The sequence below is a fragment of the Poeciliopsis prolifica genome, unplaced genomic scaffold (genome assembly GCF_027474105.1).
Source record: "Poeciliopsis prolifica strain line A6 unplaced genomic scaffold, Auburn_PproV2 SCAFFOLD003, whole genome shotgun sequence".
NCBI lineage: Eukaryota > Metazoa > Chordata > Actinopteri > Cyprinodontiformes > Poeciliidae > Poeciliopsis > Poeciliopsis prolifica.
This window is the reverse complement of record NW_026562378.1, coordinates 10,121,045-10,192,639: the sequence shown is the minus strand read 5'-3', so window position 1 is coordinate 10,192,639 and position 71,595 is coordinate 10,121,045. Positions and strand designations below refer to the sequence as shown.

The 71,595-nt window shown below is 38.5% G+C and overlaps 4 protein-coding genes across 6 annotated transcripts in view; 3 read left to right on the top strand and 1 right to left on the bottom strand.

Moving 5' to 3' along the window:
• prelp (proline/arginine-rich end leucine-rich repeat protein) overlaps positions 1–5,494 on the top strand; it is an 11,818-nt gene extending 6,324 nt beyond the window's left edge. The window contains exons 2-7 of the mRNA XM_055027489.1: positions 1,711–2,146; positions 2,232–2,417; positions 2,505–2,662; positions 3,085–3,281; positions 4,101–4,176; positions 4,271–5,494. Of these exons, the coding sequence (XP_054883464.1) occupies positions 1,715–2,146; positions 2,232–2,417; positions 2,505–2,662; positions 3,085–3,281; positions 4,101–4,176; positions 4,271–4,361 (1,140 nt within the window). The 5' untranslated portion in view covers positions 1,711–1,714 and the 3' untranslated portion in view covers positions 4,362–5,494. The remainder of the gene's footprint in view (positions 1–1,710; positions 2,147–2,231; positions 2,418–2,504; positions 2,663–3,084; positions 3,282–4,100; positions 4,177–4,270) is intronic.
• A 69-nt stretch (positions 5,495–5,563) lies between these two features.
• il19l (interleukin 19 like) lies at positions 5,564–9,878 on the top strand. Of its 3 annotated transcripts, none has more exons than XM_055027491.1 (7): positions 5,564–5,862; positions 6,793–6,904; positions 8,373–8,561; positions 8,767–8,829; positions 8,954–9,106; positions 9,193–9,255; positions 9,540–9,878. In XM_055027491.1, exons 1-7 carry the CDS (start codon positions 5,660–5,662, stop codon positions 9,624–9,626), a joined length of 870 nt encoding a protein of 289 aa, XP_054883466.1. In that variant the 5' UTR covers positions 5,564–5,659; the 3' UTR covers positions 9,627–9,878. The 3 variants fall into 3 exon arrangements, with proteins under 3 accessions (XP_054883466.1, XP_054883465.1, XP_054883467.1); XM_055027490.1 differs by having other exon boundaries at positions 8,951–9,106; XM_055027492.1 differs by lacking the exons at positions 5,564–5,862; positions 6,793–6,904 and adding an exon at positions 7,785–7,928.
• A 10,118-nt stretch (positions 9,879–19,996) lies between these two features.
• il10 (interleukin 10) lies at positions 19,997–29,200 on the top strand. Its single transcript, XM_055027042.1, has 6 exons — positions 19,997–20,066; positions 27,173–27,332; positions 27,460–27,519; positions 28,000–28,161; positions 28,684–28,746; positions 28,854–29,200. Exons 1-6 carry the CDS (start codon positions 20,011–20,013, stop codon positions 28,953–28,955), a joined length of 603 nt encoding a protein of 200 aa, XP_054883017.1. The 5' UTR covers positions 19,997–20,010; the 3' UTR covers positions 28,956–29,200.
• An 8,480-nt stretch (positions 29,201–37,680) lies between these two features.
• On the bottom strand, positions 37,681–65,458 carry LOC129358334 (MAP kinase-activated protein kinase 2). The gene is made up of 10 exons (XM_055027308.1): positions 64,575–65,458; positions 50,557–50,696; positions 43,164–43,228; positions 42,919–42,998; positions 42,694–42,820; positions 42,243–42,318; positions 42,028–42,152; positions 40,573–40,658; positions 40,384–40,464; positions 37,681–39,384 (listed from the first exon to the last, which is right to left on the bottom strand). Exons 1-10 carry the CDS (start codon positions 64,785–64,787, stop codon positions 39,247–39,249), a joined length of 1,131 nt encoding a protein of 376 aa, XP_054883283.1. The 5' UTR covers positions 64,788–65,458; the 3' UTR covers positions 37,681–39,246.
• Between the last annotated feature and the right edge of the window lie 6,137 nt (positions 65,459–71,595).

Genomic DNA, 71,595 nt, shown 5'->3' with positions numbered 1-71,595 from the left:
TCTTTAAGAATTTACTCAAATTTGACAAAAATAAAACAAACAAACAACAATAACAACAGAAAAACAAACCACCCAGTTCCGTCCTTCAATATAAAGCAACAGCATTTCAGCTCTCATAATGAGCATAGTTCAATTTCTTAAATTGGGCTATCCCTACTACTACTCCTAAATAATCAGGATATGTTTTGGAGAATTCACTCAGCCCTGTTTTGTCACAGAACAAGAAAGTCGTTGAGATTTAATGGCTGACGTGTGAGGAAGAAGCCTGTGGATGTGGCAAAGCAGCAGTCACACGGTGTGGAGGGAGAAACTGTATGATTTTAGTTCAGACCCAGAACCCGGGAGAACCCGAGTTATGGTGAACTTCAAAAATTATAAAAACAAAAGAAAAAAAAAACAGTCAAAGTACGGCAACCGTCTTCTTTCTCTGCGAAAACAAAGTGAAACTCTTTTCATGACCTCAAACTCCTCTAATGAAACCAGTTTTTGGGAATAAATGTGCTTCTATCCCATGTGCAAATATTAAATGAGTGAAGGAAGGAAATGTTAGATTAAAGAAAAGAGCAACGTCACAGTGTTTTCCAAGTTCGAGGTGCTGAAAACAATGAACTCAGAATAAATTGGGAACAAAAGCTGCAACAACAAATCAACAGTGACATCATTTACTGCAACAGGCGCCTTAAATAAAGTCTGTGAAGGGAAGATTTAGTCATTTGTTTTCCCATACACAAAAAGTTGCTCACCAGATGAGCCAGTAAGAAAGTCGGTGCTGAATTGCAGAACCAAATAACAGATCGAAATCCTTTCATTATCGTGATAATTAGGAAATCAATTCTAAAGTTTTAGACGTTTTAACAAAGTTTTATTTAGCTTCAATGAGTAAGTTATTTCACTAAATAACCAACAATTTTAATGCAGACAGAATACTCTCTTCTCCTGACAAAGACTTGGATAATTGTGTAAATTATTCCACTAGGCTGTTTTGTGTTCGACTGGCTTTTTTCTCTACGCACCCACACAAGGTTCCAGATTCACAAAAGGTTTTCACTGCTTTCGCACACGCAATGAAAGTTTATCTGTCCAACTCAGAGCTCTGGTGTTCACCTCGACTCATAAGGAGGAGCAAATAGTTTCTCCATGTATTATGCGTGATTTCACAGGCAACGGGAGCAAAATAAATTTACATTTCTTTTGTGACTTCTGGATGAGTCACTAATATCCTGTTTGAGTCATCTCAGTTCTCCACAGATCCATGTTTTCTCCATTAATGTTGCTCATTTTGGTTTGATGGCCTTATAAAGCTCGGAAATGGTTTTGCAATCTTTTCAAGACAGATAGTCGGTGGTCTTATTTCTTGTCTGTTATTGACTTTCTTTAGACTGAAGCACAAAAGGTTTTTAATGTGTGACCTTTGAGCCTAATCCTGATGTCAGACAGATTCAGTTCAATAGATTTCTTGTTTCTGCAACTCTGGCAATAATCAGGCTTAAGTATAGAAAGAGCTACTTTACTCAACTCGCAACAAAATCTTGTTCCTCTCAGTTAATTTATAATTTAACATGAATTAAATCCATCCTTGTCCCAATGATTTATAGAATAATAATTAATACATTTCCTCTTAGAAAATTATGACTTCAAAACCTTTCTTTATCGCAATGTTGTGCATTTAACTTAAGAAACAACAAGGTTCTTTTTCATGCTCTCTTGTAGGACAATGAAGACTGGTGTGGGACTCATTTCTTCATTGCTCCTGTTCCTCTTAATGGGAGCAGTCTTTGCCCAGAGGCCGCGACCGAAGAAGCCTACCAGACGTCCAGCCACCACCAGGAAGCCTTTTGCCCCCAAGCGTGTGGAACCAGCCGTTTCCGAGCCCCAGGAGCCCACAGATTTCCCTCCGCCCATCCTCGGCCCGCCATCCGTCTTCTCTGATTGTCCCCGAGAGTGTTCATGTTTCCCAAGCTACCCAAATTCTCTCAACTGTGAGAACCGGAACATCCGTGTGGTCCCGGTCATCCCATTCAGAACTCATTACCTGTATCTACAGAACAACTACATCTCTGAGCTCACTGCAGAGGCCTTTAACAATGCTACAGAGGTCCGCTGGATCAATCTGGCAAACAATCGCATCCAGAAAATTGACAAACAGGTTCGTCAGACGGTTTTTGTCTTTTAAGGCCTCTAAAAATCTGAAAATCTGGTTTAAAATGCCAATCTGTTCCCCGTGTCTGCAGGTTTTTGAGAAGCTCCCAGGTCTGCTGTATTTCTATATCCAGAGAAACCAGCTGAATGAAGTGCCATCAGGCCTCCCAACAAGTCTGGAGCAACTTCGTCTGGACAGGAACCGCATTTCCAAGATCCCCGCTGGTGCCTTCACCAAGATGGCGAACCTGACTCTGCTTGACCTGCACTACAACCAGGTGAACCACATTTAGCACCTGTGCAGGCAGGAGAGCCAACTGCATTATGGGAGGAAGATTTTCAGTGTGTGGTGTCTTCTCGGTCAGCTGAGCGACAGTGGCCTGGGAAAGAACACGCTCAAGGACCTGAAGAACCTCATGCAGCTCAACCTGGCGCACAACGTTTTGAAGAAGATGCCCGCTGGAGTGCCAAACAGCCTCATCCAGCTGTTCCTGGACAAGAACCGCATAGATGACATACCAAAGTAAGTAGACAGAATGCAAACATTGGTTAACGGACATGTGTATACAAAGACCCCAATGAACAGTGACAGTGTAAAAGGTATATGGACTGAAATGTTGCCAAAAAATTTAATATTTCTACGATTTGTGCCGCTGTGAGAAAGATTTATATTTGGAACATTGAACATTGCAGATATGAACCAGAAATTTACAATGAAAGCTATTCTTATCTCTGCATGTTTCTTTTTAGTTAAAGTGCAAACTTTTTATCTCAAACCATTAAAAGCTCCAAAATGTAAAATATGTTTGGCAGTTTAAATCCTTCTGCAGTTTCCTTCAGGGCAACAGAAAGTTACATTTAGATGTAGAGAGCTGTTTTTGACTCACCGCTGATTTGTTGAGGAGTACCACCTTTGTTTATGTCCTGTATGCCTGCGCTGTCCAGAGATTACTTCAAGGACTTCACCCATCTGGCGTTTGTGAGGCTCAACTACAACCAGCTGAGCGATAAAGGAGTTCCCAAGGCCGTGTTCAACTTGAGCAGCCTGCTGGATCTGCAGCTGGCTCACAACCAGCTCACAGTGATCCCCCTCTTCAACAATCACCTGGAGCACTTGCACCTCAACCACAACAGCATTGAGAGTAAGTGACGGTCTTCTACTGCTAATCTAGTAACACTCTTCCAAACGTGGAAGAGTGTTACCGGTGCAGTTTGATTTCTCTCTGCACTGGGTAAACGGATTTGGACAAGGAGTTGCAGAACCATGTCCTCGCCTGTGGTGGCACTGCACCAAGACCTGCTGAAGGAAACAACGCAAAAACCTCAAATGAAGACACTGGACACAACTTCCTTCTTCACACAATATAAACAAAATTGGAAAGGTCTCAAATTTCAGAGGTTGTAGAGTTTCTCTTTTGTCTTTGGTAAACAACCACAAGCCATTTCTCCTGCAAACAATAGACTTGGTACATTTGTTTTGGTTGTATTTACCCAGAATGCCATGCGCGCTATATTCTGCTTTCTGCTTTTGGAGCGGTTTCTGGTCTGCTTGCATCCGCAGACGCATTCGAGCAGCGCCAGAGTTCACTTCAACTGCAACTGAACACCTAGGTTTTTAGGCGGATCAGAGTTTTTCCTTCATCAGAGTTTGATTGTGCATTCACACCTCAAACGAACCGGTTTGATTAAAGCGGACTAAGTGGGGCAGGTCCACACCCTAAAATTTCACCTATAAATACAAGTCGACTTGCACATGACTTTGAACTCAATTAAGAAAATATTAAATTTTTTCTGTACATTTCAAAATAAAATAGCACTGAGTCGGCTGACAAGCTGCCTGAACAACACAGCAATCCGCAATTTAGTAAACTCACCGGGGCTTAAAATTTGAAGTTCAGTAAACAATAATAATAATAAAGGAGTTTTTATTTTGTATCTGTAACTATTTGTTTTACTAACAGACATCAACGGCACTGAGATCTGCCCATTCAGCCTGCTGGCCGACCTGACTGACGACCGTCTGGTGCCACGACTAAGGTAGACCAACATGTCAACATGAACCGCATGAGCTCGCTCTGAACGGGTCTAACAGTCGGGTCACATGCTGATGCATTTTATTCTGCTGCCTCAGATACCTGCGTCTGGATGGGAATCATTTGCACCCCCCCATCCCTATGGATGTCTTCATGTGCTTCAGACACCTTCACTCTGTCGACATCTAAGAGGCAGGGTGTCTTCTCACACAAACCTGCACACAGACGAAAAACCAAACAAACGACAGCAGTGCACGACGGGGAATTGGAGATAAAGCACGCTCACTGGAGCACAAGGTTTCGAGCTGGAACGAGCAGAACGAGTTGCATTACTGAAAGAGGAACTCTGCTCAGCTGCAAAGCTTTGAGTTTGCTTTTTAAATGACTGAAAGTGTCATTCTGCCAGAATCCAAGCAGTGGACTGCAAACTGGCAACAAGAGATTATAGGAACATTTAGCTATATTCAATAAAAAAAACATAGAAAAAAAAAAACATTTGAATGAGCAAAACTCCAACTCCAGGTGTAATAAAATACATGCATTTAATAAGTTAAATTTAGCTAAATATGTATTTATTTCAGTAATTCAATTTAAAAAGTGAAACTCATAAGTCGTACAAGTTTATTACCCAGATACACTAAAGAATTCACTTCTGGATGGATTTTGGGTGGATATGAACATTAAATAGGACAAACAAAAACCAATATTCAATGCATGAAAGTATTTAAAGCATAAAGTATTCAGTTTTAACCCCATCCGTCTCCTTTTGCATGAATGAGGTGTGATGTGGTTCAGTCTGCAGTCTGTCCACAAATCCCCATCCTCCGCTTTTGAACAGGTTTTGCTCCACCATTCCCTTAATTTACTTTAACTTTTCATTAATGTGTTTAGATAATGAACTCTGTGAACTGCAGAGTTAGCAGCTGTCAGGTCACCAGCCTTCCCCAGGATTTTTTTTATTTTTTTTTATTGATCTTATGTAACATTTACATTTACACAATCGTGAAAACGAGCGGAGATAAATGAAGAATACGTCACTCTGTTTGTAATGAATCTGTACATGAGTTTCACCTTTTCAGCTGAATTACTAAATTAAATTTATTTGATATTTAAAGCAATGGAGATGCTCCTCTGCTCTGCTACAGAGGGCGGTTTTAAGGACCAACATTTACAGTGCATAGGTCTGAATAACGCCTTCAGTTTCCAAGGTGCTCTGTGTAAAAATGTTTTTGTTATTCCTATTAATAGACTTTTATGTTATTCCTCTGTATAAAGGCGCTTTGTACAAATACTGAAAAATAAAATGTCTTTGCTCATACCTAGCTGATCTTTAATCATATTTTTTTTTCATAGCTCTGATACATTTTCAGAGCTATGGAGTTTGCTGCGCTCAGGTTTTTTGTTTTGTTTTTCTACAAGATAAAACATGTTCACTGGATTTGGGTTTCAGGTAATGTTGAAGTATTTGTATCCTTAGCGTTTCAAAAATGTTCTCAACACATTATGCAAATTTATGCAGTCATCATGCAGGGATGAACGCTGCCAAATTGGCAAGGGGAAAAAATGTAATTCGTTCTAAAAACAGAAACGTTTTCAGGAAGTTTCTCTCTTCAAGTCAGGGTGGAGGAAGAAGTCTGTGGCAGGAAGGATGTGAGCGTAACCAGGAAGAAGCTCCATCCGTTAGATCCAGGTACAAGAACCATGACTCATCCTGACTTTAGTCTTGAATAGATGCTAACAGTCATTAAACAAAAAGAAAACAGCAGAACATCAATACAGAGGCACGCAGAAAGGGAAAATGCGGATTTTAGTTCTCTCTAGTCATCTTCCCCATTGACTCGTTTTCGCTTTTCTTGTAGATGTTTCAGTTGTTTTTTTTTCTAACCTTCAGGTATTTTAACGAGATCATGATTCAATGCACTCTGACACAGTTCCTAGAAACAGCCCCACAGCATCACACTCCCTCTGCCGTACCAGACATTTTGAACAATTCGTCCTTTGTGTTCATCCATACCCACCTGAGAGCTTTGTCACAAAAAAGTTGAATCATAGACTCATCCAAACAGAGCAAACTTGTAAAGTTGAAGTTGCACCAGAATTTATATTTATAAAATAAAAATAAATTGGTATTTTCTACATAAAATAAGCATTTATTTGGACACATTTTTTTCCAGGTGGCAGGCATTGATCAGTTCATCTTGACAGCAACACCTCAGTGTATTTCATTGCAGTTTTTATACAGTAGGTCAACACAAAGCCATAGAGGTATTGGGATGCATAGTTTTAAAAAACATTCACAAATAAAGTTCTAAAGTTTGTATTCATCTCCATGTATTCATCCAAGTCCTTTTGGAAATAAGTCCAGCAGCTTCACTGGAAACTGAAAAATGTTCTTTGCAACAAGATTCAGGCTCAGTCAAACTGAGTACAGGTCATCTGTGAAACATAAATCTAGCAAAATATTCTCATCTGGGCTCAGGTCAGGTTAAGGTTTTCTTTAGACGTCTTGATGTTTTGGTAACTTTGTAGTTGTGCCAGTTTCAGATGCTGAATTGAACATTAAGATGTTTAAACTTTGGGGTGATGTTTTACAGCCTAACCTTGCTCTGGTCTTCCCCAGAACGTCTTCGACCTCTTGCCTGCTGATTTCCTTGCTCTTCATGATGAAGTTTACTAACATGCTGAGGCATTCACAGAACAGCTGGAGTTACACTGAGGACTCTGTGAACTCAGTAAGTGAATTCTGGAGGAAAGAGGTCAATTTCATGTATAGGAATCATATTAACAGGTGCTGCATACATAAGCATGCCACACTTTTCAGATTGGTATTTTCTTTCTTTCTGCTCTTATTTTAGACAGATCAGAAATCTTTATGCAAGATCTTCTTTCTGGTGAATACATTCTTCCTCTCAGGAGATACAGCTTGCCCATGCAGCTCGGTGATGACCCCTACTGGCTACTTACTGTATCACTACTGTTACTAACCTTTTAAAATTTCTGTACTTCCAGTTACAAATGCTGACACATGTTTCCGGCAGGTCGAAAGAGTTTTGCGCTGATAATCTGGCAGTAGCAAACAGTGACTCAATATTGCTCCAAGGCCGCAGGCAATTCCTGTTTTCATCTGACTTCCTTGAAGACATTTTTTTAAAACAATGATTGGATTCTGTTACTGCAAATAGATGAGCAGGTTGAGCGACCGTTTCTGAAAATGACTTGCTAAACCTGTCTTTAGCCTGTGTTTGGACCTCGAGGGGTCAAAAAACAACCAAACAAAAAAAGGTGCAGACAGATGGATAATTGGTGTTGAGCAGCAGAGGGAATGATCGAAACTCTCCAAGAAACTATAACCTGGACAGTTTTAGGTGTAGACACTTAATTCATCCTAAAACTGAGAAAAAAAAAAGCACAGATCATCTGGCAGATTACAAGGCAGATGTACAAAAGTAATGATGACTCTCTTATCTGATGAATGACTCATGAAAGCATTCGCAGGAATGTCAGTGAGAGTTTGTTCTCCACAGTGACATGGGGTTTACGTCACGAAAAAGGAGGAAACTCTCAATTATGGACAATCATTTTCTTTTACAATAGCATGAATGAGGAGTTACTTTAATTGCATCACTTCCAGAAACAGAGGTGTGCAGCTTTCGTTTTTGTGGCTCGGAATATGATTGCAAAAGTCCCCCCTCAGTCTACTATAAGAGCAGAGAGGATGGAGCCTCAGAGACACTCATCCTCTCAGGTAACACACAGGTGAGTCTGAGCACAGGTGATGCTGTTGCTGCTCTGGGTCATGGTGACTGATCATGAACTTTGCACTGGTTCTGTGTACTTTTCTTTAATCTCGTAGGGATATCCCACATGTTGTATAACTAAGTAGTGCAGTAAATGCACACAACCAGGCATTTAATCATTAATGATCGATTGTTGCAGCGGTTCACCAAGATGTTGCCAAGATGGGTGATAACTACATCCTTACATGTAACATTCTCCTGTTGATGCACTGTAAAAGCTGACGGCGCCCTGAAGTTAAAAGCACTTAATTTATCTCCTAACTAAAGTTGGTTTAATAGTTTTATTATGTTTGATTTAGTGTTTGGGTTAATTGTTTCATATCTAACTCATCATTTTAAGACAGCTTCAAAACTTCCACTGCTCAGGACTTAACATTTAACAAATCAAAATGTCTCTATTCAGTTTCACCTGCAGGTAACCACAGCGATGAAGATGCTGCTCAGTTCTTCCATTTGGGCCATGCTCCTCCTCTTCCTCCTCGGTTTTCTGATCCGGGCCGCGGAGAGCCGGACGCTGCACATAGACGGCTGCTCTGCCAACGTTCACCTCCATGAACTACACCAGTACTTCTCTGAGATAAAATCAGATGCGGTGAGTTTAATAAAAACACACACACACACACACACACACACACACACACACACACACACACACACACACACACAGACACACGCCTGTGTCTGCTCATGGATGCAGACACAGGAAGTCATTCGCTTCATGTTCAAATGTTCATTATTAGATGGAAAGAAGCCGCCTGAGAGATTTTAATCCCCCTTTTTCTGATTTTACATGACAGATATCAGCAGACGGCGAGATTGAAGTAAAACTTCTGGATGCGTCTCTGATGAAGAACGTTCAGGTGAGCTTTTCAGGCATTTTCACATGAGAACATTTCCATCCTGTCTCTCTATGTGTACAACAGCATACATCACTCGATGTAGTGATGAATGCTTTCACTCCTAACACCTGCTTGCCTCCAGCAGGAGGGCCAGACGTGCTGCTTTGTGCGTCTCCTGCTGCGTTTCTACGTCGAACGAGTCTTCGGCAACTACGACTCCTCTCAGCCAAGTCAGCAGCGCTGCTCCAGCGCCTTGGCAAACGCTTTTGTCAGCATCAGAAGGGAAATGCATAAATGTGTAAGTCAGCCGTCCTGTTTCAGCTGCGATGTTACCAGAAACAGCTCTGGGTCGTGTTAGTGACTTTTGAACTCTGCTTTTCTCAGCACTGCCACTGTGGAGAAGAAACCCAGAGAACAATTGACTCAGTGCTCGCCAGCTTTGACAAGGTACACTGCACCATGTGTGCTTTCTGTACAAAATGCAAAGATCTTATCTCGGCTCACATAACTCAGCTAGATGCAGAAGGTTTCAGTTTTTGTGAGCAGAGAAATAGCTTTGTAAAGACTTTGCATGTCAGAAATTGTTGAGCATTTATTTTTCTTGTTACAAACTCAACCATAAAGAAATTAAAAAAAATTTGTTAAGCTACTCTAATATTGCTTGAGTGATTTTCCATTTCTGCTCATCTCTAAGCCTCTTTTCTCTCTTCTCTGCTTCTCCTGCTGAGCAGCTGCAGATCCAGCAGGCGGCGCAGAAGGCTGTGGGGGAACTGGGCACAGTGCTGGACTGGCTGGAGGGACTGGGATCTAAATCATAAACACGAAGCTGACCCGCACGAGAGCTACTCGTTCGTCGACCCCTGAGCCATTTTGCATTTCTCTGTGTTTGTACTTGAATTAATTTAAACCTGTATATATTTGTATTCTCTCACACGTTCTTGGTGGAATGTCTGAAGCTGAAAGGATGTATAGTTTGTTGAAATTTAAATGAGCAATAGGTTTTTCTGTGACGTTGTAAAATGACTTTTTATTAAAACAAAGCTTTTATCTCAATTGTAAAAATAAATTAAAAAAATATGACTACACTATAATTTTTCTGCAGCGTTTGTTGTAATTTACTGCCACCTAGGGGCTTTAAGAAGAATGTAACAACAACAGAAAAAAAAAAGATTTCCTCATCAAACTCATCAGCCTCATCAGCCTCATCATAGAACAAAAGAACAGTGTTCATTCAACTCAAATATGAACTTATAAAAAGTAAAATCAAAAAATTAGATCATTTTAAATGGTCTATTAATTTTTTCCAGAGCTTTATCTTTTTTGGAGAATAACTGACAGTGGAGAAATATACACCTAAAGAACATGAGTAAAATATTTGCTACCTGTTAAATGTTTCTTAAAAAACCCAATAGGGTGAGTTTTGGGTCACTGTCTTCAAAAAGCAGCGAGTGCAGAATGAATGTAAACGTGACCAACCCTGAATCCAGCAGAACAGCCCAGACCATCACACTTCCTCCTCCGTGTTTGACAGCAGACGCCCCACACTGTGGAACGATCCTTTCAGCTGCTACACAGTGTGAACTGAAAACGTCAAATTATGATTCATCAGTCCTTTTTCACCTCTATTCCTGGTAGTTGTGTTTCATGGCACAGATAAGCTTCCTTATATCAGTCTGATATGATATTTAGTGTTTTATTTGTGTTGCTGCAAATCTGCAGATCTTCACAGTGAGACTTGATTACTACTGTCACTATTAGACTACATCTATGAGCCGCTCATCACCAAGCTGCTTACTTTAGGATCTTGCCCTCTGAATCGGTTGTGGCTTTTGGTCTGCCAGACCTCTTCCTGTCAGAGTGTGCCCCAGTTTCTGAGTCTTAACTTTGTTTTCCACAGTAAACATCTTTCGGTGTTACGTTGGTCTTTCTTCCATTGTTAACCTGTTTAATTCCACATTTTTTTCTGCAAAATAAGTGCATCCATTTCAGTCCTCAGAGCTCCCCAACACATGATATTTATGAATTATTACATTTTATGTTAAGTTAGTGAAAATGTAGGTTTTATACTCTGCAACAATTGTCTAAATTACACAATTCTGGCCTGTTTATACGTATAAGAAAAATAAGAAAAATTATGACATGCATAATCTATTATAACAAAGAATGGTTACAAGAATGTTCAGAAATATTTTAGACACATAAAGATTCAATGCTGAATCCTGCAGATGTCACAGTCTTAATGTGCCAAGTGACCTTTGACCTCAATTAGTTATTTCATCAAGGAGGCAAGGTCAGGTTAAAATGCTAGTATGAACAAATGTGTATCTGGGAGGAAATTGTCCCTGTTCCACCAGACCAAGAGCTACACCCTGGCAGTTTCAGGCGAGGCGTCATCTTGTAGTTGTCATTCAGTGCATGAGCCACATTTTGTGTAAAGAGTTGCTTTTCGGGGGGTGAAACAGGGAAGAGGTTCAACTGTGGGAATGACAGTGATGCAAAAAACATCACATTGAGGTTATTTAAGCCCTAGAAGATCTAAGACATCTGATAGCTGTGTGGCATACAGAATAAAGAGCAAAGCTATGAACACGTAGCATAGTCCTGTCAATGTGTTATGCTAGTGGCAACATTGTTGCCATGCTCACATTCACTCTTCTTATGCTCAAAAGATGACTGGAGGGATACAATTTTATTTATACATCAGTAGAAGACATTTCAAAGGACATATGTTCAAAATATTTTATTCATATTTGTTTATTTACATATTATTTAAATATTTTACTGATTTTCTATTGTTCAGGTTTGTGACAGACATTTACTGCCGGCATCACACACAGAAAGTAAAGAGGTCATGTGACCTTTCACACTAGATACATGAAATTGATATTGCTTAGAGTATGCACCCTGTTATTTTACTTTAAAACTGCATTTGGCTGCCAAAAGTCAAATAAATTGTTCTAGAGCTTCCAGAAGTTACAAAAAAAAGTCTGGCAATAATTGTTGCCAGTGGGATTAAACGGGTTAAGTGCCTCAATCTCTCTGTTTTTGTAACAACTTTCTGAGGTGCTGTTCAGCAGATGCTCATCTGGGAGGAGCATTGTGATCCAACGCTGATTTTATGAGGTCATAAAATAATCCAGAAAGTTTGGACCACCTGGAATTAGTCGCACCAGCTTTCAACTTTAAATTTAAAGTGAGTTTTAAATTTAAATTAAATTATGTTTTGTATTCCCGGTAAAATACCTCACTGTACTATTCTGAAATTATTTTTCAGTTAAGGTCTGGCAGTTCATCAATTACGTTTGTAACATTTCAAGATCCTCACTGGGATTGAATAATAATAATTTAAAAAAAGCTTGAATTGAAACAATAATTTTGTGTGTAATAAAACATTTTACCAGTAGAGTTGGTTTTATAGAGTTTTCCATTGCCTTTACTCAGCAAATTCCCAAGTAAAATAGACTCACATCAGCCCAGCAGGTGGCGCTAGAGTCTGATGCTCTGAACCCATTGGTGACATGGATGAAGTGGGGATTTTGTGAAAGTTTGTTAGCTCCTCTTTTCCCTTGAAAAGAACCAAAGTGTCTTCACTGAATGCTATTTTAGCAGAGCTGCCTCATGCATGAAACCATGCCAGAGACTTTAAGTGTTGCTGCAGATTAGATTTCAGAAAAATTGTCTTGCTAAAACACAAAACTGTTAAAAAACAACATAAAAAGTACAACCAAAAACAACTGCAACCCCCTTCTAATTGAGATGATCTGACTGCAATGTTATTGTTTTGTTTTGTTTTTTTCACTTTTAAGATCAGAGAGAAATGAAACCTAAATCAATCTGGCCCAACTGAACTTTCTTTCTTTTGAATCTAGCATGTGATGCATTTCCTTTAGTGGTTTTTTTGTTTACTGAGGGCAGCAAAAAAGCTGCATTTCAAGAGTGAAAGTAGACAATTTGAGTGACTTTTCAAATGATTTCCCAATAAATTAAAGATGCAAACATTTTGAAACACTTGTCTGATATAGAAACGTGATATTGAACTGACAATGATGCAAAGTTAATAGTAACTTTGACTGGAATTTATTATATTTAGCCTTTTAAAAAGAAGAACATAGATATTAGTATGCTCCCGAAGACCTTTTTGAGTCTGTATAAGCATGAGCCATCGTCTGTGGTGTGTTGGAGCAGCAGCTTACTTACAGCTGAGAGGAAACGGGTAGATGAGCTTATCTGGAAGGCCGGCACTGTCCTTGGATGACCCTCGACTCAGTGCAGGTCATGAGAGGCAATAATGGAGAATGTTTCCCACTTCATCAGAGCTCATTCAGGGACAGACTGCTACATCATAGGAGTGCAGAGGAGAATTATTTCAGATCCATATAGTCAAAAACTGTCGCTGTTTCCAACAAACCTAATATGTGTTTACATTTCTGCTGGTGCTTTCAGTTATTTGCAGGTTTACTCAATTCAAATATTGTGTCTGCTGATATTTTCACATTTATGTTTGCAGTTTTATTTTGGCTTTTTATACAAATGTTTTAAGTTTTTGTGGCGTCAGTGTAGCCTTTATTCAACAGTAGCAATACGGGAAGAAGAAGAAGAAGAAGTCATGCAGCGAATGGTAGAAAGAAACCTCCAGCAGAACCCGATTCAGTACAGGCAGCCATCTGACACACAACCAACTGGGAGTCTGAGGCACAACAAGACGCAGGAGAACTAGTAAAACTGTACTTTCTATGCTAAAGGAAAGTGAAAAGTTAACCGCAGGGGATGGAGTATGGCAGCATCATCTCACTTGATGCTCCCCGCCAGGAAGCCAAACAAAATCATAATATAGATGTAGCTTCTATGGAGAGAGAAGAAAAACTGAGAGAAAACAAAGTTGACAGATGAAATAGCAGAACATGATGCAGATAGGGGAGCAGAGGCATAAAAAGTGAGGAAAAGCGGTGAGTTTCTCCTCCAGCAGCCTAAACTTGTTGCAGTATAACTTCATAAGACAGTTCAGAATAACCTGAGCATGAGAGGCACATTCCAACGACTCGTTGCATTTTCCTGTAACATGCTATTTTATCAAAGTAGTGTGGTGTAGACTGGTATGAGAACGCTTTTCTTTAATTAAATGTACAGAAAACAAATGACATGTGCTTTGATTTTGGACAAAAGCCCCAAAACACAAATCAAACTGTAGTTAAAGAACAGAAGATCAGACAGGAGTAAATAAGCTAAAATGTACCTGCTATTGAAAGTACCTGCAGAGACGGTTTTGCCTAAGGAAGCTTGAAAAGTTTCAGGTTGATGAGTCAATGACGATCCTGTTTTATAGATCATATATTGAATCTGTGTTGACTTTTTTTCTCCTCTGTTGGTTAGAAAATCTTAGTATGAGGCCAACAAAATGCCCTTAGCAGAATGATGCATAATGTCTTTTTAGGTACGTTTTATTGTTCTTATTTGTTATTTTGCTTTCACACTTTATCTTTTAGTTTGACATCAATAGCAGCCCGTTTAGGACACAAATAAACATGAATCTACAACTCTGTGAAAAATGCATGTATTAACTTGTATTTTGTACTGTGCTGCCTGTCTGGTTGTAGAGCAGGGTTCTGTCCGGTTCTGTCCGGTTCTGTCCGAGGCTCCTCGGAGTCTCCTCTTCTGCTGATCTCCTCTGTTTGGATGCTTGCGTGTTTCCATTTGCAGAACACGTCTCTGTGTTAAATGCATGTGTGTTGTTTCTGCACCATGTGGGCAAACCTAATCCTGAGATGTTACGCTTACTCAAAAATCCTGATAAGAAAAAAGGAGGATTTCTTTTTAACCTGTTATTCAGCAACTTTGTTATTCTACCTAATGATAAGATACACGTATTATATGAGATCAATAAAAGTATCAATTGAAATTTGATTAAATGTTTCTTTCTTTAAAACCAATGTGTATTTAAAAGACACTGCGGCTTAATTAGTCTTTGTTCAAATACGAATTAAAGAAATCCAGACAGGATGCAAGATAATAATAATAAAAAAAGTTAAAATTAGAATACTTGTGATATTGAATGATGGCAGATAAAGAAATAGAAAATAAGAATTGAGTTGTGTCACTGTTGACCCAAACTGTAAGGCTCTTACTGATGACTTTAATTGACAGCTTTGGTTTCTTCCATTCACACATTAATTGCTCAGTCTGGCTATTTATTTATTTGTAATTATGTTGGAAATTATTCTCTAATAAATTCTCTTTAAGTTTAACACGTTAAAATCAACAACACACGCATACGACTGAATGCAGGAAGGCCTGATTATCTGATTATCACTTGGGGTTAATGTGTGTCTCTGTCCTCAGCAGCATTACCTCCTTTTTTAATTAAGTTGCTAAGGAGTTTTTTAATTATTGAAAGATGCCAAGTAAATGTAATAATCATAAAAACAGCAAAAAACCTTCCAGACAGTGATGTCATCTAATGGAAACCAATATGACAGCGTCATTGGTTGTGTCTGTTCTAGGCGAGGAAGTTATTTTAAATAGTAACAAGACAAGAAGCCATAAAACTAAAAAAAACAAAAATAGTTTCTAAAGCTGCTTTCATCTGGTAGATTCAACAAGTGTTGTACTGGAGAGCAATTAATCCTTATATGCCAAATATAAAGATCAGAAACAGATGTAGAAACTAGACAAAGGTGTTGTTCTTCAGTGTGAGGTAATTATGCTTAAATGAAAGTCTCAATTTTTAAAGTTTCCTTATTCAGAAGATTTATTTTTGTTACTGTAAATCAGATTCCATTTTTAGTTTTTTAATTTCGGTTCATGTTTAAAGTTGCCACCTTGAATTTGCATGTCACACTATTGCAAAAGCAGAAAACCAAGTTTCTCTTAGATTACACATTAGATTTGATAATTTTTATTTTACTTGAGCAGATTATTACACATTTAGTTTAGCTTGTGATTACATTATGAGTCACTTAGCATTCCAATAAAACCTAAAGAGCCTCCTTGTGGGTAAATTAACACGGCATGTATGATTGCATGACGTTAAGAAACCTGTTTGGTTTCATGTTTTAGAGGGAAATCTGCTTATCTTTCCGTGATAGATGTGATTAACTATGCATGTTAGTACTGCATAATGACTAATACTGTAGACTTGTCAAAAGAATAACACCCACCTAGTTTGGGCAATGACGAAAATTGTTAAAACACTCCCCACAAAGTGAGAGAAAAACATAGTTCTGAGAAAACCGGTGATAATTAGTTCATCCTTTATTTCACCTGGCAAAATATTCCAAACATCTTCTTATTGTCAAATCAACACAAAATCTCTTCTTCTATGATATTCTCAGTCTGCAGACTTAAATCCTGCAGAAAACTTGTGTTGCGAGCCCAAGAGAGCAGGGCGGCGTTCCTGGGAATGTGGAGAATCTCGACAGAAACTTGTGAACATTTATAAAGCAACTTTATAAAAACAATTATCAGGGGTGCTGATAATTGTATGACCAAATATAATAATACAAAAATAATAATTTGCTAAAATAGAAATCTTTGACGAAGCAGTCAAAGTATCGGCATCAGAGGTCGGATTTTCCACATTTTTCGCTGCTACGACGAAGATGCACTTATTCCTGCTTTCATGCACATACGTGTCTTCTTCATACACTCCATCTTAAGACATAATGTTCACTTTTGGCTGGAAAGTGATCGGAACTGGCTGTTCAGTTTTTACTTAAGCAGAAACCAGGAAGTGGTGAATTGTGAAACTTTGATTTTGTGTTTTGAAGGTTTCTTAATGTTTTTTTGTTGAGGCACAGAGTGTTCAAAAGAACATGAACAGGACAACACCTACACTAAATTATTCCAAGGTGGCATACATTTATACTTTTATCCTGAGATCAGGTATAATGTGATTGTCGATCATATTTTTATCAATTGAATCCACGTATATTTGCAGATTCACAGTGGGCTGGAGCCGTTCCCCAGTGGTCACCGGGCGAAAAGCGGGATCCATCCATGAGCGACAAATGCTCACGCTCACAATTTACAGGCCAAAAATAACCTAACAGTTGTATTTTTGGATGAAACAAGAGAGAGGAAGCTGGAGGAGGAGAGGAAGCTGGAGTACCCAGAGGGAACCACAAACACAGGCTGTCTGAACCCAGGACCTTTTCACCACGAGGCATCGCAAAGCTCTCCAACACTGTCTGAAAATTAAATGAAGTCTATCAATTACAATAAAGTTGATCTCTTTTCTAAAAATTTGACACAGAAAATGCTCAATTTAGAAAAAATGTTGAGTGTTTTGCAAATGTCTTAAAAACAGAAAAGCAGGAGGAACGATATTTTGAGAACTATACACAAACTTTGCTTAATACTTTGTTAGTGATCAAAATTTCACCTTAAAATGTTTATACAGCTTGTGTGAGCTAAGCTTGTTGCGTCAAACTCAAAACGACTTGATGCCGTAATACTGATGTAAATACTTATGTAGATGTGATTTCTTGGTTTTCTATTTCTAATAAATTTGTAGAACATATTTTCCCTATGGTCATTCGGGGGCATTTCTGTGGAAGGGTTTGGAGAAAGAAAATCACTTTAAATTATTCTGAATGAGGCTGTAATAAAATGTGGAAAAAGTGAAGCATTATGAATTCTATCCTGATGCAGCATACACAGATTTTGAGTTCATCATTCATCATTGAGTCATCGGATAGATTCCCAAAATATGCAGGAAAATCACTCTGACAGTCAAGAAAGACCACACAAAGATAGATGCACGTTTTGATGCAACACCTCTCTTTACTCAAACAGGAACACCAGCGGTGAACTATCTCTCTTTTTGAACCTTATTCTGTCACTTTACTATGAAAAAGAACATTACTGGATACGTTTCTGGTATGTCTTTTGAATATTATTGAGAAACGTTTTGGTCTGAAACAAGAACGCAATAGTAAACAAAACAACTAAATGTTTCGGGCAAACCAAAAGGATGACATGTTGTGAGAAAAAATGAGCAATGGCTGAAAACAACAAACAAATGTAAACTCCTGTTGCTGTGGAAGGAGATTGGTTTCAGCTGTTCAAGTTCAAAACTGTCACATGCATAAATTACGAGAAACCTGATGATTCGTGAAAGCATATTGATTCCTGTCTGAAGCTGTGAGCAGATAAATGCAAGACATTCTGTGACGCAAACGAGCAAAGCGACAGAAACAGACAGACGGGAACACAGAGCAACGGGAGAACAAGACAAAGAAACTAAATCGGCAAAACATAACCAAAGGAACAAAGAATGACTAAACACAGGGAGTAAACCAGATAATACTGATCTATAGATCAAATAGAAACAAAGGCTGATCACAGATATAATTAAATTCCAACCGGACAAACCCAGAGCGTTTCATCCTTATCCTTTATTTATTTAGTCTTTGTTCTGGCATATACTTATTTATTTGTTTTGTTTTTGTTTGCTTTCCTTTTTGTCCCCCCTCCCTTCTCCACTTTTTCCCAAAATATCTGTGATGCTAGATTAATTAATTAGTGAACACAAAAATAATTGAAGTTAGAAAAGAACTGCCAACATTAGAAGAAGAAAGCATATCCCGATTTACATGTTAATCAACTTCATTTGTGTTGTGAATTAACTGTGTTCTGTGTTTTGTTTTTGTTTTGAATGCATCATTTTTCATGTCTACTTCCTTTTTTTGTCTTTTTTTGTTGTTTTCTTTATTTCTATTACCGTTATTTCTTCTATTATATGGATAATTCTTTTGTGGGTCAATACTCCTTTTTGCTTCTTATCACTTTATAATCCTTGTTGTATATACACCTGTTGGTGAATAATAAATATATAGTTTAAAAAACAACAAAAAGAAAAACCAAAACAACCCAAACAACTCTAGTCTTTGATGAAAGAGCCCTTCGTTCCACGCTTTGCTTCGTCCAGAGGGTCTGGGCTCTCGGCTATTGAGAAACGATTGCTCCCTAGAGGCGTGGACTCCGTTCAGGTTTTAAATTTGACCAACTCACGAATGATGATGTACACAATGCGTTAATTCAAAGCTATGAAGCTTACCGGAAATCGCTTTTAATGCTCAATAATTTTGGAAGTGTGGCCAGAACCGCCGCTTTCACTTCCTCCACTGCCAATCCTAAAACTACAGGGAGACCACAGTTCTAAAGAGAGACGTCTTTATTCACAACTCCTTCTTCTGTTCACTGATTGACCTTATTGAAATTCTGCCAGAGGGAATTCAAGTGAAGGTAGAAAACCCAGATTTTGCTGTAAGAGAGAATATTTTTTTTTGCGTGCAGTTGCACAGGAAGGCAATCGCCAGGCTCAAACACCCCCAGCATTTGGCAGAAACAGAATATTGTTCATATTTTCTGTACTTACAAAGTATTTTCTCTACAGCAAACACCACATGCCAAATCCACACCAGGTATTCACACCACAGCCCAACTCTAAGGCCTGCAAGAGATTTACTGGTCACAAACTTTCCTCCGCCATAAAGACAATAACTCATCTGTTGGGAAAGAGAAATGGATGAAGGAAAACATACATGAACGTACATGAATGGTTCTGAACAACTCCGACCTGGACGACACTGTTAGACTCACTTTGTTCCATCCGATGAAACGATGCGAAGCAGTCAACACAGATGTCTTCCAAGCAGTTTTAACCAAACAAAAATCACTTCGTTTTGATTTTCTATATTTCTTATTCTCATAGATTTTCACTTTATGTTTAAAGTTTTTTCTATATTATTCACAGTATTTCAGTTTTGGCAATTTAAAAAATAACATAATAAAATTTCTGATCCCTGTGGTAAGGAATGTGAATCATGTGCTTCAATGGACTCGTACTAATCTAGACACTTTCTAATAGTTAGCAACAAATATGATTTGTGGTTACGGTGGCAACGTGGCTTTTTAAAATTTATTCATTTGCTTTGTTTATTTTGGGATATTGAGCATTGTTGTGATATTTTGGAATAACTTAATTTGGTAGCATTTTAATCTTGCATTCATTTGGGGTTGTTGTGTTGCACTTTGCTACTTCCTGATTCATTTTGGAGCTTTTGTGCATGAGGCTGGAATTGCCACCCATGACACGCCCACTGAGGGATACCACAGGAGTGGCTTGAAAGCCAGGAATCGAGAAACGAGAAGAGCAGATCGTCAGAGCAGGGAAAGAAGGAAAGAAGAGCAGCAGGCGGCAAAATGAGCAGAGGCCGAGACGCACGTCTGATCCGGGAGACGTGGAGCCAAGTCTCCAGGTCTGGTGTTAATCTTTTTATCCTACAGACTTCTCGACGGCTGGTTTTAAGATGTAGGCACAGGCCACTGCATTTTTATTCTACTTATTTTGTGAATGTATTGTACATTTTAACCGGCTGGTTTTTGAACCTTTGCTCATTTCCGCCTTTATTTATTTTTCATTCCTAGTTTAACTCGGGTGTTTCTGGCTCATTTCACTTTCTGTCAACTTAAATTATTGGCACCACTCAGTATTACCATGGCTGAAATAATGGAGTTAGGACTGCTTGATTGACCTCTGTGTCAACGACTTTCCAAACGTGTGAGGGGGAAAAATGTGTCAAACCAATAAACGCATCTACAAAACGTGTCTTCTGCTCTGCTGAGCAACAGATGATGAAAACTGAGTATAGACCGCCAGCCATCCTTCAGGAAATCAAAGCTGTTACATTACCAGGAATGGCAACAACAACAAACCAGTTTCCTGCCTCTCTTGTTGGTCAGACTGAACCCAAATTCATCCATATAAATACATTCAGGTGGTCGTTTCTAAATAAACCCAGAAGAAACTTTCCCTCTGCAGAAACACATGTCAGTGAAACAGTAGAGTTGGCTGCAGAGTTGAAAACTGACCTGGACTGAGATCTTTGGTCTTTAACTCTGCCGTCAAATGTCAAACTGTGCAGTTTCTTCATTTCACGTTCTGCAGCATTTTGAGATAATCAGTGGTTGAAAGACTGACATTGTCCAAGTCTTCAAAATTTCAAAGAATTTCATCGCATTGTTCCGAAGGACCTTGAAAACATAGCGCAATGTGATCGTCTTGTGATTCCACAAAGACCAATTAATGTAATTAACATTTTCTTTCAGAACTATAGAGTTGTAAAGTGAACATATGTTGTGAAAAAAGCTATTATCTTTTTGCCTCTAAATCTTTGATTTGTGATGGACGTCGTGCATCTGAGGTTGGTCTGAACTCGAAGTCCCGTTTCGCACTTTGTCAAGACGAGGGCAAGAACATGATGATCTGTAGCAGTTGCTGTATTTTACCTGAAATGATCGTTTTCTTCAGTCTCTTGAATCTGATGATTTCAATTTATAGTGAATATCCAACAGCCAGGGCTACTTGAACTTCAAGTTCACGTCAGCAGCCGCAGGTGTTTTGAATTCTGATTTACTTTGAGTTTCAGTTTTGCTCCTCTTCTAACACTTTATGCAACCCGAATAAAATAGTCTTTGAAGGGTGATACGTTTCCGAGTCTTGGATAACTAGGTCAGGCATGCTTAAGGTTAAATGAAAAACGACTTCTTTCACTTTAAAGAAATCACTTATTCTTGATGTGCAATTCTAAGTTTCAGATGCTTCATAAAGTGTGTCAGAAAACATAGCCGTCATTTGTCTGTCATACAACATTTGGCTGCTTCTCTAGTTTCCAACAGAAGAATGCTTGCTCAGTAGATACAAAACAGGAAACCTGAACAAAAGAAAAAGTGTCTCTAAAAGGCTGACACGTAGCTTGACATGTGAGGCAAATTATTTCCAAATTAGGCAAGAAAGAGAGCACTGCGAGCAGGGCAAAGGAATTTAGGCATCATTTTAGATGTTTATTAAGACAAGAAGTGGGCAGGTGGAAAAAAGAGCATGTGCTTTTGTTCTATGATTAAACTACTATCCACAGAATAAAAATGAACAGGAACTCCATCAAAAACTTAAAACAATTTTAGAGAAAAATGTGAAGATATGAAGAAAAAAAGGCACTACTTTCTAGGATAAAGAGTGCACAAAGGTAACATTAGCCTCTTATCAGTGGAGTGGGTCAGGAAGAAACCGAATACAGAGACAGACAAAGATACTGGGAGCAAGAAATTTGAATGACTGTGCAGGAAAGAGACACAACCAAATACAAAATTCTTTATCCAGGAGTACTTTCTGCACAGAGTATTCATACTGAAAGTGGCCCCCACCTATTCATGGCTAAGTTTTTGCAGATTCACTTGTCTGCAGATTGTTCTGTGGTTCAAAATACATGCAGAGAATTCACCTCACATGTTCTGTGGAGTTCGTCTGAAATAAAGAAGCAGCAGCTTGAGAGGCTGAAATTGGTTCATACTGCTAACACACGAAGTCTTGCCAGGTACTTTTAGTCTATATTATAAGTCATAATACAGGCATAATGTCTTTTTCCACTGCCAGATTATTTAACTTATAACTAGTTTTTTTTTTCATCAATATTAAGGAATTATAGACTTGAACTCCCGTTTTGTGCTGAAAAATTACTTCCAAGTTAGTTTTGACTTATTTCAAATGTTCTCAGATATTTACACCAGAAACCAGATCAAAAATACTTTGCAAGACTTTGTGTTTTTGCAGTGCAATGCTGCTTCACACATTATAAGTCGCTGCTTGCAAAGCAATCTAGGAGCGTCACTCACTTTCCTTGGCACTGATTGGCTGGACCTCAAGAGAGCAGATGAGGTAGACTGTGGATGTTTAGCTTCTGCCTTAGTGTCAAAATGATTTCCATAGTACTAAAGCAAACCGAATATATGCAGTGTCTTGAACTGTCAAAATATTCGTAAGCAAACTGAGAGCGTTGTGCAGAAGCAGAGACTGTAAACAAAAAGCTGCAACTCTCTAACCACATCACCTAAGAGGCAAACATTAGGCCTCACATTTGTGTCGTTTTTGCCAAACTTGACCTTCCCTTTGCAACAAGTGCTGTCAGTGGGGATCAATTATTGCACTGCTAAAATATAAACCCCCCAAAAATGTGTGACTCATTGTTTGATTTGCATTTAGAAACTGTGCTTTTTTTTTTACTTTCACCGATTCAGAACTCCTGTGTTTAAAAACCTTGGGAAAATTTGAGCTGTCACAACAAACAGTGCTTACTTAACTGCGGTTAACACCGTTTTGTGCAGTTAGCCCTGTGCATGAATTTGCTTACGCATTGAACTGAAGTGTACCAACTCTAAAATTAGCATAGAAAACTCAGCAAAGTATTTGACTTGCATTAAGCAACAAAAGAATCGGAACCGGGTACAGTAATTTAAAAGCGCACCACTGATTGCGCCGGGGTCAAGTGAAAGTTATGGTCATAGGAAATTTTCAAAGTTTCATCTTCCTATTCCACATATTCTTAGTCAGCAGAGTGTTGATTTAGTTTCACACAGCGTTAATTTTGTAATAAATATCTGCAAATATTATAAGATCTCTAAAGGGGTTTTAACAGATTATGCTGGAGAGATTTCCAAATTAAAAATTCGAGTGCAGTCGGTATTAACACTAATGAATCAACAGCTCATATCAAACATAATGATGGAACAGAGAGGAAGTGTACATGACTAAGGATTTCATCAGAAGTCCAAATGATTGTTCACACACATAAAACTCTAATTAAAGCTATTTTTTATGCTGTCCTGTATGATACTGTGAAAGATCCCACATCTACCAGAATTGCAAAATAAGTGGTCACAACGCGTGTTGACACACCCACGAATGTGTGGCTGTCGACGAGCAAGCGGTCAGTGGTGGGAGTTACCCAACTGTAATGGCCCTGCAGAAATCCATTTCTGAGAGTTTTCTCTTTTCTTTGAAGATTTCGCAACAGAAACTGGGGGGGGGGGAAACTACTACACACGCTTACACAACAGTCGCAATCCCTGCTTGTGCTCTGCGCCACCAAACACTCAACATAAACAAATCACCGAAACAGTTCAATGGACAAAGAGTGTGAAAGTGAAAGACGAATGCGGTGACTCTGTAGGTAAAAGACAAATCGATTTCCTCTAAAGATGACATTTGCAAATAGACTCTGTGGGAGAAAGATGTGCACAAGCGCAGAGAATGCAATGTTGGTGGCTGAGGAAATGTAAAGGCACGGCTGCAGAACATTGTGCAACTCGGCTCTGCAGATCAAAAGGAATCTCACTGAGGAGACCTCAGGCAGAGAGCTGTCAGCTGTTTGCTGTAAAGCCTTCACACATTTTCTGCCACTGGTGATAAAGGCACAAAGTGGTGGGCTGAGTGTGATAGTGGCTGGTTTCAGGTAATGTTCTCAAAAGTGCTGACAACAAATTCTTGGCACTGCTGTGACTCCATAAGAAACCGCTTTGAAGGTAAGGGGTCAAACAACGAGACCTGATCAGAAATGCTGCATAGATGACAAAGTGTCAGATGTGATAAGATTGGGCTGATTCCGCTTGGCACCTTCTAGTATCTAACTAAACCACTTTTACAACTGCCTGAAACAAGGAAACCAAAGAAGTGTCTCATTACGTAACGGTCGGGGTCTAATATTAAACACAGTTCTATCTCGAACACATCAACATGAAAAATTTTGATGACAGGCATTTCCGTGAAGTAGATGACTAAAAGCTCACTCACTGAATTATGCAGTCACAGCCCACTTTGGTTCATCTGGTCATTTGGTGTGTGTCAACAGCTGCTTCTTTTATTCATTCTTAAAACACCCCAGTCAAAAAAACTCACGTTGGCGGGAATTTGTACGCAATAGGTGCTCGACAGACACAAAAGATGGGGAGGAATTTGGATAAAATATTGAATAAAATCTCACTCCTAATCTTATTCTATGCAATAAGGAAATTGAACATATTTGAAAAGATTCCATTTTTATGAAACGATGCGATATGAACAGCTTTATCAGCGTTTTTTTTCTTATAGTTCCTTTTTGCCATGTCATATTAAGACTAATTAAATCATTGACACAAATTTAAAAAGTCCATTTTTTGGGGGGGTATCCGAATAGCATTTGCTTTGATCTGAATTTAAATCTGCTGAAACTATTGTTTTTCACATTTTAATTTGACTTTTATCAGTAGCGGCGGTTTTCCGTCGATAAAAGGAAATTACTGCAGACGCAACAACGTGAAACTGAACAGTTTCTGTTTTGGCTGCTGTCTCACTCAGAAAGGCTTTGTGAAAACAGACGCAGTATTTGGATCAATAACAACTTTTCATAAAAATTCAGGTACAAGTAAATACTATTTTTGATACTATTTCTCTAAGGATGAAATTATAAAAAAAAAAAAAAAAAAAAAAAAGATTCCAAGCACTTATGTACTCATGGAACTCACTCTTTATATATATATATATATATATATATATATATATATATATAATATATATATATATATATATATATATATATATATATATATATATATATATATATATATATATATAGTGAAAAAGTATTTTAATTTTACAAAAAGTTAATTTGTAACAAAATTCTCCCAATCAATTTAGGCCTGGACTTTGACTATATAACCGGGTTGTATTTCTTCTTTGGTATAATTACACTAAATGTCTTTCATTTTTGGTTATTTGTATTCTCTACCTGACTGAAACACCTTTAAAAACTCTGTCATTGTTTTAACCGTGTAACTTCAAGATTGGGAGACCCTCCTTTTTATTTCTTCTTCTATGGTATTGTCGTTAAATTGTTTGAGCCCCTTAAGCCTTCTCTGTTTGACATGTTATCCTGCGGGAGATTCGTTAAGTTAATTTTTCTTATCACCATTATAATATATGAATCCAAACTGAAATGAATATTTAAGTGAACCTACGATTAGCAGGGATTAACTTTAGTTTTGTCATGTACTTTTGTTTTGCATAAGACTTGGAGTGAGCAGCCTATGACACAGTTTGTTCTCATTAGAAATAAACGTAGAAACCAGCGATTCCAAAGAAATCATGTGTTAGCCTAATTGTGAAACAAAACCAGCACAACGCAGAAAGGATGCTGTTACGACTTGACCATTCCAATACATGCATATACCCGGGTCCAAACTATTCCTTGATGGGCCTCCTGGATCTTTTTTGGGTTGCTGTGACCCTCCGTCCCAGCCTCACAGTTCCAATAGGCATCTTCATGTGAATATCTTCTCACTTTTCACCCACAATTTTACAACCAAGACAGAAGACGATTATGCTCAGTACAAATCGAAGAACATGCTCATTTTTCTTCCAATGTGCATATACATTACAAATGTACTTGTTCTCTTTTATTTTCATGTTTGACTTTACTGCGGGCTGTTCTGACATGCGTGACTTTCTGCAGCCATCAAACGTTCAGGGTGCAACTTTAAGTGTTGGGGGTTAACCAAATGTCTTGAGAAAACCATGTGTTGCCTAACGCAAAGACTCAGGCTCATCACGAGCCGGGCAGACAAACACATGACACCTCAGGATAAGTGGACATTCCAAAAAAGTACTGAGGGGAAAACACCCCTTAGACTGTCATCTTCTGATGGTACCCAGTTACTTCTCTGTGGTTTATCAGTCTAGGTAAACCTCGACAGTGGAATTACAAAAACAGAAAACAGAGAGCCGGCATCTTCACTCTCCCCCCACCCTCTGTCAAGTTTCTTACGTATATCTGACACACAGAGAGAATCCACAGCGTCATCGTACTCAAACCACGACTCGATATTATTTCCATATTGGGGGCTTCGGTTTCATTTGGCACTGAGAAGAAAAAGCTCAGAAATAATTAACTGTAATCTACTGTATTCAGGCCATTCAAAAATGTTGTGCTTGTAAACAGTTTTTGCAGCACCAATAAGTGTAATAATAATAATAATAATAATAATAATAATAATAATAATAATAATAATAATAATAATAATAATAATAATAGTAATAATAGTAATAATAATAGTAATAGTAATAATAGGCCATTTTAAAATCAAATTGGGGAATATCTCAGTTTATGCAGAGATTACAATACTAATTAATACAATATAATAATAATAATAATAATAATAAAATGGGTTTCTTGGATATTTTTATGTAACAATATATTATGTCGTATCAAATCCCTGCGGTTAAAGGTCTTCTTTGATGTTAGCTCATGGGAGGAGCCCATCACTGCAATAAGGAGAAAATCCCCTATAGCATTAACCCTTCCGGTAAGTCTCCTCCCTTTTGCCTATATAATGACAGCAGAAATGAACCCCAAATCATGCACTTCTCAGCTCTAAAGACACTTCCTCCAAAGGAGCATTTTTCTGTCCACTCGGAAATCCACTGAGCCGGTCCGTGTGTTCACTTCCCCGAGGGTCCACCACATTTCCTGCAGCGTGTCTCCGTCTTGTCCAGCAGCATGAGTCCTCAGCTCCTGTCCGTCTTGGTCCTGCTGTCTTCCGTCTTCTCTGCATGCTGCACCCCACTGTGCCACGACCAGTGCTGCCGCTTCGTGGAGGAGTTCCCCGTCAGGGTGCAGAGGCTCAGGGAGGACTACAGGAGGATCAGAGGTTTCTATGTGAGTACCGAGCGTTTCCGTGCGCTGCAGCATCATTGGTGCGCTGGAGATCGACGCGTGATGCTGCGCGTTGGTCGCCTCTGCAGGCGCAAGCGCTTTTCGACTCAACACGTTTCTGTCTCCCCAGGAATCAAACGACGACTTGGACAAGGCGCTGTTGGACCAGAGCGTCGAGGATGCCTTCAAGGTGAGCGCGTTCTCAAGCGTCAAGGACTAAAGAGGTTTTTAACGAGGAAACGCACCAGAGCGCACGATTACGCAGCAGAAGCAGCTGCCAATGGCAAGCCATTAGAGCCAAATTTGACAGCTACTTTTAACCTAGGAGCTTTAAACCGCTTGACCCTTTTTGTCATTATTATTATTTATTATTACTATGCTATTCAGCACCATAATTGATGCTTGTTTATGACCAGGAAAACTGTTGTTTATTTTTCCTGCAAGTCATAGAAAGGCATCAATTGCACTTCATGACCAGAAAGCAGCATTTTATTTTGTCACTCATTTGCATAAAGTAGATAATATTAACTTTCTCCATGGCATCATAGCTATGTAATTATCTATTTTCATATTGTTTTGAGTTATAAAAGATGTTTGGCACAAGTGGCTTCCAATATGTTGCACTTGCATCCAATAACCAGGCTGGTTGTGTCTTGTTTCCTCTCTGCAGAGCCAGTTTGCCTGTGAAGCCATGAACAGCATCCTAGAGTTTTACCTGAGCACCGTCCTGCCGACTGCGGTGGCCAGAGTGACCATAGACACCACTCTGAAAACTCATGTGGAGTCCATACAGCAGATTTTTGATGAGCTGAAGAGGGACGTCCACAGATGTGTAAGTATCTCAAACACGTGTTCTACTCTCATAGAGCGTTGGACTGTAAAATACAAACGTTTCTGCGGTTGTGGGGGGGAGTTTTCCAAAATAAGCCATGCCCCCGCTTTAAAACTCTGAAGCTCGTCTGTGGTCGATACTGTATGTGTCATGTTTACGTTACCAAAAAATTGCCCTATATTGGCAGGTTTGTTGTAGCTTTTTGGAATGTAACTATTTATGACAGACCGTTAAAAACCACATTTAATAATTTCCACTGGCACATGTAATAATTTGTCCACGCACTTTGTGGCTGTGAGAGAGGAAGAGCTCAGCCATGGCTCATAGGATTTGGCCATAATCTTAGCAATCTCTCACAATCTCTTAGTCAATGATTGCAGAAGCACAGAGAGTGGAAGGGGGGTTGGGGTTAGTGTTTCTCCTTTTTTAGCTTTCTTGCGGCGGATAGTTACTGCTTATGAAGCTTTTCTCATTGTTGTGTAGGACGGCCAAGTTCTAACATCTTCTCCCTCTCGTTTTCAGAGAAAAGTCTTCAAATGCAAGAAGCCATTTGACATCAGAAGCCTAAATTCAACGTATACTGAGGTGAGTGTTTGGAGAGTGCTCACATTATTGCATATTGCGACAGACCAAGAATTGCCTTCTGCATCGGTTGTTCCAGTGTGATAATGAAGGTGTGCATTTACTTGCAGATGGAGAGTAAAGGTGTGTTCAAGGCCATGGGGGAGCTGGATCTGCTGTTCAACTACATCGAGACATACCTGGCGTCTCAACGGAGGAGAAACTCCCAATGAAGACCAGCTGACTTTAACGAAGATTATCATTACTGTGCGTGTTTTGGGAAACAAAATGGACAATCTTTGAGTTTGAGACTAACATGCATCGTGTCCAGAACTATGAATGTAACTATAAATCTGCTGAAGTGTTGTCTGTTCTTCAGAGACAACAGTTGTTTGTCCCAAGGACAAGTTTGTGTTCAAGAACAATGTTCTGTCATACTCAAAGATAGAATAACTATATTGTCATTAGAGTATGTATTACTCTCTGTAATAGATAAAAAAAACATTTTATATTTATTTTTATATTTATTGCACTTTCTACTTTTTAAAGAAATAAAGATTGTTAAAAAAAAAAAAAAAAGTTCCTCGCTTCACGTTATTCACGAGGCTGGTAAAACTGTTGTCATGTCGTTGGAATGAGTAACGAAGAAATACATACGTTTTCACATCCTGCAGATTAAATACATGCAGAACTAATGTGTAAACTCAACATGCTGATCCTCTAACCTCAAACATGACCCATATACATCACTTACCAGCAGCAGACCGAGCTTGTGTGTCAATTTACCGTAACTGTTAACTAGCCAGCCTCACCCTCATGGCATACGCACACTTGCAAAAAAAAAAACCCATGCATGCAGAAAGAATCTTGCTTAGTCACACACACATTTTGTAGAGCAGAAGTGTTGTGGGTTATAAATCAACTGTATTGAAACGTGAGAAGACCTTTGCACTCTTACGTCAGCTCCAAACCGTCTGCACAGTAAAATTAATACTGTATTATTATAAGTATTGATATACTACTTAATTTAAGTTTGAATTCAACTACTTATTGTATGGGAAGCAAATATCTTGATGAAATTCTTCAACTCTTCTGTAAACTTTAAATTGCTCTGTGAGTAATTAGTGCTGTGCAAAAGAAGCTGCATTGCCGTTAGTCTCATCATGCACCTTGCAGAAGAATTGTTTAAATTTGCGTCTCTCTCAGAGATACAGACTCAGAGAAGGGTCTGTAAGCTCTCGACTCGTCTCGTTCTATACTTGACTCAGGGCTTTGCACTGAAACTACTCTGAGGCGCCTCTTCAGTCATCTGCTGAGTCAGTGTGGGAGGATTTGAATAGTATCATTCCAGCAATGACAGACAGTACTTACGAAAAAGTTATCATTCATAACATCAGTCCTCCAAACCAGGACTCTGTTCTTACCCACGTTAACAACAGCTTTCACAGCTGATGACGCGAACAAATGTTGATTCTGCTACAAATAATAACTTTAAAAAATAGTTCATTAACGCCCGACCACAAAGCGAGAATTCAACGGGTTGTGTGCGTAGTCAATATGGCCACATGCAGTTGTTTTGGAATGAGTGTTAATCTCTCGTCAGACACCAAAGCATGGTGGGAAAATCTAGAGCTGGTCATGTGAAACTGTGCAGTGCTGCAAAGGGAACTGTTACATCTGAACTCCCATGGCAGCTTTTCCCTCTTTGGGTTTGGATCTTATGAGTGAAGCGATGGAGAGCGTCAGGGATACATCTGCATCTGAGTATTTAGATTATTCAACTTGTTTCCCACATTCAATGTGTATTTTGACAGGCCTTTTTCCCAGTAACTCAGCTGAACTCCAGTTTCAAGCCCCTGCTCCTCGTTCACTATAAATATCTCTCGATCAGATCCTCCCATATCCCCACCCTGCTTCCTTTTGGTTTCCTTGGATTTATCTTTGGACGTCAGTTTTTGTAAGTCTTCTTTTAACATGAGCTATTTCAGTTTTGCCATCCTTGCCTCCTCTTTGCATTTGGATCCTGCAATTCACCATTGCATGATAGTCTGTAAGTATCTAGCAAATGCTGCAAGAATTATACTATTTCTTTTTACTTTAGCCAAAACACCTTTACACACAACATCTTTTGTTGTCTTTCTGAAGAAGAAGAAGAAGAAGAAAAAGAAGAAGAAGTTATTTTTAAAGAGTGGTCTCACTGGATAAACTTGTCTTGTAAAGTAAGGCAACTCAGAGAGGTTTGAAAGTACATAAACTCTACATAATGTTGTAAATAATTAGTAGCAAAGAGAAAAACTGCTGTACTGCTTTATTTTTTACAGCCTTAAAAAAGGAACAACACATACATATTTGGTTCCCCTTTACAAACTTCTCCAGAATATCATTTATTGCAGTTTGAACAATGGAGCAGCTGCTGGAAGTGTTGAATGTACCAACAGCATCTTTCTGCATGACATTTGCATGTTCTCGTTACTCATGAGTAGGTTCTCTCCAGGTAGTCTGGCTTCTTCTCACAGTCCAGTAACATGCAGTTTAGTTAATTGGTCTTTCTAAATGTGGAACCTTACCTTCCACTTGATGATTGCTGGAGGTAGACTCTAGACAAAGTGGTAGAGTAGGTGACAGCCACAACAATTACCAAAATGGTGATGAAAACAACTACATTCTTCAGTACTTGTAACACTGAGCTGCTCTACATTGTACCTGGCACATTAAAAAAGGAACAACACATACAGTTAGGGCCAGAAATATTTGGACAGTGACACAGGTTTTGTTATTTTAGCTGTTGACAAAAATATGTTCAGAAATACAATTTATATATAATATGGGCTGAAAGTGCACACTCCCAGCTGCAATATGAGAGTTTCCACATCCAAATCGGAGAAAGGGTTTAGGAATCATAGCTCTGTAATGCAGAGCCTCCTCTTTTTCAAGGGACCAAAGGTAATTGGACAATGGACTCCAAAGGCTGCAAGTAACTCAAAAGGCCTTTCCCTCGTTAACCTGTAATCAAGTAAGTAGTTAAAAGGTCTGGGGTTGTTTCCAGGTGTGTGGTTTTGCATTTGGAAGCTGTTGCTGTGACCAGACAACATGCGGTCAAAGGAGCTCTCAATTGACGTGAAGCAGAACATCCTGAGGCTGAAAAAAAGGAAAAAATCCATCAGAGAGATAGCAGACATGCTTGGAGTAGCAAAATCAACAGTCGGGTACATTCTGAGGAAAAAGGAATTGACTGGTGAGCTTGGGAACTCAAAAAGGCGGCGTCCACGGAAGACAACAGTGGTGGATGATCGCCGCATACTTTCTTTGGTGAAGAAGAACCCGTTCACAACATCAACTGAGGTCCAGAACACTCTCAGGGAAGTAGGTGTATCTGTCTCTAAGTCAACAGTAAAGAGAAGACTCCATGAAAGCAAATACAAAGGGTTCACATGTAGATGCAAACCATTCATCAATTCCAAAAATAGACAGGCCAGAGTTAAATTTGCCCAAAAACACCTCAAGAAGCCAGCCCAGTTCTGGAAAAGTATTCTATGGACAGATGAGACAAAGATCAACCTGTACCAGAATGATGGGAAGAAAAAAGTTTGGAGAAGAAAGGGAACGGCACATGATCCAAGGCACACCACATCCTCTGTAAAACATGGTGGAGGCAACGTGATGGCATGGCATGCATGGCTTTCAATGGCACTGGGTCACTTGTGTTTATTGATGACATAACAGCAGACAAGAGTAGCCGGCTGAATTCTGAAGTGTACTGGGATATACTGTCAGCCCAGATTCAGCCAAATGCTGCAAAGTTGATCGGACGGCGCTTCACAGTACAGATGGATAATGACCCCAAGCATACAGCCAAAGCTACCCAGGAGTTCATGAGAGCAAAAAGGTGGAATATTCTGCAATGGCCAAGTCAATCACCAGATCTTAACCCAATTGAGCATGCATTTCACTTGCTCAAATCCAGACTTCAGACGGAAAGACCCACTAACAAGCAAGACCTGAAGGCTGCGGCTGTAAAGGCCTGGCAAAGCATTAAGAAGGAGGAAACCCAGCGTTTGGTGATGTCCATGGGTTCCAGACTTAAGGCAGTGATTGCCTCCAAAGGATTCGCAACAAAATATTGAGAAAAAACTTTTTTGTTTGGGTTATGTTTATATGTCCAATTACTTTTGAGCTCCTAAAATGTTACTGTCCAAATATTTCTGGCCCTAACTGTACATATTTGGTTTCAGTGACGCTACTTTTTATTGCTGTCCTGAACAGCACAGTGCAAGGGTGGTCAAAAATGTTGCTTGTATTTCTACCTTTGAAAAATAGGATGTCCTCTGCAGCTATTTGTTCACGATATTTGACCAACGTAAGACACGTATGTGCTAATGATGTTTGGAGAACCAGTTTGTTGGGGAAACACCTGTCACACACCATATATATGTGCTGTGCATAGAAGGAGTTAGCTATGATCACATCTTAATAATTATCAGACGGTTTATATTTAGTAATAAATACCAAAAAGCAGAGTATTTTATTTCTTCTTTAAATATTGTATATTAGGAAGGAAATGCTCATTTGTATGGCTAATGTGCCAGATTCATGACTTTATATTAAGCCCAATAAATGCAACAAATAATACCTTAAAGATAAATCATGAATCATTTTAAGTTAAAGTTATCTCTTTCGTCCAGTAGGCGTGTCCACTAGTTCCTGAGGACCGATTGTGTTTTCTGTCCTTGAAGACTCTCTTCAAAACCTTCATCCTCATTTTTAATGTGGCGCCATTTTTTGACGAAAATGTGGTGATTGATGTCTCAAAAGATTTACTTCTGGAGAAAATAACTTCATTTGGCTAAAACCCCCAGAAATCTGTTATGTTTCAGCAGGTTTCAGCATGACGCCGTCAGTGTGGGAGTGTCGCTTAACGTGTCAAAAATAATGCAAAGCTGCAGATCCGAGTTCTCCTTAAACCTGCTGTTGGAAATGTTGACTCTCTTCACAGATGAGGGATTGCTGCTAAGTCAATATCACATTAAAATCATCTGGCCTTTATTAGATGGACAATATTTCACCAATTAGCTTCATATGACGACTACTTGTCAGTTATTCAGTAAAACAACTAAGATCATACTGGACTGTGTGCACTTGAATCCAAATGCGCCTACGTTATTGGAAAGAAATTATTAGTTCGGAATTGAATTTGGAGCAATTTGCGTTCTTTGTAAAAAGTTGAGTAAATTCTCTCTCGACTTGTTTCTCGCCTTGAGAGGAAGAGTCTGCTCTTGTAGCCATAATTGGACAAAAAAAGTAAGCGATGCGCCTTGAGCAAAATTTCACTCGCATTATATTTTTAAGATAACCCAAGTTAAAAAGGGCCTCATCAATAACATCTACAACCGAGCTCTTACTTACGTGGGAGATTTGGCATCGTTTGCATCGTTTTCAGGTTCACAATTTCTGTTTGCCCCAAAAAGCAGTAACTATGCAAATGTGACAAGCTCATAAAAAGAAAACAGAAAAAACACTCGGCACCATCCGTTATGATTCATTGCGTTGGAGATAAGATTTTGTGGGCAAATTTCCAATATATCATGAGTCAAATGTGAAATCCTGAAGATATAATTACTGTACTCGTCTCTCTCTCTCGCTATGTGCAAAAACACAGTTTTTATAATGAAATGTGTCAGAAGTAGTCAAACCGTTGCCCTGAGCGTCTATGGTGAACCTGAAAAAAGTTGATTGCGTCATAAGAACAGCTTCGCCGAATGGTTATGAGTAAATCCCACTTTGCCTGATGCAAGGTGGGTATTTAGTGGCATCGGCAGATTCACTTCCTGGTGTTTTTCCTGTAGCTTTCTGCAGAACTTATCGGCTCTGAAAGACGAGCGACAGGCCAGTGCTTCCGGTGGTCAGTAGTCAGAAGAAGTCAACCCAACCACACTGTTGTGCAACCAGTGGAACTCTGGGTACTTTCTTAATATGGACATGATGGTGACGGGCTGTGACAACGTGCGTGTGGATCCCCTTTTTGACGGTTTTGGCATTTTTACAGCTTGTTGCATGGTGTTTAAGGACCAACGGAAAATCTTCAATAAAACACTGCAGAGAATTAAACTCTGTCAGTCGATCATCCCAAGAGATGTTGATCAACATATAATGTATAGTCATGAGAAGCGAAAGTGAAAATACCTCAGGCACCTCTCTTTAGATTAGTTTCAAATGGAAATTTACTACTTTAAAGCTAGGGCAGTGCAAGGAGGGTTGCTGTTAGAAGGTTTTGGGTTTGAGTCCCAATCTCTCTGCATAAATGTACAGACAGGAATACATACATATGTGAAAGTACTTGTGAGAGAGCGAAAGAATTACCTTTCTAGCTTTTGTTGTAAAAGTATGCCAGGAGTAGACTTGGTGTTCAACTTAAGAGTTACCATAAAAGTTACAGTTTGCAGGTGTTACAACTTTATTATAACAATTTATCACTGAAGTATTGCTTTTCAGAAACAGATGAGCCAGTCAAATCCTTCCTGTGGCACCACTTTGATGATGAGCTTTTAGTTTACGTGCATATACTGGCATAAATGTGTAACCAATCTGTTTCATAAAACACATTGAATTAAGTTCACACAAACTGGTGATTATAAGTAATTATTTCTCTTTAATTTAACAATTTCCTCATTAAACTATTGTACATTTTTTTAAAAATAATATGGGCTTTATGAAAATTATGCTTTATACTTAAATGTTTTTATTTTCAAAAGGTACTTTTTTAAAAAAAGGTTTTGTCGGCTCTAGTGGCCTTTATTTGAAAGTAATACGACAGGAAACGGTAATGAGAGAGGGGGAACACATGCAACAACTGTCGCCAGCCCGGGAATCGAACCTGTGACCACTGCCACGAGGACTAAGGCCTCAATATGTGGGTCATGCTTTGACCCTGTGTCACCACAGCATCCAAAAGTGGCTTTTAATCAAGCAAATGAGCTTCACTGAGACACATTTTAATTTATTGAATACGGCTGCAAATTGAAAGGAAAAAGAAAAAGGGGGTCCAGAGACTAAACCTTGAGGAGCACCTGCACTTTCTAAAACTATTTAAGTGAATGAGTTACAAAAACGTTTTTTTTTTTTCCTTTGGGATCAATAAAGTATTTTTATACTGTAGAAATAAAAACTAATGTCAGTCTGCGTAATTATGAGTATGTCAGTGTGTATTAATATACAAAGTAAAATTATATATAATTTTTTAAAGTTATTTCAATTTTCATTGCTGAAATATCGTAACGTTTTGACGACGCCGTGATTTAGTGAACTACACCTGTACATCTTCCTCACTGCTGTTCTAGCAAGATGGCGAAGAGTTCCTATAAAAGAGGCCTGCTTTTAAAATAACCCGGCAACATCTGAAGCAGCAAGACAATCAAAGCGCCCGCAGCGACCACAGCATGTCCGTAAAGGTGTACCTGCTGTGACTGTTACTGTTACAGCTCTTCACAGTAACACCGAACAGATTTCCAAAACAAGCCAACGATAAGCACTTGTTGTGAAACGCGTCAAGGTGATAACGGCACGCTCTTCCGTTTGACAAACTTGGTTAAAGTTTGCTCAGCTGAGCTGACGCGCTGCTGCTGCTGCTGCTGCTGCAGGCTCGTCTGCCGCGGGTCACTCAGAACGAGGATGCGTACGTGTTTGTGTGTTTGGCAGGATGGCACGCCACTTCAAAGCAACAAGAACTGCATGTCACCGCCTCAGCTGAGAAGTCTCCATCCTCCGCGTTTCCTCTCGCATTTTAAACTCTGCACACAACAAAGACATGCTGCTGCGCCAAACAATAATAAACAAATAAATAAACATATTTGTTGTGTTTTTTTTAGCTTCTTCAGCCAAACCATTCACCCGGTTCAACAGCAGCAGGGCGATGCCTCGCACCTTTTTGCATAAACCAACCTGGTGGGTGTCCTGCGGTTTGTTGGGTTTATAGTAAGGGGTTACAGCCTCTGCAGGTCTACCATAGGGACTCCCCTTTAGACCCATTTACCCCCTTTATATCGTCTTTTACCCAGCAGACCTGCACAAGCCAGAGATGACTATTGGTTTCATCACACTCAGAGCTGGAAGCTCAGAAGCCGCAGTTGCCTCCGTACCTGCAGAGAAACAGCCCTGCACGCTGGCGGGAAACTTTGCTCTGAGCAGCCCAGTGTTGGCAAACGGGTGTTGAGTCAATGCTACAGAGCCGTTTTGCTGCGTAAATGTGTATATTCCAGGAGTCACTCATCCGAACAGCAATGATCCACTTCTGTCATGGGTTGAGTCTGTTCACCCCCGTGTCAAAAGCCACAAATCCCGAGCAGACACAACAAACTGAGTCATATTTGAAGACGTGATTGACTTGAAAAAAGAACTGAATGTGGGCATAGAGGTCAAGAAAGGCTTCATACTACTGACTGACTCAGTGCTTCTTAAGAGTTGGCTAAATTGGTTGTATGTAGTACTTAAGCAGGAATGCCCTTGAAGTTGATCCCACTGGTTTCATTGGACAAGAGCCGCTTCCTGAGCAAAAATCAACTGAATGATTAAGGCCATATGGTGCAGCCATATATTGAACTGGCTCACATGCCAGAGCTGCAGGCTGCCATTTATGGAGAGCCAGTAACAAGTGCTGCTTGGAGGTTCAACGTATGCAAGTGATGGTTGATCTGAGTCCAACTGAGAATCTTAAGACCTGGAAATTTAATTTACAATGAGTTTAAGCTATGTTTTGAATAAAAGATGGGTGGAAAATCTCACTAGTAATTGTAGCAAAGTACAGAATCATGGACGCAACAATTCAGAGTCTCACTGGGCTTCATGGGTCTCACCGGGCTTCATGGGTCTCACCGGGCTTCATGGGTCTCATCTTTGTGGCGCCTTTCAACTTTGATGACTGAGTAATTTCCCATTCACAAAAACAGAGAGAAGAACCAGTTTTGTTTTACATTTGTTTTTTTTAATCCAAAGCTGAAGCAGACAAAAAGATGGCAGGCGGAGCTGAACAGACTCAAAGATGAGGGTAAAGACAGACACATCTGCGCTTTCACCACAAGATGTGACGGGGAAAGGCAAAAATAATTAAAAAAACATTCTCACTTTGAGAGATGTGATACGATTGGTAAAGTGAGTGTGATTTTATAAAGTGACAAGACCAAAATGACAATTGATTATTTTCTATGATCCCAAGTGAGTTAAGAAGTGTATTGGCAGACTGGTCGAACTCTTTAGGATGGGGAAGAGTTATACAGTGTGGTAACCTGCTGGTGGTTTAAACTGTGCACCATAGTTTTTTCTAATTCAACTCAGAATTTCAGGACAATGACAGAACATACGGTGACATAAATCCACATCAATTGAATTATTGCCCTCTAACAGAACCTCTAAAGGGCCGGTGTGTACCATACTGGATGCTGCTCCTTACGTAAATCCCTCCATCTGATGCAGAACATCTTCCAAACACATTTGCAATCAAAAATAATAAAAAGACAATTTCAATGGTATTCCAAGCTGACAAACGCCTGCATAGGCTTAACCTGACATACAATCCATCGATATTTTCAAATCAGAAGGGTAACATTGGTAAAAGCTTGAACCAAATGCCAAAAAGGGATTAAAAGCTATATGCTAATAAGCAATACTCAGTAAGGCCTAGGCTAAAATGATCATAAAAATCCATGAAAAAATACAGTATTTGTTGCCTCCTCTCCAGTGAGCTACATGTGAAAGAAAGAGTCGTTCTGGGGTGTCGTCCTTCGCTCCGTCTCTGTCTGACAAGCGCACATTTAGTTAGGAGAGAAGGGCTAAAAGTGAGGTGCAGTGTCAGTGGCACAGTTCCCTTGTTTGAGTGCATAGGCCTCAGTTTAACATTCATAAAGACAAACTGAACCTGACAGACACTTCCTGTCCAAATCCCAGAAGTCAGCCTCCATTTCTTCCCAATTCCCACAGACAGTGTCTTTACATTCCTCCTGTCAGTTCAAAATACATCTGCTTGCTTTGCATGTACACAGAGCGAAACCTTCGCTTGTTTCTATTTTTGGGGATTAGCCACGTGATACAACATTCACAGGTAGGAGAGCTGTGGGGAAGAAAAAAAAAATAATTCAGCTACAGCTAATGCTAAGGCTTTGTGTTGTGCTCCAACATCACAGCCCCTCTCACTACACAATCTGATATCTTGAAAAGAGAATGAGAGAGAGATCCAAGTCACCCCTTTCCTCCGGTTTTCCTGCATTTCATAATCTCTTTTCTGGTGTAAATACACGTACCCGCTCTTCACCCTGCAGGCAGCAGAGTGACGAGTTTGTTAAAATGGCTGAGTTACAAAAACAAAAGAAAAAAAAAATTTTTTTAAAAACAAAAAAAAGGAGAAAAAAAAGAAACTTTTACAAATCTTTTGCCAAGAAAAATAAAACACTGAGAAAATCCATGCAGTACGACTTGTGTCGACAAATTATTGCTTTCTCCTCTCAAACTGTGTTGTATGTGCATGCAAGCCTGACTCCTTCAGTGGGCAGCAGAGTTTGGGTTGTTGGCTTTCTTTCTCCTTTTCGTTAGCAGTGGATTGGTTGAGTCTTCAATGGTCTTGATTTTGATTTGCTCGTAGTCCACCCTCATCGTTGCCAAGGCACTGGTCATTTCCTCCTGAGAAACAGAGCAATGAAAGGCTTTAGGCCACAGCTTTAGGCCACAGCTTTAGGCCACAGCTTTAGGCCACAGCATGTGCATAAATGAAGAGATTTCACTAGTTGTCTCCAGTTGTTGTCGTTGCTCTTTAAGCTCCGATTCCAGATAATTTCCTCTAAACTCTTAATTATCCCTATTGTGCAGCTTTTTCATTATTTTTAGATGCAGAACTCTGAACTAGCATTCTCATCAATAATCTTTTGCAGCAACAACTCTCTGCTTTACAAATAGAGTCTGGTCATACATTTGTGTATCAACATTAAAATTATCTCCTTTGTTTCACACCTTTATGTAATTATGAAATTTATGATGAACAGAATAATGAGGTTAAAATTAAGAGAAATAAAAGTTTTAAATATGTCACTGTGTGTAATGACTATTTACATACAATTTTTGCCTTTTCAGTGAATTTCTTATTTGCTTTGGTGCACTTTTAATACCGATAATGGCCTTTGAAGTCAGTCACTTTGTGAAATTGGAAGCAATTTTTACCCACAAAGAAAAACGGCAGCAAATATTCGGAAAATGCGAGATGTTTTGATGCAACCCCCATTACTTTCACATCAAATCAGATGACTTAAAATGACAGAAAGTCTCAGTCAGTAGAAGTTAAGACTTACCACACCCCGTCTTGGGTGGCAATAAAACTTGCAGTGCAAACCTTTATGAAATAACTTTGCAGTTTTCTACAACCCTCCCCTATCTGCAGAGCAGATGTAAAGATTAGTATACAAACACCTCCTACGCACTAATGTAGTGCTGTGGTAGGATAATACAAAAGAAAAAAAAAACGCAAGACAAGCCAAATCCAAATGCTGCAAGTGTTAAAACACACTTGAGAATATTCTCTATGAAAGAGCTGCAAATCAGCAAATCATTCAGCTAAATAATCACACCTTTTCCTTGTAGGGGTGTGTGTTGCATCTTATTTCAGATTGAGAAAAACAAATGCCTCACCTTGACTTCCTCCCATGCATCCCTCTCCTCCTTTAAAACCCTACTGGTGTGAAGTGGGGTCTGAGGAACCTCCATTGATTGCTTCAGGAAAAAACAACATCTCCAACGTTAGAGCAGTATTGCTGATCAAAATAATTCAATTCATAATAAATTATAAAGCCATTAAGATGAACATTATGGTTCACTCACATTGATCCATGGATGATTCATGAACTCTGTGATGGTCATCCTTTGGGTCGGTTCAGTCTTTAGGAGGGTCCTGATCAGCTGTTTAGCTGCGGAAAGAAGATAAGAAAGTCTATTATTTCACTTGCATATTTTCACAAGGTTTCACCAACTCAAATTTGAGACTTTAAGACCATTGTGGGATTTAAGATTTATATCTCCACAGAAATGTACACACTTTGTCCAGCAAACCGGAGATAAATTTGCACATACCCATGATAGATGCACAGCTGGCTTGCTAGCAAGGATACATTAGCAGTGAGTCATAGAACAATGTTACGTGTGACTCAACCTTTTACCTGACAGGAATGTCACGCGAGGAAACAAAAAGATAGAATATACACTTAAATAGTTCTGCCAAGACTAAATTTGAGATTGGTGATTTAAAGCCAGTTTACTTTTTTGTAATGAATTTAAAATATTTTACGGCTCTAATTTTAGATACATTAACACTTTTTAAAGATCTATGGATACAATGTTTTATACAGACATTTTTCTGTAGGATTTGGTCAATCGTTAAGGTTAAGATATGAATCTGTATTCCCCAGGATGAATACATGAATACAGTCACTGGGCTAATCGCTACTATAAGATGTTAGCTTAAAACATCTTACTGCGAGTCCTTTTACACACATTTAAATCTAATGAAAATGCCTAAGTTTTCAAAAACTTTCGATGCTGTTCTCATATCTTCTTTATTGTTTAAAAACAGGAATTGGCTACAATTTGCATTGGAATAACAAAGATTCTCCAAACACAGATGTATATAATTCGGATTGGCTCTTCTTGTTGCACACTAATGAGGCAATGCATCAATGGATGCATTTTGTTTTTATGTAACAAAGTACTTTTTTGCAGCGTTCACCAAGGAAATTATGGTTCTTTGAAACACTGTTGGTAAAAAAAACAAAACAAAAAACAGAAACACTTGAGTAGAATTTTCCAAAGTGAACTAAAGTGAGTTCAACTATTGAGACACATCTGTTATTTGGAGAGAAACTGCAGTTACACATCATCACTACGTGGCTTCAGTTTTCTTTTTAAAACTAGCATATTACTCATGAAACGAGAGTCAAGTTTCGGCTTAGCAGCCAGCTGCAGCCTTAGAGGTGAAACACCTTGATCAGTTTCAATTTCTTGACCAATTTTGTCATCTGTTTGTCATGGTTTATTGGGAAGCTTCAAACACCAGCAGAGGTTTAATAATTACGGCGTCATCAAATTCTAACCGTAACAAAAAATGTTCACCTGCGTCAGAGCTGTAAAATGAACCATTTAGTCAAAGATTTATTATTATTTAAAAATATATATCATGTAAACACCACAAAACTATTACAGAATACACTTTTGCAGAGTTATTTTACAGAATTTTCCATAAACCGTTTAAGCAAAATAAAAAGTTCAGTTATAGAGTCTCACCTTCTTCCGACACCTCAGACCACTCAGGGTTGGGAAATTCATACTGGCCCATCCTTATCCTCTTCTTCATCCCAGGGGAGATGGCTAAGCCATGGTTAGAATAAAAAGGAGGGTATCCACACAACCTGTTGGGTAATTTAAAGATAAGATTAGAGAAAAAAAACCCTAACAATTAGTGAGATGAAGAGCTAGAAAGCCCAGAATGAGCGACTTACAGAATATACATAATGACGCCCAAAGACCACATGTCGCATGACTTATCATATTTCTCTGGGCCAAGAACCTCTGGAGCTGTAAACACAATTTAAATAAAGGATACAAACAAAGTTGAATAAATTTATTTGACCAGCATTTTCTTTGTTTATTATTAAACCTTTATTTAACCAGAAATAAATAATATATATATTGACATCGAGAACTCCTTCACCAGAGTGACATGGCCAAAAAAAAAGGCAGGAGCACACATCATAATAGAAAAAACAAAAACAGACAAAAGAAATGTATAACACGCTAACAATGAGGCAATAAAGTGCAGCAATTGTGCCAATAATAATTTTATAAAACAAGGCAATTTAAGATTTATTTGTGCAACGTGTTTGAAGGAATGCCGGCCCTTTCAACAATAAATGAATCTCAGATAAAACTATAGACGATGCAGACTCTTACCAACATAGTAAGGTGTGTAGCAGGGAGTATCTAAAGAGTTGTGTGAGGTCGTCTCCTTGGCAAAGCCAAAGTCTGTGAGTTTCAGGAGAGCCCTGGGCCTCTTCGACGAATACAGCAAGTTCTCCGGCTGAAGGAAGAACCACAGAGACGCTTTAGAACCTGCAGGTGTCTTATTATTATTATTCCAGATAAATAACGAGCGTAAGACTAAGATATGAAACAAACCTTCACATCTCTGTGCGCAATATTGATGGCATGTAAGAATTGTATGGCCTCTCCTATGCTCTTCATGATATCAGAGGCCTCTGCAATGAAGATATTTTTACAAATGTGACAAGTGATCAAACACGCACATCAACACTGCAACTGTAGCCAGTAACGTATTCCAGTTGTATTTTGTGAAGGCGATCGTATCATTTAGTATTCTGGCTTTTATGAGCCAGAACGGCAAATGTGGTTTGCCGTTCTACCTTTCTCTGTGAAGGCCTGGTCTCCTCTGTCCTGGATTCGACTGAAAAGCTCACCGCCGTCCATACTGTAAGACACAGACGCCACCAACGGTATTAATATACATGGATCTACAGAACAACTTCATTACGAGGAGTTGCACAAGAATGACATTTGATTTGAGACGTGAAACCAAGGGAAATCTGGATTTGGTCTGTATTCAGGTTTGGATCCCACTGATGATAGAAATCCTGCAGGAAGGAGTGATTTAGCACTACGTCAAGCAGATGATGCCAATTACTCATTGGTGTTCCTAAAAGGAGAAACGTGCTGAAAAGCAGATTCTGCTGATCTTTTGAATGAATGTAAAACTTCCAAATATGGTACTGCTCTGCAAGCCCTACTTCAGCATACAAGCAGTTTCAAAGAACAGACTAGACAGCTTTCTAACTTCCTTTTCCCTGTAACAGGTGGTCTGTGGTTTGTCGGGCGATCAAAAAACAAAAAAAAAAGTTATAATGGGGTTTGCTGTTTAGAAAGGGGAGTTTTTCCATTTTTTCTTTTGTCTTCATCAGAAATCAAATCTGAACTGAAAAATGTCAGTCCAATTTTTGAATTGTGCATCAACTCTGAAGTCTGATGCACAAAATAAGTCTGAACATAACTAATGGAAGTGTGGTCCGTTCCAGTCATACTGATGACTAAAGAGGCGCCTTTTTCTCTGAATCAGCAGGAGGTTTTTGACATTAAAACAGTGTGAAAATGGTAAATTTACATACACATCTGAATCTTCAGCAGAAAAGATAGTAGTTCAATGAGAAACAGAGCATAAAGTAAGAATATATTTAGTGATCCAGACCTAATTAGATGGAAAGCTCCACTTTGACTCAAATATTCGTTATATTATGACTAAGTGGCTTGGTGATGGGATCATTGAACCATAAAGCTGAATATATTTGGCTTGTCCATGAGGTCAGCTGCAACTAAAGTCTTAAAAGATGTCATTTTTTGAGCAAAAGCTCATCTGAACTCATTTCACTCTGGACACCCACTATGGTGTTGCACCAATTCCCAGATTAACATGGAGCCTTACAGAGCCCATTTTAAGCCAGTTTTCTTTCATTTGCGGGTGACAGTTTAAGTGATTAATTTTACAGATATCAGGCTGAAATGCAGCTTCTGGAACAGCCTGGACACTAGGGGGCATCGTTAGGAGAGCAGATTTAGGCCCAGCCGATTTATTGGCTTTCATTTTCTCAGTTTTTGGGGCTTGTTGCCACCAGATCATGTCACTGTTGCCAGTTTAATGACCTTCGCTATATTTGGTGACTTTTCAGACAAAAAAAAAAAAAAAAAAAAGAAAAAAGGTATCTGTCAAAAACAAGAGTCGTCAGGTCAGGCTTTTCATAGATTGGTGATCGGTCAGAAAACCGAACCCCTAGAAATCTTAAGAGCAGAGCTTGTGACAGAAAGTCAACCAACGTACGCAAGATGTCTGAGAGAGAGTTCTCAAATGTGCAGACAGAATTATTCCCAGACCTTACTTATAGTTACAACAGGATCTATAAGTCCTGTGGTTATTCTGCAACTTGCTAGAGTACAATTATATAAATTTAGCAGGAGTGTGCTCAGACATATGCAAGCATTTCTCTGAGCTGGTATATATTATTTTGACTGGGTTTTTTTAAACAACATAACCTTGTGCACCCAACTCTAGTTTTAGAAAAAAAATAAAAATCTAGTCAAGTTGCATTATTAAGGAACCCTTCAAAAGGCAGTGAGCATGAGTGACTGACTTTTGAAGAATGGAGTTAGACAACCCTCTTGTGATATTCATGCTCATGATAAATGTGTGCATATTCACTTAGCACTACCAACACCATAAGTTGTCATTTATAAAGACAACTTTACACAGGAACACCTTTATAAGGTTCTGCATTATCTCAGCAAATACAGACAAAAATGCAGCTAATAATTACTTATTGCATATGAGAAAACTCTCTCCAACTTACTCCATAAGTTTCATTTAATCTTTTTGCTCGCTATGACTGCACCAGTTTCAGATCAAATCATCAGTACCAATTTCACATCTGCTGAACGGCTCATGTCTCCGAGGAGCGGCTCCTCAGACATGCGAGTGGTGACTGGACAGGCAGACTCAGAGGGAGCCCCTCCAGAACCGCAGCACGAGTTAAATTTTGCATTCTGAGAAAAAGATGGTGGAAACCTTTAAGCAATGCAGCCCGTCTTTCATACAAATCTAACTCAGTCTCTATTTTTCTCTTTCCCCAAACATGGTTCAGAGAAAGGAGATATTCTCGAAGTGACTCGGCCCATCCCTCTTCCTCTATGTTTCTCAAAACTGTTGAGGACATGAATTGTGTTTCACAAACGATGATGATTTTGATTAACGGTGAAGAAAGGGTACGTATTTCTTACTGAAACAGCAAAAAAAAAAAAAAATGAAACGGCATTCTTACACATCAGCCTACACTGTTTCACATCCCATCAGCAGCGTGAGGGTGTTTAACCATCTGAAACAATAAACTAGAGGCTGACTGCACTTCGCAAACGACCATTTCTAATAAATGCCGACCGAATCAAATTTAAATTTGTCATGTTTTATACATTTATGTGTCTTAATTACAAATGTTAGATTGAGGGGTTCTCAACTAAACTATTTGTAATTTAACATGTTTAAGATAAACATGTCTATGCCTATCTAGGTTACTTTAATTAGGAAGGGATTCATTTTGGAAATTTTGTAGAGACCTTGGCATTGTGACCCTTTACACAACATGGGTCAATTGTTCAAAGTGCCTAATGTAGGTCAATGACTCATGTATCAGAACAATCAGGTCATGAAGATAGTTCTCCAAGTGTAATATTCTAGGAAATGTTTTGATTTCATAAGAAAAACTGCCTTTTTCTTTTATTGTCACAGAATCTCTCAAGGAAATTACTCATCACTTGCCACACCACTGTATGAGCGCCTTCAGCTCACATGTCTGCCTCTGTGCAGCAAGGACAACCACACAGCAAAAAGGATGCACGTGTGACAACTTTATGGGGGTTTGGCGGTTTTAAAATGCAACAAAGTGGAAATGGAAAGGAAATAACTGTAAGTTGTTTAGAGGAAATGGGTCATTCTGAACCCAGGTCATGCTGAGTAAATTTACAATAAAAGCTGAATAAAGTTAACCTTTGTAGGCTTAAACTTTGCCTTCTTAACACAACATTAGCACCTGTGGGCTGTAGAAATAAACAGAAACTGAATCATTGCAATGATGACAGCTTCATGAAATAAAGGGAACTATGAATCTTAACCCTCCTCTTGTCTTCGGGTCATTTTGACCCGAAGACAAGAGGAGGTTGTTCTTATTTTTTTCGTCAAGTTCACATTTGAATTGCTGCAGCAGAAAATTCCATCTGAGTTGTGAACACTGTAGGTCTGATTCAGGACTGTTAGATTTCAAGTTTCTGTATGCAGTTGCAATTAAAAAAATGTTTTATAAGGGCTTGTCCTCGGGTCATGTCAACCGAGGGCAACAGGAGGGGGGGGAAATTTGAAAAGATATCAGTTTTACGGAGATCAATGATGCCATTCCATACTGTTTGCCTGTCCAGCTGTGATTTCCTTAGTCTTCTGGTCAGTCTGACCTGAGGCCTGGGTTTGGTTATTTTTATTTCTTTTGTAAAGTTCACATTTGGATTGCTTGAGCCTAAACTTCCCCCTGAGTTGTGCACACCATAGTTCTGATGCAGGACTGTTAGATTAAAGTTTCTGTATGCAGCTGCAATTGAAAAACATATTTTTTAAGGGCTTGTCCTCGGTCGACATAAGCCGAGGACAACAGGAGGGTTAATGAAATGATTCACCTCAGATCATAAGGATCAGCCGAAGCTGAAAAGTCATCACAATGCATTACCGATACAATAGTCACTAATGAAAACATTTATCACAAAAACAGCCTCCCTCCCCATAAGTAAATAAAACTGAATTGGCTTTAAATGATAAAATAATAAGCTTGTGAAATAGACATTGAAATATAAAGTGTATTAAACAATATTTTTTCACATAACTTCTGTTTCTCACTTTTTATATGTTAAACATCATGCAAACAAATACAAAGCCATGCTTTTACTGTGTGTTTTTCACAGATAAATTTAGCAAAATTAGCTAACAGACTCCTGCTACTTAGTTCATTTTTATGTTTATCCAACATCCAATGTATTTCTGGAAAGCTCACAAATAAAGTAATATAGTCTTATTTTTACTTTGTATGTCACCCTATTCTGTTTTGAGGATGCATACAGCTTAAAAATGTCTGACAATAAAATGTGTAAGATCTATATTTTGTTTCTTAAACTTTACTGTTGCTATTAGCAGCAAGTATCGTATTTACTAACAATTTTTTATAGTTCCCCCCTCTTGGCTATATTATTCAAAGCTTTGATAATGCGAATATTTTTGATATTTTCATAATTGAGGCCACATTGCCAGCCCCTAACACGCCATAGATTATAAACCATCTGATAAATATACTTATATGAGATGGTCAGCCATCTCTCTTCTACGCTACAATTATTCAGCTGAATAAACACACCGTCAGAAAAAAGGCCGAGATGAAATGTATTTAACATTTCCAATACGTCTAAACTTTATACTGCCTTTTTGTTGCTCTAGACACTAAACCACACTGACCTGTCATCAGAAAGATAAAAGAATTTCAGAGTAAAGGTGAAATGCTAAGCTTTAATCACACTTGTTTCTGGAAGTAGAACCATTAAATGGGTAAAAACGAAACAATTGAAAAGAATAAATGACTCACTTATCATTTGGTCAGCATCACTTAGCACGAGGTCTGACAGACTTGGGCTTTTTTTGACTTATGATCAAAATTGGGTTTGTAAGTCAGCCTGCGAAACACTTCCGACAAACTGACTTATTTACTAACCACATGTTGTGTGGGCGGTCATTATTTCAGACAAGACTGAATACTTTTTTCTGTAAATTTTCAATTAATATTTCTTAGGATATTCTCTCACTGTAAGTAACTTAACATTTTTAAGGTAGCAGGAAATATGTTTATTAATTGTAATAAAAATAGGCCACCATCACCAGTCTGGTCCAGGATAATGATGAGTCAGGATGCTGACAGAAAGTGGACCTGCAGGCCCACCGGTGCGATCAGAACCACTTTGAGCTCGACCTGCTCAGGACAGAGGGGATGACGGTGGATGTCCACAGAACACCTGGTGAACAAAGTTGTTCAGATTCTATTCAAATTTTAAAATCGCCAAAGATGGTACCAACAATGTGACAGAACTTCAATTGCAAATTTGCGAAAGTGATTACAATCTAAACCACCCAACAAATCTGATGGGTACAGTTAGTTGGCGAGTCATTTTGGGTTACGTCTGCGAAAATTCATCAAAGCAAAGCGAAACAGAAGCTGGCAAAGGTGTGAGGTGAAAGAAAAAGCAAAGCTAAATTGAGGTACAAACTGATTTTTGCTCCAAGTTCTTTGATGCACAATTTAAAGGGGCAGTATAATGTATTTTCCAGGCACATAGTGCTATTTTATAGCACAATAAAGTAACTGTTACCTTCAGTTGTTATGAAATTACTATATATCAAAAGACTTAGTGAATTACAAAGTCAAATATCTTCTAACTGTTTTACCAGCATTGGACTGAGAAGTGGCTCATATGATGAGCTCAGCAGATGTTCAGCTCCACCAGGTGTTTACTAATTGCTGCTGGCTAGTTTAAAGGAGCAGAGTGTGGAAACTGCAACTCTAAGGAGGAGCTGCACCTCAAAGCACCGACTAAGCATTTTGCCACTGGAGATTAAAAGGCTTCTCAAATCAAAGCAACACTCCAAAAATGTTCTTTATGAGGGAATAACATAAAAAATTAAGTAAAGCTCAAAAACTTTGATTTTACATCACTATGACCCTTTAAATTGTTGAAACATGGTTTGAACGTAATGTAAAATAGAAAAACTGATGTTTTTTTTTTTCTCATTATTGTTAACTTGCAACTCTTTAATTTTACATATTTAACTAAAACCAAAAGAAACGAGAACAATCCTAATAAAAGAAACTGGATCAGGAGTCAGATTATAATTTAAATCAAAAAATACAAATTGAAAAAATATTTTAAAAAATGCCTACAAGCTGGCATCTGTGAGAAAGAAACAAAACAGAAACCGCTTCCACTCCTGCTATAGTGAATGGAGCATGACATAATGAAGGACAGTGTGTTGGGTAAGTCACAGGACTTACCCAACACACTACCCATGTAATTTATTTTTCCCAGAACAGATTTTCCTGTATTTTGTTATGACAGTTTAAGCCCGTTCTCCATTGTCGAGCTCAACTCTGGCTGGTGAATGTCTGGTTTGGTTGTACTGAAGCATGGGGAGTCTCCATCGGCAGTACGTTCCTCACCGTTTTGCTGCTGTGATTCTGAGCAGGCACGTGGGCGAGCCATGAGAGCTCAGGAGCTGTGGTTGGCGCTCCGATGAGGTCGTTAGCAGCAGCATTCAGCAACTGAAAACCTTGAGGTTGTGGTTTGCATGGACTCAAATAAACCCAGATATTTCATTTTATCTTATAGAAACTCATATCTGGCCCAAACATACTGAAAGCAATTCAGGTTAGTTGATCGTTTTGCTAAACATACAAATGTATCCATATTAAAGTCAAACGATGCAGTGCAAGATCCATGCATGAACCTTATTGAAAACAAAAACCCAAACAGAGAATAAAATGCACATCACGTCAAACTAACTTCCGGTGTTTCAAGTCAGTCAGTGCAAAACTATTGATCCGACAGAACGTTAACCAGAGCTGCACAGTTGCTCGTCTTTTCATTGCATTCTTGCTTGTAGGGCTGTGAAATATTGATTATTTCGCTCCAGAAGTTGACTGATGTGCTTCTGATTACGCCCTTTCATGCTACCAGCTTTCTGATAGCAGACGGCATATCCGCCAGTTCACACTGGTGGTTGAGAGGCCTGGCCTTCGCCTGCAGCGGTGTACATCTCTTGCCGATCAGCAAACGCAGTATGATGTCAAAATTAGATTGCACATGATTCACGGCATGGCGCGGCTTACATCACTCCCGGAGTGGTAGTGGTAGCATTAAGGATCTTCTACTGGAGTTGAGTCTGGACAGGGCTGACTGGGGAGGAACCAATTAAAGCCACTCTCATGGAGAAGAAGCTTTAGACACTCGGAACAATAAATAATGTAGACATAATATGAAGATGTTTGAATTTTCAGCTCAAACAGAAATATTAGAATATTGCCATTTTGATGAGTGAATAAACTGAATCCCAAAATGTTTCACCATCTATAAAGGAGAATCTGTGTTGAATGAGTCTGTGTAGACAGACTGTGCACTCACCACTCCATGACAATAAGGAGACACTTCTTGCCCTGATATAGGTTCTCATAAACATCAATGATGCGCACAATATTGGCGCAGGGGGACGCCCTCCAGTGCAGCTCCACTTCCCTGCGTGCCTTGGGACAGTCCTGCAGCATCTGAGCACAAACACAAAAAGAGTGAGTGTGATGGACAATATGTGTGCCATATGTAAATATTTATTTATATTGAACATCCAAAAACCTGGATTACAGAGTAACAAATAGAAAGACTAAATTCAAAGTAGTGAATTTATTGTCTGTTTTTCCTCTTCCATTTAGGTATTTAGAAACCTGGAGCTGTTATGCTGCCACCAGATGGCAAAATGTTAAATATACAGGAGTATTTTTTTTTTATTTAGACTTGTGAGCAGGTAGCTCCCTCTGTCTGTGACACTTTGTCAGCACACCGTCTGACATTTCTGTCACAGTCCTTGTTAGAATGTCTACATGAAAACTAGCAGTCAATAATTCATTTAATAAGGGTTAGGCATTTGTGACCATCAGAACAACATTAAAATTCAACACTGTCTGATGCAATAACATGAATAATTTAAACAGGCAACATTTTCAAGTTTTTTTTTATATGAACCGACAGAACATGTATACTGAAGAGTAAACGGTGGACAGTGTTCAGCTCAAACAACCAACAGCAGTCAGAGAAAATTGTGTCTCGTATAGCAGTGAAACACTTGACTGATTAAATAAGGATGTGACCAAGGAACACCTGCAAAACACACACACTAATCATGCATGTGTATCTATCTGGTCTGGTAATTTTGTGCATAAACTAAATCAATTCATTAAAAGTAAGTGAAGATTACTTTTAAAAATTTTAAAATTCAGATGGTGATGAAAATATAAGCTGTGTAACTGAAAAAAAAACAAAAATTATTAATGAGTCTACGCACATATTTCAATTAGAAAGACATCATGCTATCCTGCAATTAGCACTTATTTATTCTCATGAGTAAAGACAAAAAGGAAAAAAAAGGACAGCACACACCATCAGTGGACTTATGTTACAGACATTGTACAAATTCAGAAAAAAAAAAATCTCAGCTAAATGTAGGTCAATATAATACACCAAAAAATTTTGGAAAACAGAAACTTCACACACAAAGAGCTAAATATCTACCTTTACAGAATAACACAAATTAAAAGCAAGCTTCGAAGATTATGGGAATATTTCTTAACCCTGAAATAAATTACTTCAAAAACAGTGGTGATGGTGCTTTTAAGTTTGTCAGACAGCATTTAATTTCTTGTTGGAATTAAGTATTTTTTAATTTAACTCAACAATCAGATGCAGCCTGTAGGCACAAGCAGAAAGCAGTCAAAATAAAGCATAGCTGCATTTTAGACTCCATAAGTGTGCCAGGGAGGCTTCTGGGATACATTTCTATATTTCCTTGCTTCATGCTGAAGACACTAGAAGTCATTTTCCAAGAGCCACAAGTTTCCAAGCAGCTTAGTTTTTAACAAATGAATACAGTTTTCAGAATAATCTGAAACATTCAGAAACTGCAGTCATTGTAGTCTGTTTATATTAAGAATGACAGACAAAAAAAGCAAAGTTTTATCTAAATTCAGACAGTATAAATGTTAAGAGTGTAAAGCATAAATTAAAAGAAAAAAAAAACTTAATGTAATCCCCCCACTGGGGGTATACTTTCAGTCTGTTGACTTGAGCATGTGAAAACCCACGAAAAAGTGAAAACATTCTCCTTTACAGAATTTTTTCTGAGGTTATTCTGTCGTTATTATATGTCTTTTATTTAACATAACTAACCAATGATTTAAACAAAATTGCAATAGTGTTATTTTCTTTTATTACCATCTTGTTAAAAAGAAGAAGAAGAAAAAAAAAGGGATTGTTGGGACAAGTTGCCAAGATAAACCAACATCTCTGCTCCAACAAGCCTGCATCAAAGAGCTGAATTACGAATTACTTCCCCATTAACTATTAATTTGCTTCAGGCATGCTGGAGCAGCAATTTATCCAAAGTAAGCAGGAAAGCAGGCAAAGTAGAGTTGAAAACCTCTGAATTATTCAGCTCAGTTTAATTAATTCAGCTGGTTGGCCAATTAAAACAAATGAGTCTTAGAGTCACAGATCCCTAAAATCTCTTTAACCTCTGGTCAGCAAAGAATTTCTGGTGACAATTAAACGTCCCTCTAATACGGGAGGACAAAAGAAATAAATGTATTCTTCAGACAGAAGAGAAGACTAGAGCCCGCCAGAATAATACATAGCAATAGTTACCAGGATGATGTGGTATGGAGGGTTTGGGCACACCTCTGTTAAACCCCACACATAAAGCCCAGTTTAACAAACCTCAAGGGCAGAACAAACCACAGCTTGGCTTCCAGCCTTCTAAACAGAGTAACTAGGAAAACACAAATACATAATCCAGTTGGACATAAATAAAAAAGAATGCACAAACAAAAATTCTATATTAACCGTTTTGTATTTCTGAATATATTGGGTTTTTGCATACTTTTTTTTGTTTTTTATTATAAAAAACAAGTAATCACTCCATTTTCCAATCATAGCAGCTTCATAAAAAAAACTAATAAAGACTGTATTAGCAAATATTAAAACTTTTTTTGGTCTAAAACCACAATTTTTGATCCAACATTGTGGATCACTTAACACCCAAATCAAACAGTGTAAGTGCCGGTATGACAAAACATCACAATAAAAATTATTTAACCACATACAGATACGTTGTTTAAGAAAAAACTGTTACGCACAGTGAGATATTTTGGACACTTTGTATATTTAAAAATATACAAAGCTGAAATCTCAGATTTCAGCTTAAAATAGAGTGAAGTGAGATGACGATGTTTTGACCAGAACTGCTCATAGAAGCACAACTCCAGCTAATCCATATTTCTCTATTTAACACAAAATAAAAAATTCTTACATTTTTTCCCCGTCACAACCTAAAAGTGAAAGTAATATCCCATTACATAAAAAAACTTAGATGTCAAAAAAATCTAACAAAAACAGTCCTTCTGTCCTTAGGCCACATGCAATGCATTTGAAAGCAGACTCCTGTGACCTCACTGCAGGTGTTTGTGCAGCAAGCCCCCCACAGCCCTCCAATCTTCTGTTTGCCCTTTTAAACTAAATAGTGAAGCTTATTAAGAAGGCGGGACAAGATGAAGGCAGATGGGCACACAATACACTTTCACAAGCCCCAACCAAAGTTCCTGAGGGCGGGCCAAAAACAGCAGGCGGTGAGAGACAGTTCAGCGAAAGAAGACCACTTCCTCCACTTGCTGCGTTGAGCCACAAAACGGTAAGTTTAAAAAACAAACAAACAAAAAAAATCACACTGGTTGACAGTGCAGTGAAAACGTGTGGGGGACTAAATACGCAGAGGTGACAGGTTAAGCTCGGCTCAATCAGAAAAGCTTCTTATGCCGACAAAAAGAAGCTAAACAACGAGCTGCTAGAGGAAGACGCAGTTTGTGCTTTTGGCTTGTTCAGTGCAGACTCATTAAAGTTGGAAATATGTTTGTGTCATTGGGGTATTAAAAGCACTTATGAAGCCACATAAGATATTTTTTGACTGGAAATGGAATAATTTTTAGTTAAAAAAAATAAAATAAAATAATAAAGCAACCTTTCTTTTCTCACTAACAATAAATCAAACTATTCCCTGTTCTGCAAGTAGTTTTAATTTTTTTACTTTGCTCTCAAATTCACAAGCATTTACTTTTATGCTGGATGACCAGGACCGAATGTTTTGGGTCTCTCCTTCCAGAGGTTTCTCCCATTTCTCAATATGAAACTGAAGCAACCGAGTCAGATTTGGGTCATGCTCTCAAACACATTTTTAGTTCTGCACACAAATGTTCCATAGTGCTAAGATCAGGGCCATTTTGGATCAAATTTGGTGGTTCGATTGCAATCCCTGAGTCCAGAAATACCAATTTGTACCCAAGCTTTAATTGCAAAGAGAAACCAAACAGGCAAAGTACGTCTGCTAGCTTAGACTTAAAAGGATAGACAGTGGGAAAAATAAAGTTGTTTTTTTACAATTTTCACAATGTGCATATTAACATATAATTTGATCTGTAAAACTAAAATAAAAGAAAAACCTAATGAAGATTGACTTCTTACACATGAACAGAGTCATCTATTATTTCTAGTTATCCTCATCACACACACACTTGCATTTGATCTTCAAAGACTCAACGCCCACTTTCTTTTCCATTAGGAGCTTTCGTTCTGCATCAGGAAGTGAGATGACAGGAAGTGTTACATCCTTGGTTGTAAAACAACTGACAGTTGCTCCCAGCTGCTCAAACCCTAAGCAGTGTCCTAACAGAGGAGGAAGTGAGAGTCTGCAGCATCTCCATGATACGGATGTGTTGTTTTAGAGCCAAGGCTGTAACACCTTGTCGTCTCACTTCCTGATACAGAAGGAAAGCTCCTAATGGGAAAAGAAAGTGGGCGTTGTTGAGTCTTTGAAGATCAAATGCAAGGGCGTGCAGGATAAGGATAACTAGAAACAATAGATAATGCTGTTGATGGAAGTGAAACGGAGAATAAAAAGTTACCAGATATGATTCTGACTCAAACAATCTCCACCCCACGACCTGGTTGGACCTCACTACCTCAGCCCTTTGGTAATCTCATGACTCACAGCGTGGACCGTGTTTTGTCACTAATATCTGAACTAAATCAGTGAACCACATATGGGTCACTAGTGCAAATTCAAGCACGTGTGTTAACTGTTGAACTGTTGACCTGACTCAGACTGTGGAAGTAGTGCTCATGTGCAAAATACTGAGCACAGACATAAAGGAAAAATAAAAACCCTTCCACCTCCCTTTGATCAGTCATTCATTATTTCCTACTTAGACAGCACTAAGATGATTGCATAATGGACATCACATAAATCTGTCATCACAGAGTTATTATCTGTTTGGTCACAGCAGTCATTTCAGCTATCTCAATAATTTGAGGAATTCCTTGTGCATCAAACAGGTCAATTTTTTTCCATTGTGTACTTTCCAATAAATTATTCCATTTGTTGAGTTCTGTGGAAATGTTTAAAACAAAAGCTGGCTGCTCCTACCAGAGGAGCAAAGAAGAGAAGAAGCAGAAAAAAAGCAGCAGAAACACCGGAAGAAGAAGAAGAAACAACTTTTTTCTTGCAATAACAGTTAAGTGGAAACTAAGTGTTTTGAAAAATATACCAATTAACCTTGGTATGCAAAAAAAGCCTCCCTTGGGCATTTTTTAAAAAAAGAAAGAGGATGTTCTGCTAAAATTTCTGAAAAGTGGTGGTACCTATGATTACTGCATGCCATATAATGGTTAAAATTTGATCTAAAAATGTTTGATTAGAAACTTATCAAGTTAAGATCTCACTTTACTACTTCAGTTAAATTTTGAGGTGAGCATTAAACTTCCTGAAAAAACAAGTTTCAAGGTAGTTTCACAGTTGGTCGTTTTGGCTACCATTCATAACAGAGCAGCAAGACTGGTTTTTGGTTAAATGGCCTTTACAAAGAAGGGGAAAAATGCTTCCTTTTACTGTTAACACCATTCAGCACAATTTAACCACACCGCTTCCGTATCAGGAACTAATCCCAAGTAGCAAATAACATGCAAAAAAAAAAAAAAAAAAGTTCAAGCATTGAGTTTTGCTCTAGAAGTTGTGTTCATTATATAAAAGTTGTTATACTTTTAAACAAACATATTCAAGTTCAGGTTTTGGGCTTTTTTTTTCTTTTTTTACAGTACGACAGTTGCATCAGCTTGGAAATTACTTGACCACGCAACTTGTTAGCAAGTTTCTTCTCCATCTATCAAACCACATCCTCACAATCACACATCCGCCCACATAGAAAGTGGTGGTCTACTCCTCCAGAAGTCACACATACGATAAATACAGATTGTAATACAAGCATGGCCTCAGTTTGGACTAATAAGAGTTACTAATTAGCTACATTCAACTGGCATCAAAACATTGACAATTCCTATTAGTAAGATTTATGTAGGTCTGTGCAAGTGTCACTGATATTCGTCATGTGCATCATGTAGTTTTTGCAAATATGAGCAAAAAGCGGAAAAGAATACAGTAGCAATTCCTTGCTACCATGACAATTCCTGATGTGTCACTTTATATGTAGAAAAATGTATTCTTTTTAAACTCCCATCTTTCGTTTTTAAAGATGGGGGTTGAAAAGTAAAGTGCAAGTTACACAAGGCAGAGCGGCTCCAAGCACCAGCTTCACATTTCAAATAAAATGAAGATTAAACACTTAGGACAGGGAAAATAAAATTAGGAAAAAATGAATCATCCTGAATTCCAAACTTGGGTGTCAAAAAAAAAAAACATCTGCTGACCTGGTTTTACTTAAAAAAAAGTGTTTATCAGATTTTACAAATCCTTCAATAACTTCAAGACGGAAAAGTTTATGAAAACCTAACACCGAAAATAAAAACCATAGGCAAATGAAAATCACTGTCTTTTTTACTGTCAGTGAACATTGACTAAATCTTGTTTCTAACAGAAAAAGGTTTAAAGGGAATTGTGTCAGTAATGATTAGTGTAAAAAAAAAAAAAGTGTTAACTTGCAGAACCATTCAGGAAAAATACCCCGTTCTCCTGACCTTTGAATGTTTTATGACCAATAGACGGGGATTTCCCTCTTTAGGGACAGAAACAATAGAAATGTCAGATTATTAAAGATAAATCGAGTTACGATATTATATGCATACGAAAAACAGCTTTTTGTGAGCGATATTGCCACAGTTACTTCACTGTAATCATGTTAATGTTTAATCAGACACCACTGTGAAATCAGATGGATTTATAATTGACGGACGTTATGATTGCCAAGTCCTCATAAAATGGTGTCTAGATAAAATCAGTTCTCCATGTTTCAAGAAGCTTAGTGGTTTAGTGGTCATAAATCTAAACTGCCTAATATCTTCAGTTCCTCTTTTTTTACACCTGCTTACCATGTTTACCTGCAGTGACGCTTAAACGCAAACGTAACCATGTTCAAATGCCAGTTTTGTTATGTAAAAAAACAGGAGACATCATTTTAATTTTTGCTCATAATATTTATGCTGTACTACTTTATGTGAAAAAAATAAAAAGCCTAAGAACAAACATAAAACTATGAAGATACCAAAACATGGGTGACTAAATTTGAACAGACTTAAACTAAACTTTGACTTTTAATGTTCTTTAGTTCAACTATATCGCATTGAGTTAAAATGGAATAATATTCAGAAGACCTAAGTTTTACCTGATATTACAAGACATTAAGTCAAAAAAAAGGGCCAACTTGATGCAAACTAGTCACCTCCAATAAGAGAAATAACACTAGAAATTTATTTTTTAAAAGGATGAGCCAGAAACTGGCGATGAAGGCTCCAAGTAACTCGACAGCAACATTGAAGGAGTTGCAAAACTTTCCAACAAGTGTTATTTTTTTTTTTTTCTTCATGTGACAACAGGCTTCTGTATTCTCCATGTACCCACAATGAGAAACAAAGTTGCAATACAGGATTCTTCTCTTCCAGAGAAAAACACCCAGACCTGGTTAAAATCTCCCAAAACCTTGCAGATGAATTTGATATGATCTCATCTCGTGTTTCTCGTGAAACACTGTTCATTTGGTTATTTGCCAAATGAACAGTGCTCCACATCACTGAAGCACAACATATAGACACTGAAACATGGATGTGGCTGAATCAAGTCTGGAATTATTTATTTAAAGATTGTCGAGGTGGAGAAAGTAATTAATATTTCCAAATACCAATAGGGCTTAAACGTCAAAAGTCTTCAAACAAGCTGAAGATGAAAATAAATTTGCTTTTTCAGCATTACAAAAAATCCAAGTTGTTTTCCAAAAAAATAACAGAAGGTGGATTTAAAATGGCCTATTTAGAAATGAGAGCCAGAAGTTGGCTTTGGACAAGAAATGTCTCCACAATCCCGATCTGATTGATCTAATAAACCATCTAAAGGTAAAGTTGCGGGATCCACTTTCTTTTTCTTTTTTTTTTTAAACACTCACCAGAAAAGTTTGGATGCTAAATTTGAGTCAAAAAATGCTAAATTTGAGTTGCATTGACTCACCAATGCAACTCAATTTTTTTACCCTCATTTTCACCTTTAAAAGTGTTTGTGTTTCAGTTAAATTGTACAGGATAAATTTAACATCACAAAAAACAGATCTTTTAAAAGGAGCATGTACACTTTGGTAGAAAACCACAAGGAGTGACCTATGGATATAAATTGTAACCACTGTTGGGCTGGTCTCTCTGCATGAGAGAGACCAGCTGTCCTCTAGCAGACCAGGGACCCGTCCACATTGAACCACGTCTCGAACGACAAGAGATGGGCATCAGCGCCTCTCTCAATCCTACATGAACCAGCAGGTATAGACGCGAGATCGATGGTTGTTTCCCCAGCAGTTTATTTCAGGCAGCCCAGTCACACACCATCCATCCCCTTCTTGCTGCCCTCTCTTGTATTTACATTTTACCCCTGAAGAGTTGTCATACCACATAGCTTCTCAGCTCAATCTAACACCATGTTCTTTCCTAATGCTTCTAGATCCCTTCTCCATAGCTTTGATAAACAGATAAGGCCCAAACAGTCTGACAGAGTCCTGCTGCCTGACATGTTAAACCAGTCCAGGTTATACAAACAGACTGTAAATGCGTCAGCTGCACTCGTAGGTTTTCATTATGCATCACATCAAAGACCCATAAAGCCAGGGCTTTAATGTGGAACAATCCTTTTATGGTCTAATATAAACAACTGATACTAAAAATAATATTTAATTATAACAAGTTCTAATGATGAAGCTGAATATTTTCACTCTTTTTGGTTGGTGGTTATTTTAAAGAAAAATCTGGAAACTGATGTTATTAAAAGTTATTAAAGAAATCTGGAAAATGTATGGAGCAATAATAAAAAAAAAAGTCACATTTCCTCGTAATAAAAACAACCAATAAGCCAAATAGGAACATTAATACGGATAATATATTTAACTTTTAATGACTCTTTGTATTAAATAGCAAAGGAAAAAAAAATCCCACTTTTAAACTTATGATACCAAAGCAAAATGTAAGGTTTAGGTCGGTTTATCGATGTCGATGCTTGCTAATATGAAGCTTTGATGCTTCTTTCCCAAAAGACAAAAATAAATTGTGGCTGTTTTGATATTTTAGAGGCGCTGAAATTATGACTTTAAATTTTGACAGAAGAAAATTAATATGCAAAATGTATTTGAAATCATCTTTAATGTTTAAACATTTTATCACGATAAAATCCAGCATTCTTCATTCAGGGTGTTCCCTGAAGTCCAAATTTAAGGTGTAGCCTCATAAAACACTTAGAATTTCAACACAATACATGTTGAATTTTTAACAAAAATGGTTCAATATTATGGAGTTTATATTTTTGAAAGTAATTCCTTTCATCAGGTCTAGACATAATAAGCCAGCGACATTTGTTGTATTGCTCCTTTTTAGTTAAATTAAGTCCATCATCCACATAAAAGAACCTGCTTTTCAGTTTGTTTAGGATACTTTTTTTTTACTACAGTGTCATCACTTTACAACAACATTGGCAGCAATTTAGATCTCTAAGAAATACATTACGGGCAAACTAGACACAGGAAGCATGTATAAAGTCACTCAAAAAGTTATTGATTTTTAGAGAAGCTATTCTAGGTGCGATACAGTAGCAGGCCATAAATGATTACGTTTAAAGGCAACATCAGTCTGCCAAACATTTGCCGGTAATAAGGAATAGTCACAAGTGACTAAAGAAGTTTCCTTCATAGTGCGTGAGGTTTATTAAACCTAAGAGAATGCACCAGATTTTTCCCCAAAGAAAAGCCAGATAAAAAGATTGCATTATTCTGCAAAACCAGAATAATATGTGGTCCAAGAAATGCACATGCTGTATCAATACAACACCATTTTAAATTTACAGGTACTTGAACCTGGACTCTCAATGAACACCATGCAATAGACCTGACTGGGTTAGCACAACCAAAACAACATTTTGAAAAGCATTTCACAGCATGACACGCCGTCATTGAGCCATTTTTTTTTTGCCACCTTTCAGTTTTCATACATTAGCACGCGCACAAACAGAGGCTAAAAATATTCAAGAGACAAGCCTGATGACTTGTGATGTCTCTGTACACTTACACATGCATGACTCTTCTGGTGTGTGTTACTTCTGAGAATTTATGTGAACAAAAAAAAAAAAAAACATCAGCATTCCTGATGTGCTCTTGCCTTCCACATCCCTCCACACAGTTTTTGGGTAACGCAGAGTTTAGAAATGAAAGAACTGGGTCAATGCCATTTTTTTTCTTTCGGTGTCTGGACACTATGATAGGGAATAACACCCACTTCACTGTCTGACTATTTCTAATATTCTGCAAAGCCCCCCATTTCCCTGAGGAACACTTGAGTTGCATCAAGCAAAAGTTATTAAAGAAATATTTAAAGCAAACATCACTTTGATTAGTCTTTGACATTCTGTTTAATGTGAACATTGTTAAATGTTTGTATCTTTATGACCTCATTTGGTGACTTTCCAAACACATCGCAGCTGGATTGTATAGGTCACTGGAAACTCTCTTTAGGAGCCAAGTTTCAAAATATATCCATGCATCTAGGAATAAAAACCAGAGCTTCACAAAGAGCCATTCATTCTACAAACTGCATCATCAATCAAATTTCCCATCACTGGGACCGATACAATCTCTCCAATCAGGCATCTGCTTCTTGTTTGGCTGCTTTTTTTTGTTATTTTTCCAGTGAGCAGAACCAGTGTCATCAGGCAGAGCTGTGACATATGCAACATTTATTGACACAGATGTGAAATGACTAGTAACCATGCCCACAACACTATGAAGCAGCTAATAATAATAAACTGCATTTAAAGAGGGACAACGCAACTGAAACATAAATATTAGTATTTGAAGCACTGTACTACAGACTGTAGCTAAGGTTTTATTTAACATGATAGACAATAAGATTCCTTAATTGGAAAGGTCTAAAGTAGCAGATGGTTTTTCACCTTTTGCAAACCTTTTCTAAACATTACGGCCTATTACTGTCATGGGAACGCACATTCATGTATAAAGGGACTATGAAATGGAGATTAAGGCAGCCTTCATTCAAATATAATGGTGTTTGGAAGAAAAGCTCAGTTTTTAATTTCGGCTTCCTCCTGTGTCTTCAATGCCAACTTGCACCGCAAAGGCATTTATTTGATGTTATTTTTTTATAAAATATACAATTGAGATTTTGAAGTAAAATATTGAGCTCAGACAAGTATAATACACCCAGAGTGTTGCGTTTTTTAAAATGATTTACCACAACCTGCCTTGGTAGCACTACCTGAGGTGAAGCACGTCAAAATGTATCAACACAATGAATCTAATACGGCATTTAATAAAAAAAATAAAATAAAATTTAAAAAAAGCACTTGATGGAGTTTGGCTCCATGGAGGCTCAATGCAGGAGGACATCCGGAGCGGACAGACAGCAGGTAAAGCAGCGCACAACACTCACGCGGATTAGCATTATGGTCAAAAGGCTAAACAAATAACCCGAAAAATAATTCAAGTCTTCGAGCTGGCGGTGTAAGGCTCTGGTTCTGCTCCTCTCACACTAAACATCTGCTTAAAGCTGCAGCACGCAACTTAAAAAAAAAACAAAAAAACAAGATTTTAGATATGTATTCAAATATCTAGTATGTCTAAATTAGGTACATTTATTGTCAGATATTTTTTTCCATTTTTCCAGATAACAGTGTCATTTATACCTTAAGCAAAAAAATTAAGTCAATCCAAGCGATCGGCAGAGATCAGCCTCATGGATGATTGTTATCAGAATCGGAAGTAAAAAACCTGATCGGAGCATCCCTTGAATTTACTTTTCAAATCCCCCAAACAGCATCTTAAACTCAACTTAGTACTTATAATTGGTAACTAAAAATATGTTGTAATAATTTTGAAGAAAACGCTACTCTGACAGCAGCACCTTGTAGAGATGGGCAGAGAACAAACACCTAAAGCCACGACAGATTAACTTTAACATTACTGCCATCATTTGCTCCTGATATGAAGCTCATTTAATTGATTTAAAACACTGGACTGATTAATATTAACACTCATGTTAATGAGTGTTAATACAGAAGAGAAGTTATGGTCAGGGTTTCCCCAGAGTGTGACTGATTTGGAGATTTTAATACACAAAAACAAACAAAAAAAAAGGAAAGAAAAAAAACCAGTGCTCCTTAGTGCAGCCCAGAAAAAGTTCATTCATCCTTATGGATCTTTGCTAAAAGTGGACATGCATCAGTCTTATGTGCGTTTATCTGTAAAGATGTTTGCCCCTCATTAATCATTTACCAGGACAGAAAGTGATCTGCAGGCGTCGTACCTAATGCAGCGCGTCACCTTGCATGGGTTTTATTCTCATCACCATTTAACTCAAATGTGTGCAGCTCAGTAAACAAGTGTCAACATTTCAAGGTGAGCTGAGGAAGAACCTGTTCTGAATCGACTCCTCAACAGCGTTGGAATGGTAATTATATTCAAGCGTAAACATGAAACAATAAAACGTCAATCCTATGACGTCTAATTTACAGATGCCTACTCTATTAACAGGTTAGTAATCAGAGCTAGTCATGGCACGTTTCCAGCCAACATCACATTTCAGTATGATGCAGTTGCTGACGCTTAATGATGTGTTTTTAAAAAAAATGCTTTTAGGCCTGTCGTGTACAAATGAGTCAGGAGATAAGCTAGTGAAACTCCAAGATCTGATTCTTTTCCAAATGAGTGAAAATACCATAAACAAGCCTCACTAATACCAACACTTCAGTTACATTCAGTCACAAAGCGTTTCAGAGTCAGGGAGGTGATTAGAAGTAAAGTCAGGGGAAATACAGAGATGTGAGAAGATATGAGAAACTGTGTTTTATTTATCTCCAGTTCAGTTGGCACAGCAAGGCTACTTTGCTTCATCCTTTTTCAGTTTTAAGTTTCTGTGATGGAACACCATTGATTTGGAAAAGGGCTGTAAAGAGATCCTTTATCACAATTACTTTCCTCATAGTATGAAAGCTAAAACAAAAAAGAACATATTGAATGTCTTAGCATCTTATTTCTTACATTTAAAGTCTCTGCAAGTCTTCATATTCACATAAATAAATATATTTATTGAATAAAATAAATATATTTTACTTATTTAGTACTAAGCAACTTAATTATACATTTAATTTAAATTTATATGTTTGTTTTCCAGCTACTAGGTGTTCTTTTAGGTCTGAGTTTTCTTACTTCAGAACCTTCCTATAGTATAAAGTAAACTTTAGATCACTTTATGTTACTGATGAAAGGTTTGGCCACCTATTGAAAACTACCCAGTGAAATCCAACCATGGTAGTGGTTGGCAACAAGAGTGTTTTGGTTCTAATTCAATTTTAAACCAGTCTGGGGATAAATTTATTTTGACAGGAGCCAATGCTTTCCTGCATCACAGAGCTGGTAGTTTTGTCACAACACAATGACGCCCAAATTTCACAACCAGAGTTTCAAATCACCGAAAACAAAATGCAGCAGCCAGTGAATGAATGAAGTTATGCATTTATCTCCCCGATATTATTTACAGGAAGGGCCTCCTCTGGGAAAGGGAAGATTTGGGGGGCTAGAAATTATTTTTTAAGGCCTTTCAGATATTAAGGCTCTTATTGAATTAAGTTTGAGAAGTTCAACACCAGAATCGCCAGGTGAAAAGCTGAAAAAACAAAAGCAAACACGCAGTGCGCACACATATCCACAGCAGTCTCGACAGACGGATCTCTTTGTTTTTAATCATGATTTCACACCAACCAGACCATCTATAATGGCGATTCAAGTGCTGTCATCTACAGTATTTAACTGGGCGACCTATCGGACCACTGTTTATCGGCTCACCTTTAAGGCATACTTGTCTCCGGTCTTCCTCTGGAAGATTTCCACCACCTTGCCATTGATCCCCAGCCCCAGCACCTGGCCGGTGATCTTGTACTCGTCTGTTATGGCGTTCTTCTTGATCTGCAGGAGGGGTCTGGCGTGGAAGTGGCCCGTGGGGTTCTGCTGGCCCGACGGGTTCGGAAACAGTGGTTGGTTCTGGGCGTGAGACAGCATAATGTCCACAGTCTTGTCTGACTGAGCTGGTGGGATAACTTAGCCGTCGCTTCTCGGCAATTCCGCGCCGTCGCTCTCCCTTTTTTTTGACCAGAAATCCGAGTCTTCTTTGACTCCGCTGGCGTCTGACAGACTAAAAACGGTGAAAAGATAAGACCCAACGTCTAGCAGAGACTATTTCTGATGCTAGGAGCGAGTAAAGACCCTCAGTTAGCCGATAAATGCTCAATTAGACAGTTGTTAGCATGCTAGCTCGAGTCTATTCTGCGATCTATGACTGTCGGCTAACAAGTGAGCTATAGGTTAGCTTATCCATCTCCGGTGGCATCCGCCTTCCACCGGTTCCTCAAAAAACGCTGGAGAAACTTCTCTAAAACATCCTCTAAGTTCGCCACAGGGTTGGGCTTCACTGTGCAAAAATCTCAAAGTCTGAAAAATGAAAATAAAGACGACAGAAACCGATGGAGAAAGGACAAAACAGCAGAGAAAGTCCGACACCCACCGCTTCGTCAAACCCACTTCACTTTTCAGTGGACAGGCAGCCAGCAGGTTTTACTCCTCACGTCATCGCTGTTTTTTTCGGCGCTTAAAGGAGAAGTACGACAGAGGAAACGACTCAGTGTTTAGAGCCAGCTATTTAAAACCAGCAAAAGTAAAGCGCGTCTATTTCTACATGAATTGTTTGTGTGTCGTGGTGTTCTTTGTAAATTGGTCTTTATTTGGTCGCTGTGTTGTCTAAAGAAAGAGACCCTCTAACAAAGATGGTACCAACGAGAGGGGGGGGGGGGGGTGACAAAAATAGACGCACTAATCTCTGACCAGAGGCCTGCAGGTTACCTCAAGGTTAGGGCTCTTTTCTACCAATTCACACTGCTGTTTCACAGGAAACAGAAGTCCAGTCATTTGCAGGTGCATCTCCATAAACTGTTGGGATAATTCTGCTAAAAAAAAGTGAAATATTGACTTAAATTTCCCTTTAGCTCAGTGATTATAAACTCCAGTCCTCAAGGGCCAGTGTCCTGCAGCTTTTAGATGTGCCTCTGCTGCACCACACCTGAGCAGAATAATTAGGTCATCAAGGCTCTGGAGAACTGATTTACACAAGCAGGAGGTAATTAAGCCATTCATTCCAGCGGTTTGTACCTGTGGCACATCTAAAAACTGCAGGACACCGGCCCTCCAGGACTGGAGTTTGACATTGGCCATTTGTCACTGGCCCTACTCCACACAGCCTATTTTTATTTTCACTGGTTTTTCCAGCCTGATACCTGTTTTTTTCGTTCTTGGTCAGGAGCAGGAACCATCCGAGCTGAGCAGAGCAGAAAGGTGACATGAACAAACTGATGTTCATAGATTTTCCATGAGGTGAGACGACATCCAAAGGTTTTCACTGAGGGAGCGTTAAAGGAAAGTTAAAACTCAGGGGTGACTATAGTAATATTTAGAACCACAAACCAAGAAGCGAGTAAAACCAAAGTATCTTACTATCTAAAACTCAGCATTTTTGGATTACACACAATTAATCAATCAGCTTCTTAGATCCATATACAGCTCTCCCAAAACATACAAAACACCACCACCATGAAATGGCTCATGTCATAGACCTAATAAATCCCTAATATAAATCCTCCTGCAGGGTTATGTACTGTAAAGCCTGCTCACAAGTTCTCAGGCACTTTGAAACAACATTGGGGCCCAAATCAACTCAGTTTTGGGATTACCAAAACAATATTTGACTGTATTTTTCGCAGGCATGGTGCAAAGACCTCCTTTCAGCGAGTTCGGCCTTTACTCCATGTGCCAATGGATTACAGAGAAACCCTATTCCTCACCATTGCTCCAACACAAAACGTCCTCATAAAGCCCAAAAATGTAACTTCTTCCAGCAGCATCTCTCCTCTACTGAGGATTTTGTTTAATCTGGACTGGTCTATGTTCCAGATTCTTATCTGGAACACAACATGAGTCCAACTGGCCGCTACTATAAAAAGGAACCATCCTATAAAAAGGATTTTGTATTCCATCAGCACACCCCTAATATGTAACCAAATGGTATGATCCTGCTTAGTTGTTACACTGATTGTGTGAACAAAAGGAAATTATTATAGCATTCAATTAATAAATGGAGTGAATGGGACTTCTTTAGCTGAGCAGGATTAGATGAAAGCTTTCCCTTCAATTTTTATCATATTAATGAAGAGAAACAACTCTAATCAGGATATAAAGGCTTCCTGTTCTATTCTATTCTATTCTATTCTGTTCTGTTCTATTCTATTCTATTCTATTCTGTGTTGTTCTAAAAAAAATTCCAAATTTATACCCAAAAACAAAACATTCAAGAAATATATCTGTTATAGAGTTGCTACCTGCTTCATTGTCCAATTATAAAATGTAGAATCACTTATAAAATACTAACAAACATAATCAAGTGTAGCTTAGAGTGCTTCCCTAATGTAATTAAGAGTTGACTCATCAGCTCTGTGTCAGTAGAAGTCATTAGTTAGAACTCTTGTTTATTTCTTTCCTGTCGTTTCACCTCTCGATTCATTGTAACCCAAACGCAGTGCTGCCACTGACCACTAGATGGCAGGAAAACTCTTGTTATTGCATCAGGCTCGCAGAGTTGAAACAGGACAGCAGTCCAATATATCACACAAAGAAAGGCAAAAGTGTATTTTAATCAGGAAAAAGATGACACGTATAAACTGTGTTTGTGTAGAAGACTCGGAGAACCCCGGCGACTGTGTTTTGAAGAATTTCAGGTGATTTTCAGCCAACAACCAGGAAGGTTGCTGTTCGTTGCCGCGATGGATTAATGTGTGTACTCTGACACTTCACATACATCTTGTGTATACTGTGTTTTATTTTATTTTTACAAGTTAAAATTTGAAAATTGTGATGTGTGTTTGTATTCACTCCCCTCTATTCTTCTGGAACCACTTTTTCATCTTCAAGTATTTTGGGTAATAACAACTCTACTTGCTTTGCACTCCCAGAGACCGAAATCTTTGCCATTCTTCTTTGCAAAATAACTCAAGCTGAGCTTAGATAAACATCTAATGTACGTTTTTAAGATTATAATCTGGACTGAGGCATGGACTTTGACTAAACCACTTCTTGTACATGAATTTAACGTGAAACTTTCCATTGAATCGATACCTCTATGTTCAGTGTTTACCCCAGCCTCAGTTCTTTCACAGGTTTTCTTCCATGTTACCCCTGTATGTCACTTCGCCCAACTTTCTGTTGACTTTGACCAGCTTCACGAGTCCTCCTGACAAAAATAAACCCCAAAAATGATCCTGCCACCACCTTGTATCACCATAGACTTGGTGTGTTTTGGGGCTATGTGGCATTTTATTTATGCATTTCATTAATCTGATATTTTCCAGTTTAACCATCCTCTTTTCATTTTTGAAGAAAGACTGAACAGCATAAAATGTCCAAAGCTTATGATGTAACCTAACGCTCTTTCTAGTTTTCCGTTATTACAGTTTGGTCGGTCAGTGCACTGAGAGCTAAAACAAACACATGTCAAACTTTTCATATTATTTTCCCCCACTATTTTGTGTTAATCAAATATAATTCCACAATTCCTTTTATACACTACATGTGCTGATAATGCTGAAATATGCTCATCGCTGTTTCCACGTGAACCCAAAGAAGACTTTCTTTCATACAGCGAGTGCTGCCTCTTTGTGTGCTTGATCCTCTCCATAACCTTGCACCCTTCGTTATATTTCAAGTTTTGGAGCTCTGCCACGTGACTGTTCTCATTTAATGGGTTAATTGTGTGAGTATGTAGGGCAGTGACAGAGTTTGTGTAGGTCAGACCATGTTCTGCTAAATCTGATCGTAATGCAAAAAATGTCTGGAACTCTATTTCTCAACAATGCTTTGACTTGTTGTATGATAAAACAAACAAGGATCTCCACAGAGGCTTGTTTATTTGAATATCTCTATATCAAATTGACTTTCCTAAAGGGGATCAGAAATACTGAAAGTCTGTGACTTTCAGTATTTCAGATTAATGTGAATCAGGTTCACACCTGATTCACATGGCAGTGACAGGATTTAGAAAGCAGCACAAAACTCACACACTTTCAGTCTTGTGCTTGAGTTTCTCTCCAAGGGTGGATTTTGGTCAAACGTGGTCAAAAAGTAAGATCATCTCTGAATCATGTTCAGCAAGTGATTTTGAGGTTTTTCAGTTTTAGAGCAATGAGACATTATCAGATGTTCTAAAAGATGTGAGTTTCCCACAGATTTCTACACTGAAAGTGGCAAAAACACCCTTAGAGCTAAGATCCAAGTGAAATGAATAGAATTAAATTTGTGTACGTACACCTTGCACAAAATATTTTGCAGAAAAGAGCACTATTGCAAAACATTACCAATTTTTTTGCTTGCTCTGTATGCCTTTAATATAAAGTAAAACAAACAGAGCTTTAGTCCCTTTGCTTTCTGTAGAGCCAGAAATGTTTATTATGTCATAATCCAACTATTATTAAAAAAATGAAGTTAAAGAGGAATGTTATTGTTTTCCTTGAGCGCTCACTGTTTCTGTCATATTTATTTGTTTTATTTAGTTCTGATGTAAGCGGCTGTCGTCCTGTAACAGAAGTCTCTAATCTTAAAGAGACTTCCTGGTTAAATAAAGATCAAATAAGGAAAATGTATAACTGTCTGTTTAATTTAAAATGTGAAAGGTACTTTTGTGTTGGAGCACTCACTGGTCTTTATCGCCAGGTTTTAAAGTGAAATGCTGCCATTTGTGTACTGAGAAAAGCTGAAAGCATTTGAAACATTATGACATAGAATGAGATCACAAAACTTGTCTTTACGAAAGACAAGGATTGGAGAATACATTTAATGGTGTTACATTTTTTTGATAAAATTTAGGGTTACAGTAATTTCTTTCTAATATTTCACCACGGTTTGGCTCTGACTTAGAGTTATGTGCTCATGTCCCAAAGTTTGTCTTGGTCTACAAGGATGAGGAATGCTTGGCCTGTGTGCAGAGCTCCACAGTCTGGCACACTGACATTTTCTTTTCTTTTTTTTTTTTTTTGCTCCTTCCCAGAACTCCCTCTGGATACACTTGCTCCTGTTTCCAAGTTCTGCTTTAAAGCTCTTTACTGGAAGGAAACCTGGGGTGCATGAGTTGCAGATCCACCCATCTTCTTCACCTCCATCCCCTGTTACCCTGCTCTTCACTTGTGTGCCTAACTGAGAGCAAGTTCAGAGCAGTTATTTCAGGCTAGACAGAACCTCTCTTTCTCAGAATAATCCTCTGCCCGGGGGCTGAAACCTAAGCCGGCTCTTGATATAGACCCATGGTCAGTACTGGCCTTGATATAGGATTCTAGCACCTGGACACTCAAAGCCTGCAGTCCAACATGGAACCTGGTGAACTGGCTCACCCCTTCTGTCGGACACAGGAACACTCATACACACACACACTTCATGATGCCCTCTTTAAACTCTTTGTCTTTCTCCCAAGTTTGCAGAAGTCATGACTAGGAACCAAAGTCATGTCTGAACCTATGATCTGTTTTTACATTGTATTTGTGTTTCCTTAAGCCTAAAAGAGTCTCTGTGGAACTTGGAAACGCATCACCCAGTCTTGCCAGTAAAAACTTGCTTACGTTCAGGAGTATTTACACTGGGATTTGCTCCTGACCTGCTTTACCTCAGTGAAGCAAAATAAAAATCAGTCTCATAGGACACTGGAGATGAAGTCCCTGACGCCTCCCCGTTCTTTTGTCCTTGCTTTCCGGTAGTTCATATTCAGCTCTTCCTTTAAATGATTAACACAAAAACCACCATGTTCATCTCCATTGACTTGACTCGAACAATTTCAGCACAAGATCAATTAAAGTTTTAAATGAAGGCGTCAGTAGAGGAAATCCAAAGGCCGCCCTACTTTCAGCTCTACAACGCGAGTCTCGCGAGGGGGAAAGTGTGCAACGGCCGACCAGCAAGAGATGATAGAGTTTTGTGTGTATATGCTGCAGGTTATAACTTATTAATGCAGCTCATGCATATTTTAGAGCAAAAGCAGTTCAATCAAGTTATTCTCATGTAGCAGATCTCCCTGTTAGCGCACACTGTTCAAAAGCCTGGACAACCAAGAGCAAGCTGTTTTGCACTGTTTTCCTTGAGCATGGTCGCACTTTGTTTTGGTACAAACACAAACTTCATCAAGGTTTTGAGACTTTATGTGACAGGCCAACACAAAGTGGCTCCTAACTGTGAAATGAAAGGGATCCATTGTTTTCAATCATGTTTTTCAGAAATATAAATTTGCATGACTGCAAACCTTCACTGACACACCTGGTCCACCTAAACCAGGCGTGTCCAAACTTTTTGTCACCTGGGCAAAACTGCTACCTCAAAAAAAGTGAAGGCCGCAACTCACTGTGGAGCCAACAGGAGGCGCCAGAGGAAACTTGAGGGAAGATGAGAAAGAAATGCAAACAATAAAATTGAACCAGCTACATTTTTCAATGAGAATGTTTTTTAAATCAGTTTTATTTTACTCAAAATGTAATATGTTTTTTTCAATCATTATTATAAGATATAAGTTAAAATAATTTATTAAAATCTTTGACATGTTCATCTTTCTGACCTGTCGAGTCAAATTTATCAAGCTGCTTTGCTCCTCAGGCTAGTGAAGTATGCTTAACTAAAGTCAAAAGGTGTGACGTAGCATCTGTGCTAAACAAAATGACAGTTACTGACAATAGAGAATCCCTGCTTTAGAGTATAAGTCAATGAGAAGATGTGTTCCTGTTTACCAAGACAA

What these genes read in the sequence shown, in the direction of transcription:
- il19l (XM_055027490.1), top strand. Translation starts at nt 5,660, where the DNA reads ATGTTCTCAACACATTATGCAAATTTATGCAGTCATCATGCAGGGATG. An exon ending in GAAGGGAAATGCATAAATGT is followed by an intron (nt 9,107 to 9,192) that starts GTAAGTCAGCCG and finishes TGCTTTTCTCAG; the next exon opens with CACTGCCACTGTGGAGAAGA. An exon ending in TGCTCGCCAGCTTTGACAAG is followed by an intron (nt 9,256 to 9,539) that starts GTACACTGCACC and finishes CCTGCTGAGCAG; the next exon opens with CTGCAGATCCAGCAGGCGGC.
- il10 (XM_055027042.1), top strand. Translation starts at nt 20,011, where the DNA reads ATGAGCAGAGGCCGAGACGCACGTCTGATCCGGGAGACGTGGAGCCAA. An exon ending in GGAGGATCAGAGGTTTCTAT is followed by an intron (nt 27,333 to 27,459) that starts GTGAGTACCGAG and finishes CTGTCTCCCCAG; the next exon opens with GAATCAAACGACGACTTGGA. An exon ending in TAAATTCAACGTATACTGAG is followed by an intron (nt 28,747 to 28,853) that starts GTGAGTGTTTGG and finishes ATTTACTTGCAG; the next exon opens with ATGGAGAGTAAAGGTGTGTT.
- LOC129358334 (XM_055027308.1), bottom strand. Translation starts at nt 64,787, where the DNA reads ATGCTGTCTCACGCCCAGAACCAACCACTGTTTCCGAACCCGTCGGGC. An exon ending in GAGACAAGTATGCCTTAAAG is followed by an intron (nt 50,697 to 64,574) that starts GTGAGCCGATAA and finishes GTTTGTGCTCAG; the next exon opens with ATGCTGCAGGACTGTCCCAA. An exon ending in GTCTGAGGTGTCGGAAGAAG is followed by an intron (nt 40,659 to 42,027) that starts GTGAGACTCTAT and finishes TTCTTTCCGCAG; the next exon opens with CTAAACAGCTGATCAGGACC.